General features: G+C 41.8%; 5 protein-coding genes and 1 long non-coding RNA gene across 15 annotated transcripts in view; 1 reads left to right on the top strand and 5 right to left on the bottom strand.

Moving 5' to 3' along the window:
- Window positions 1–4371: 4371 nt before the first annotated feature.
- On the bottom strand, window positions 4372–7507 carry kctd6b (potassium channel tetramerization domain containing 6b). 3 transcript variants are annotated; one of them, XM_055932146.1, is made up of 3 exons: window positions 7143–7506; window positions 6167–6286; window positions 4372–5911 (listed from the first exon to the last, which is right to left on the bottom strand). In XM_055932146.1, exons 2-3 carry the CDS (start codon window positions 6191–6193, stop codon window positions 5225–5227), a joined length of 714 nt encoding a protein of 237 aa, XP_055788121.1. In that variant the 5' UTR covers window positions 6194–6286; window positions 7143–7506; the 3' UTR covers window positions 4372–5224. The 3 variants fall into 3 exon arrangements, with proteins under 3 accessions (XP_055788121.1, XP_055788122.1, XP_055788123.1); XM_055932147.1 differs by lacking the exon at window positions 7143–7506 and adding an exon at window positions 6495–7122; XM_055932148.1 differs by lacking the exon at window positions 6167–6286 and having other exon boundaries at window positions 7143–7507.
- A 187-nt stretch (window positions 7508–7694) lies between these two features.
- Window positions 7695–17353, bottom strand: abhd6b (abhydrolase domain containing 6, acylglycerol lipase b). The gene is made up of 7 exons (XM_055932870.1): window positions 17042–17353; window positions 16794–16907; window positions 16479–16611; window positions 16108–16265; window positions 8855–8909; window positions 8574–8674; window positions 7695–8255 (listed from the first exon to the last, which is right to left on the bottom strand). The coding sequence occupies exons 1-7, from the start codon at window positions 17351–17353 to the stop codon at window positions 8076–8078; spliced, it is 1053 nt and encodes a 350-aa protein (XP_055788845.1). The 3' UTR covers window positions 7695–8075.
- Window positions 17354–18724: 1371 nt separating this feature from the next.
- On the bottom strand, window positions 18725–26777 carry LOC129861074 (uncharacterized). Its single transcript, XR_008760504.1, has 3 exons — window positions 24299–26777; window positions 22306–22372; window positions 18725–20220 (listed from the first exon to the last, which is right to left on the bottom strand). It is a non-coding gene; the product is annotated as an uncharacterized LOC129861074 (long non-coding RNA).
- A 15523-nt stretch (window positions 26778–42300) lies between these two features.
- slmapb (sarcolemma associated protein b) lies at window positions 42301–56201 on the bottom strand. 4 transcript variants are annotated; one of them, XM_055932152.1, is made up of 10 exons: window positions 55857–56198; window positions 55475–55531; window positions 49466–49591; window positions 49164–49238; window positions 47428–47733; window positions 46283–46532; window positions 45763–45934; window positions 45041–45175; window positions 43706–43793; window positions 43221–43309 (listed from the first exon to the last, which is right to left on the bottom strand). In XM_055932152.1, exons 2-9 carry the CDS (start codon window positions 55521–55523, stop codon window positions 43710–43712), a joined length of 1197 nt encoding a protein of 398 aa, XP_055788127.1. In that variant the 5' UTR covers window positions 55524–55531; window positions 55857–56198; the 3' UTR covers window positions 43221–43309; window positions 43706–43709. The 4 variants fall into 4 exon arrangements, with proteins under 4 accessions (XP_055788128.1, XP_055788127.1, XP_055788126.1 ...); XM_055932151.1 differs by lacking the exons at window positions 43221–43309; window positions 43706–43793 and adding an exon at window positions 44444–44569 and having other exon boundaries at window positions 55857–55966; window positions 56083–56201; XM_055932153.1 differs by lacking the exon at window positions 43706–43793 and having other exon boundaries at window positions 42301–43309; window positions 55857–56199.
- A 4504-nt stretch (window positions 56202–60705) lies between these two features.
- Window positions 60706–66721, top strand: LOC129861076 (ceramide synthase 5-like). Its single transcript, XM_055932161.1, has 10 exons — window positions 60706–61131; window positions 62834–62936; window positions 63346–63476; window positions 63577–63634; window positions 63857–63907; window positions 64037–64129; window positions 65197–65325; window positions 65842–65948; window positions 66139–66295; window positions 66548–66721. Exons 1-10 carry the CDS (start codon window positions 60959–60961, stop codon window positions 66707–66709), a joined length of 1164 nt encoding a protein of 387 aa, XP_055788136.1. The 5' UTR covers window positions 60706–60958; the 3' UTR covers window positions 66710–66721.
- Window positions 66722–67172: 451 nt separating this feature from the next.
- Window positions 67173–71030, bottom strand: part of si:ch73-233m11.2 (NACHT, LRR and PYD domains-containing protein 3) — an 8875-nt gene continuing 5017 nt past the window's right edge. For 3 of the 5 annotated variants that reach the window (XM_055932156.1, XM_055932154.1, XM_055932155.1), the window contains 6 exons: window positions 69682–69843; window positions 69172–69345; window positions 68888–69061; window positions 68257–68727; window positions 67941–68108; window positions 67173–67523 (listed from right to left, as the gene is read on the bottom strand). In XM_055932156.1, the coding sequence (XP_055788131.1) occupies window positions 67454–67523; window positions 67941–68108; window positions 68257–68727; window positions 68888–69061; window positions 69172–69345; window positions 69682–69843 (1219 nt within the window). In that variant the 3' untranslated portion in view covers window positions 67173–67453. The remainder of the gene's footprint in view (window positions 67524–67940; window positions 68109–68256; window positions 68728–68887; window positions 69062–69171; window positions 69346–69681; window positions 69844–71030) is intronic. The other 2 variants (XM_055932157.1, XM_055932160.1) reach the window with 2 other exon arrangements.

Below are 71030 nucleotides of genomic sequence, written 5' to 3' on the forward strand. Positions count from 1 at the left end.
AAATGTCGGTGACAATATTGATAGCTCAATAACTATCATATGGAAGTAAACTTGGAGTCACGCGATGACGTGTGGTGCTCCCTTTACAACTCAGGAAATCATGCAGTTTATTAGGCTACAGATTAAATCCATTATGAACTTCACAGGGTGGTGAAACTTCAAGTTGATGAGCTTGATGCTGCTTTCCAATACATATCGAGGGTCTTATTTTGGTGACATGATCATCAATGCTTGGCTTTGACACAAATGTAATCTCATGTAGGCTGTACATGCACTCTAAACAGCAGCGAGAAAATAACAGTACCAATACCAGGGTGGGCACACTGGCTACAAAACGCTTTATTTTTTACCTGAGAAACCATCAGTTGAGTTGAAAATGCGATGGAAACCCATTTAACTTGTATTCTTTATTAGGTACATGGGATTAACTGCAACATGTATTTGTATGTGCGCTACGTCATCACGCACAGCCTGCAACAAGTCAGTTAGATGGAGACCTCTCTGGTGGGCATATTGTCTTTTGTGGATTTTAGAATATCCACATGAAAATATGTCGCCAATTCGATGGAAAGCTAGGTTTTTAATTTATTGGAAAGGAGCAAAGCTCATCACCGTGCTCTTTCACCACCCTGTGAATTTCGTAATTTATTTAAACTATAGCCTAAAACTGCATGCTTTCCCGAGTCGTAATGGGGGGACCACACACACACACCATATTATCGCTTGACTCGAAGTTTACTTAGATATGGTGGTTATTATATCAATGTTTTAGCAGAAAGACGTTTCCACCGCCATTTCTCGCATAATACGTTTTACTGACAGAAAGATCCTACCATGTAGAACGAACAAATTATCAGTCCGCATGTATAATTGCACTAAACTCTTTTCCTATCATAGATCGAATGATTTAAAAAAAGAAACTACATTGTATGACTAGTCGCATAAAAACTGTCCAGAAAAGTGGTTAATGCCGAGGTCGGTTTTACGAGACTTAATTAAAAATTATGGAGATTTTGTAAATAAATAAATAAACGTCTGTAGAGAAGTTGGAAGGTGAGCAGAGTGAAACGTTGAAGAAGACCGAACACTGCAGTGGGAGGGGTTATAGACAGGTGTTAAATGGGGATGGAATAGACTGACATAAAAAAAATAAAGATTAAAATGTGAATAGAGCAGATTTGGAAATTGAAAATTAACCCAATTTGGAGACATACCCCTTGTTGTTCACGAGGTCAGCCTGACCCTGCAACCTACATGCAGAATCCTATTCACTCATCTTTCCATATTAGGTTTGTTTTTGGAAGGTGAGTTTGTTTATAGTCAGCTGTATGCAGTTCCACTATTTGCATAAAATACTAATTGAACCCCGGGTTTTAAACAAGGCATAAACCATTCGGTGTAATCAGTGTTCCAGATACAGTAAATGGAGCTGACAAGATTCAAGTGTTTCCCTGTTGCTATTGCCCTGTTGCACAACATTAATGCTGCATTCATAACATCTCGTAAATTCGAAAATACCAGCATATAACTGGGAAAAATTCACTTGAACGCCCCTCCAACTGGTAATTACTAGTGGGAAACTTGTCTATCATCTCTGAGCTCGGAATTCTCCTACATGTGGGGTAGCAGGCAGCCTAGTGGTTAGAGTGTTGGACTAGTAACCGAAAGGTTGCAAGATCGAATCCCTGAGCTGACAAGGTAAAAATCTGCTGTTCTAGCAGTTCCTAGGCCGTCATTGAAACTAAGAAATTGTTCTTAACTGACTTGCCTTTTTTAAATAAAGGGGGGGGGGGACAATAATTTGTTTGCTAGTGTAACTGGTATGAAATAGCCAGTAGTGTTTCAATTGGGCAGCTTTTGTGGAGCGATACAGTAGGTAAATGTTTTGTGGGACGCAGTTGTTCAGAGGGTCCCTGGTTCGAGCCCAGGTTGGGGAGAGAAGAGGGACGGAAGCAAAACTGTTACATTGTGGTAAAAAAAAGAGTTAAATTCTGATCGCCGTTCGTGGTGAATAAAGTAGCACTACCTAATACCTAATCCACAAAAGGTGGGTAAACCCTTGTGCAAAATAAAAATATATTATGTAAATGGTGTTTATTTCCCTCCACTACACTGTTTGTGAGCATGATAGCTGTACTTTTAGGTTATGGTTGACGCAGCTTGTTTGCCATTCGCCAATTGTCGTTCTCAACAAGTTCAAAACGAGTTCAAAGAATCTCTCCTTCCAGAGAGACATCAGGGACCGTAACATACACTGTTTCACAGAATCATGGCTCTCTCGGGATATACTGTCCCAGTCCATACAGCCAGATGGGTTCTCAGTACATTGCGCAGGCAGGAATAAAGAACTCTCTGGGAAGGCAGTATTTTATGATTAACTACTCATAGTGTGATTGTGATAACATACAGAAGCTCAAGTCCTTTTGTTCACGTGACCAAGAATAATAGATGGCTGCATTCGCGCAAAACTGAAAGCGTGAACTAGTGCATTTAACCGTGGCAAGATGACTGGGAATATGGTCGAATAGTGTAGTTACTCCCTCCGTAAAGCAATCAAACCGGGAAAACGTTAGTACAGACACAAGATTTACAGACAATCACTGATGCTACCAAATACTCATTGAGTGTATGTAAACTTCTGACCCAGTGGGAATGTGATGAAAGAAATAAAAGCTGAAATAAATCCTTCTCTCTACTATTATTCTGACATTTCACATTCTTAAAATAAAGTGGTGATCCTAACTGACCTAAGACAGGGAATTTTTACGAGGATGAAATGTCAGCAATTGTGAAAAACTGAGTTTAAATATATTTGGCTATGTAAACTTCCGACTTCAACTGTATTCAATCTCTCCCTATCCTAGTCTGCTGTCCACCATTGTTCCTGTACCCAAGAAAGCAAAGGTAACTGAACTAAATGACTCTGCAACTGGGTCCTGGACTTCCTGACGGGTCGCCCCCAGGTGGTGAAGATAGGAAACAACACCTCCACTTCGCTGATCCTCAACACAGGGGCCCCACAAGGGTGTGTGCTCAGCCCCCTCCTGTACTCTGTTCACCCATGACTGCGTGGCAACACACACCTCCAACTCAATCACCAAGTTTGCAGATGACACAACAGTAGTAGGCCTGATTACCAACAATGACGAGACAGCCTACAGGGAAGAGGTGAGGGCCCTGGCAGAGTGGTGCCAGGACAATAACCTCTCCCTCAACGTCAACAAAATGAAGGAGCTGATCGTGGACTTCAGGAAACAGCAGAGGGAGCATGTATCTATTCACATCAACGGTACCGCAGTGGAGAAGGTAGAAAGCTTCAAGTTCCTTGGCATACACATCACTGACAATCTGAAATGGTCCACCCATAAAGACAGTGGTGAAGAAGGCACAACAGCGCCTCTTCAACCGCAGGAGGCTATAGAAATTTGGCTTGGCTCCTAAGACCCTCACAAACTTTTACAGATGCACAATTGAGAGCATCCTGTCGGGCTGTATCAACGCCTGGTACGGGAACTGAACCGCCCGCAACCACAGGGCTCTCCAGAGGGTGGTGCGGTCTGCCCAACGCATTACCGGGGGTACACTGCCTGCCCTCCAGGGCACCCGCAGTACCCGATGTCACAGGAAGCCCAAAAAGATCATCAAGGACATCAACCGCCCAAGCCACGGCCTGTTCACCCCGCTATCATCCAGAAGGCGAGGTCAGTACAGGTGCATCAAACCTGGGACCGAAAGACTGAAAAACAGCTTCTATCTAAAGGCCATCAAACTGTTAAATAGCCATCACTAGCCAGCTACCACTGGTTAACTCAACCCTGCACCTTAGAGGTTGCTGCCCTATATCCATAGACATGGATTACTGGCCACTTTAATAATGGAACACTCGTCACTTGAATTATGTTTACATACTGATTTACTCATCTCATATGTATATACTGTATTCTATTCTACTGTATTAGTCAATGCCACTACGGCATTGCTCGTCCAAATATTTATATATTTCTTAATTCCATTATTTTACTTTTGGATTTGTGTATTGTTGTAAATTGCTAGATACTACTGCACTGTTGGAGCTAGGAACACAAGCATTTTGCTACACTCGCAATAACATCTGCTAAATATGTGTATGTGACCAATAAAATGTGATTGTGTGAACGCACACAACTCGTTGCTCCCAGTTTACAAGTATTTTCTTTAAAAAGTTCCCCACCTGTTATGAACACAGCATTACCTATCTGATTCAACTCACCAACTAATCACCAAGCCATTGATTAATTGAATCAGGTGTTTCTGTCTAGATAAAAAAAATTGCTTACCCTGGGTACTATTTAAGGTAGGCTAAACCAAGAATATTCCCATCTATGAAACAGATTATGACAAATTGATTTATTTGTAGGATAGACCAACTAGAGCTGGGACGATAAACCGAAAATGATCGACACCGACCATACCGATCACTTATCGTAAGTATTTTACTGATATCGTTCATTACAAGAAATCAAATTTGATCAAATAAGTAGCCTATACCAGAAAAATGTGAAGATTGAAATGAAATAAGTTTGCTAATATGGGTGATTGCTAATGGGACAATTGATGGTTCAACCAATAAACTAGTAGTAGTAGTTTAAAGGATATTTTTTTAAATGGTGGTGCACATGGTTATAAACTTAAACTTATCTTGCTATTTATCATTATTGCATCAATTCAGGCAATGGTGCTATATTTTTTTGTCCATATCCCCCAGCTCTAAGACCAACTACATCACTGATGACATGAGCTCTAGAATGTTGAAATATAATACTTCATATTGAACATGCAATAATGCCTGGACTATCAATTGCACCATGCAGATATCGTAACCATATGCAATTTATGCCTAAACAGACAACATTGTTAACATTCAGATAAGACAGACGTATCCATATATTTACAGAAGAACTGTTGATTATTATGCATTATTTTATTTTCACAATCAAAGTGTGTTTATAGTATTAGGGCATGAATCTATCACTTGTTATTTGCACCTTCTCTCTTCCATTGTGAAGGATGAACCTATTATAGGATATTGTCTTATACACAGTGATTTCATATCACCATGGCAATGAAATCTCATTACAACCAGACCAACCAGATTCTTTTTTTCTTTCAACAATACCATAATAATGTCAATAAGTTGCCATTTTAGAACGACGATGATGAAAACTGTATGGAAGCTGTGGCACAGTCAGTCTTCTACTTTGCGAGCCGGTCTGCAGAATGTCCAGTGGTGCTCCACTGTATTCTCATTGGCTCGCTCGCTCATGTGATGCACTCGAGTGTTCCGGATGGTGAAGCCCTGCTTCATGATGTAGTCCATTAGGTGAACCCTGAGGGTCACTTCCTGGTGGTAGTCACACGGTCCAAAAGTGAAGGACACCTGGAAGTCTCTTGTGTCCATCATGTGTTTGTTCCACTTGGTGAAATTTTTGCAGATTCCCTCCAGCAGGGCTTGCACCTTGGTTGTTATGGTGAGCTGTGTGATAATGACGGCCACTGGGTTTGAATACTTGGATAGTTTCCGTGTGCTGGACAGCTCCACCACCTGCTCAAAGATGTCCAGAGGGTAGAGCGGCTTGGGTTCATTGAGGCAATGGATCAACGGTTCGATCAAGTAGAAATCCGCCTCCTTCCTCAGGAGGTCAGTTTCAGTGAAGTCCACAGGGAGCGTGAGCTCGGACGTACGTAGGAAGTTCAGCACGTACCGGAAGAGCGTCCCATCGCGGTCGATGAAGTAGTTTCCCTGGGCGTCCCGCGTTGTGGGAAAATCCCCACGGAACATGGCGCCCAGCATGGAGTCTGGGTACCGCTGCAGGGTTGATAAGGAGGTGGTGTACAGGTGGCCCCCCACATTCAAAGTCACTGGGTTAGTCATCTACAGAGTGAGAAATTGACAAATTATACATTAGCATTGTGGAATTAGACAAGAACATGAATATAGCTATATGAATAAATCAAGAAACAACAGCAAGATATGTTGAACAAAAACATCTGGCAATGCATCAAACATATTTAATTCTAACCACTGTGGTACTGGTCAACATACTCATCTCAGTAGCCATCAACATTACTCTTAATCTGCACTGAATTTTAAGGTAGCCTTGACTTTAGGTTGTCATGTGTTACATACCCTATGGCCCCAGTCTCCATTCTCCATTTGTAAACAGAAAAGTCCACTTCAAGATCAAACACAGAAAGGCTGCTGATATGATCAGAAACTTAGTGCAGTATGTCTTGTCTTCAATATCACCTGGGAATACAAGTCACAAAGCAAGATATAATGTCATCATATTGACACGGGTGTGTTCAGCAAAGTTAGGTGAGTTGGCTTGGTCAAAGACTGCAAAACAAGCTCCGAACTGCACCTGCCAATTCACGATTTTTAAGACCAAACGTCTGTGACGAGTTTATTCATAGAATCGAAGATCATGCTTCACTCAACAAGAGAATCGACTTACATATTGATCAGCTTGAGGTTCGACAAAGCCTGAGCAGTTATTGTTAGATAACCATCACAGATGCCTTTGAACCTTCGAATTAGCAGGGAATTTATAATGTTGTGATTTTCAGGCAGATCCATGTGTGGACAGACTGAGGCCAATTTAGTGATTTCCCAAAATGAAGCAAAGAATGACAGATTTTGAGCATGAAAAACTAAAATGTGTTTTGCAAAGCTAAATAACTAGCTACAGTACTGTTGATGTGACCTGTTAGTACAGAAAGAAATGAGAACACAGTCAAATACATTGCACCATTAACGCACGTACTACATACAGTGTGACGCCATTGATGCAGAAAAACACGTCCAGCGCGAGCACGGATGCAGATGCGCAACCCCACATCATCAACTGGCTAGCTGCTAGTAGGCTATATTGGCAACGTAGACATCAAGAGCAACGATTTGGAGAGTTAACTAACGATCGATGGCATTGTATTAAACACTCGTTTGAAATTGCATTGCAAAGGCTTATTTTGATATGCTCGCTATTGTATTTTGGGGTTAAACAACCAACGTGCCATTAGCTTCTGTTAGCTTGCTAGTTAGCACAAATTACAGCTGTTATATTTAGCTATCGAAAGTGGTCGATAGCATTAAAAAAACATACCTGTATGTGAAAGGTTACCCTTATTATTTCATCGATTCTACATGTTCGTTTAAAAGCTATCTAGACTTATATTTTGCTCTCATCAATGTTGGCTGCAAGGTGATGAATGGTGTCCTATCACTGTTCCCGATGCCCAGGGTACAGGGTCGTCACTAGTTACCACAGCGACAAAATCATAAACCCCGCCTATTCCTACAATTTATCTTCTTAAAATCTGATTTAAAACCTAACCCTTACCGTAACCCTGATCTTAATCACACTGCTAACCTTATGCCTAACCCTGACCTTAAATTAACACCAAAAAGCACATTTTGGTTTATGATATTTTTTTCGATGTAGCCACTTTGTGGATTTGGTAAATAGTAAAAAACCAGGATGCAGCAAAACTAGCCAGCTAAACAGATGGACAACCAAATTCTTATGCGGGGTTCACGAAAATTACAGAGCTCTCACTTTTTTCAACATGAATGCGTGCGTTTGATCAAATAAACATCAAACACACACACAAATACATCTATAGTGACTATATAAAAAAAAAAAAAATTGATTTGGTCAAATTAACAACAAACACATACATAAATGCATCTACAGTGACTAGATTAAAACACATATTTTGAGTGATGATAGAAAAGAGATGGAAGTATTCTTTATTTTATGCACATAGGCTAGCTACAAACATTCCATCAGCATAGTTTGATGAAAATCAATGAAATTAGACACAGGCATGGTTTACTAATTTAGTCAAATATCATCCAATATTGCAGGAAGAGGAAAACAACATATATGACCAAGATATTCCATGGGTGAAAAAAATACCTGAATCTGAAAATATAAGAGTTTCCAGTAATTAGTTGATCGTAAAACTTTTTTTTTTTTACATTTCAAAGTAAAATGCTTGACTAAATAATAAAACTTCCATAAAGAATATAATTCTCAGGAGAACTTCTTAATGGTTCCGCTGGTGGTACCCAGGGAGATAATAAACTCCATGATGAGTTTGGCCGTCCGGCGAGGCCTCTCCATCACCACAGAGTGGCCACAGTTCTCTAACAGATCCACCCTGCAACCGGGCAAGGCCTCCGCCACTACCACAGCTCCAGAGACATCCACCACCTGGAGAAAAGAGCAGCTATAAGGTTACTCTTATATACAGCATTCTTATTTTTGATACTATTATGAAAACATGGAGTATCATATGATAATATATGCTATTTAGCAGATGCTTTTATCAAAAGGTTGCATACAATTTTGACATATGGGTGGTCCTGGAAATTGAAACCACTATCCTGGCATTGCAAGAGCCATGCTCTTCCAACTGAGCTACAGAGGACCATGGGAAGGCAGGTAACTGTCAACATCATAGATGCAAAATCCCTCTCCTAAAATTGTTTAATTTGGATGCATATGCCTTCTGTCTTTTGGTATATTTACCTGGTCCTGTTTACCCCAAATGACTTGCAAAGGGGCAGTGATCAGCTGCAAATTTTCCTGTAGGGCGTATCTGGAGTTCTCACCCAATAACTCCATGAAAACTGTGGAGAGATTCTAGATTTAGCGAACCTTGTCAAAACGAGCAACCCAACATCTGCGACTATGACCTACATCTTATAATATTTAATGCATTCTTTGGCATAGACATGACAAATATTCATACAGAGAAAAATACCTCAAAGGATTTGGCTATGAGACAAAGGAACAGAACAGAGACAGACCTTCTTGATAAAAATCATTGTGTGGAAGGCGAACATCCACCAGTCCTTGAAGAATCTAACATATGAAAGCAGAAAATAACAACAGTCTGATATCATTTTCTATCTGTAGGCATATGAAAGAGGAACATTAGGTAGGCCTTAATGCTTAACGATGAGTGTTTTTTGAGTTCTGTTCGGTTTTGGTTCGATTCTTTTTATTTATGATTTCAGAGCTTTTAAAGCAAATTCCAAAGCCCAAAATAGTGAACATTCAATTGTCAAAACATTGAAAATATTCCATTGTCTCTGTCAGCTCCACATTGGGTAAACATCAATAGAAAATTACAATGAAATAATAAAATATTTTGGTTGTGTATATTACTTAGTTTTTATTTGATGACTTTATTATTTTTCATTCCTTAAAGTCATAATTTCATCTCCTCAGGCAGTAGCAGCCAGCCAGACAGACCATCTAACGTCATCTCTGTGCTCCCCATTCTATACTGTCTTTAGTTATCCTATTTAGCTAGGCTAGCCTGCCTAAATATGCTGCAAAGCTGTCTGACAAAATTATTTGACTAGTTCTTCAAAGTAGATAAAGCATACTTTCACGAACTGTCTCTATCCCTCTCCTCTTTGTGTTGTGTACATTCCTCTCTCATGTAATCTGTGTGTATCTAATGTAGCAGGCATTAAAGTGTATCCGTCTGTCTGAGCCGGAAAGAACAGGCGCAATGGATTATGGTCATTGTAGTTAATTAACATGTTTCTGAACTAGCTTGAATATTTGCTTAATGAAAACTACAACTCCCTCCATCCGTTCAGCCCTAGTTATTGACTTTATTCTGCTCTTGAATTAATTGATTTCTCTCCAGAGAAATAGCGTGTTGGGATCACCAAACAACAAACCAAATTAAATTAAAATACTTAAACCGACATCTGTCAATTAGTTGTTTAATAATCAAAAAATAATAATTACGAAATGTCAGTTATTAATCGCTCAGCACTAGAAGGCCCAGGTTATAGCGTTTGCTAGCAATTTTGAAATATGAGCATTAATCTATAAAATTGTGCTGTTAATATTTCTATTAATATTATCTATTATTATTAATATACATTTTTTCGGACTGTTTTCCATGTTATTTGGTTAGTTCTCTTAAAAAGCACCCTCATAGATATGCAATAGACCTATTGCGCTTTGAAAGTGTGAGTGATGGGTGACAGTATTGAATTATGTTATCATACCCATAATTCCCTCTGGCCTACACCAATTGGTGGCCAAGGGTTTGCCTTAGGACGCAAAGGTGCATCATGAGTCAAGGAGATGGTCTGATGATCTTAGTAACAACAGACCAAGCTAGATATGGGGGGAGGTTTTAGTGGGTGGAATATTAGGTTTACACAGTTGCAGCTACAGTATGCTTAACAGTGCAAATATTATGGTAAACTATATGGACACTTAATAATCATGGTGCTTTTTAATGCTAAGCTTACAAACATTGGTTGTGGTAAGTATAATTGAAACTTGGGTATCATTATGGTAAGTGGTGAAATAAGTACACTACCGGTCAAAAGTTTTAGAACACTTACTCATTCAAAGGTTTTTTATTTTTATTTTTTAGTTTTTTTTACTATTTTCTACATTCTAGAATAATACCAAATACATCAAAACTATGAAATAACACATATGGAATCATGTAGTAACCAAAAAAGTGTTAAACAAATAAAAATCTATTTTATATTTGAGATTCTTCAAATAGCCACCCTTTGCCTTGATGACAGCTTTGCATACTCTTGGCATTCTCTCAACCAGCTTCATGAGGTATCAAATCAAATCAAATTTTACTGGTCACATACACATGATTAGCAGATGTTAATGCGAGTGTAGCGAAATGCTTGTGCTTCTAGTTCCGACCATGCAGTGCAATCTAACAAGAGGAAGACCAAGAGGAAGACCAAGAGGAAGACCCAGGGAAAGACCAAGAGGAAGAGATCGCCTCCGCTCAAGCCGAAAGGGAGACGTTGCTATTAAAAAAACGGCAAAATCAAATGGTCCCCCATGGCCTATCGCGACCAGGCTCGTGTGATCTGCCACCCTGGCCCGGCCATGACTCCGGGCCCCACAGCCTATGCCATGTTGCGTGCCCATGACATCGCGTCCACCTTCCACCTGTTCGCCACACCGGCAATAGAAAGGATCATTTTGGACATGACAAATCTGCAGGGGGCGCGAAAATATGTCGACGGCTGGTGAGCCATGGACGCCACTGACCTGCGTGCCTACATAGTGCTGCTAATCCCACAGGCCCCAAGGTGAGGCCGCGGCCAGCCTATGGGACGCGAAGAGAGGCAGGACCATATTCCGTGCCACCATGCCGCTCAAGGTCTTTCACAAGTACTCCAGGCTGCTACGATTCGACGACCGCGAGACTTGCGACAGACAAACTTGCAGCCATAAGAGAGGTCTGGGACCAGTGGGAGGAGCGGCTGCCAGCTCTCTACAACCCAGGGCCTGACGTGACAGTGGATGAGCAACTGGTCCCGTTCTGAGGTACTGTGTATACGTGTGTGTGTGTATATATGTATGTATAGAGAGGTATTATATGTATAACATAGCACTTATTGTCCCCAAGTAGCCGGAAATGACGCTAATCTGTTCTCCCCGCCAAAGGCTGCTGTCCTTTCCGACAGTACATTCCTAGCAAGCCAGCGAAATATGGCATCAAGTCATGGGTGGCCTGCGACGTGAAATCCAGCTACGCTTGGAAGATGCAAGGCGTCCAGCGGAGGCCCCGAGAAGAACCAGACGATGCGCGTTGTTCTCGATCTGACAAAGGGACCGAGTGGTCACAATGTCACGTATGATGATTTCTTCACCTCCTATGAACTCGGACAGCAGCTCCTCAAGAGGAACCTCACCATGGTCGGCACGGTGCGAAAGAACAAGGCCGAGCTCCCGCCGGCGCTGCTCGCGTCAAAGGGCAGACAGGTCTTGTCCTCAAGGTTTGCCTTCATGCCCACCGCCACTCTAGTGTCCTACCTGGCAAAGAAAAAGAAGAACGTGCTACTTCTGAGTACGCTGCACACAGAGGCCAACATTAGCGATCTCCGCGACAGGAAGCCGGCCATCATCCTAGACTACAACTGCAACAAAGGTGGCGTGGACAACCTAGACAAGGTGGTTGGAACCTACAGCTGCAGACGGATGACTGCCCGCTGGCCCCTGGTCATCTTCCACAACATCCTTGACGTGTCCTCCTACAATGCCTTTGTCATATGGCGAGAGATCAAGTCTAACTGGATGCCTCGGAAGCGGAACAAGAGGAGGGTGTTCCTGGAGCAGCTGGGAAAGGCACTTGTGAAGCCATTGATCCAAAGAAGGCAGCATCTCTCCACACGGAAGCGGCGTCAGCACTTGTCAAAGCCGTCCAGAGTGCTACGGCTCATCAACAACCTGAGGAGCCCGCCACTGCCCCAGCCACTGGCCGAGCCACTGACCCGCCCACTGTCCCAGCCGGGGCAAGTAAGAGGAAGAGCTGTCAGCTCTGCCCACCAAAGAAGGACTCTAAGACACACACGGTGTGCTGCAGATGTAAGAAATACATCTGCAAAGGCTGTTCACACGCATACTGTCACACTTGTGCCCATCGGGCATTTAGCCAAGACGGGACAGGGTGACCCGGGGACACGGGGTGTAGAAATAATACGAGGATGACGGGAGGGTTAACGGTCTGATGGCCTTGAGATAGAAGCTGTTTTTCAGTCTCTCGGTCCCAGCTTTGATGCACCTGTACTGACCTCGCCTTCTGGATGATAGCGGGGTGAACAGGCAGTGGCTCGGGTGGTTGTTGTCCTTGATGATCTTTTTGGCCTTCCTGTGACATCGGGTGGTATAGGTGTCTTGGAGGGCAAGTAGTTTGCCCCCGGTGATGCGTTGTGCAGACCTCACTACCCTCTGGAGAGCCTTGTGGTTGTGAGCGGAGCAGTTGCCGTACCAGGCTGTGATACAACCTGACAGGATGCTCTCGATTGTGCATCTGTAAAAGTTTGTGAGTGTTTTTGGTGACACACCAAATTTCTTCAGCCTCCTGAGGTTGAAGAGGTGCTGTTGTGCCTTCTTCACCACGCTGTCTGTGTGGGTGGACCATTTCAGTTTGTCCGTGATGTTTATGCCGAGGAACTTAACTTTCCACCTTCTCCACTACTGTCCCGTCAATGTGGATGGGGGGTGCTCCCTCTGCTGTTTCCTGAAGTCCACAATCATCTCCTTTGTTTTGTTGATGTTGAGTGTGAGGTTGTTTTCCTGACACCACACTCCGAGGGCCCTCTCCCCCTCCCTGTAGGCCGTCTCGTCGTTGTTGGTAATCAAGCCTACCATTGTAGTGTCATATGCAAACTTGATGATTGAGTTGGAGGCATGCATGGCCATACAGTCATGGGTGAACAAGGAGCACAGGAGAGGGCTTGTGGGGCCCCAGTGTTGTGGGGCCCCAGTGTTGAGGATCAGTGGGGTGGAGATGTTGTTTCCTACCCTCACCACCTGGGGGCGGCCCGTCAGAAAGTCCAGGACGCAGTTGCACAGGGCGAGGTCGAGACCAAGGGTCTCGAGTGTAATGACGAGTTTGGAGGGCACTATGGTGTTGAATGCTGAGCTGTAATCAATGAACATCATTCTTACATAGGTATTCCTCTTGTCCAGATGGGTTAGGGCAGTGTGCAGTGTGATTGCGACTGTGATTGCGTCGTCTGTGGACCTATTGGGGCGGTAAGCAAATTGGAGTGGGTCTAGGGTGTCAGGTAGGTTGGAGGTGATATGATCCTTGACTAGTCTCTCAAAGCACTTCATGATGACGGAAGTGAGTGCTACGGGGCGATAATAATTTAGCTCAGTTACCTTCGCTTTCTTAGAAACAGGAACAATGGTGGCCCTCTTGAAGCATGTGGGAACAGCAGACTGGGATAGGGATTGATTGAACATGTCCGTAAACACACCAGCCAGCTGGTCTGAGTATTGCTCTGAGGACGCGGCTAGGGATGCCGTCTGGGCCGGCAGCTTTGTGACGGTTAACACGTTTAAATGTTTTGCTCCCTTTGGCTGTGGTGAAGGAGAGTCCGCAGGTTTTGGTAGCGGTCCGTGTCGGTGGCACTGTATTGTCCTGAAAGCGAGCGAAGAAGTTGTTTAGTTTGTCTGGTAGAAAGACATTGGGGTCCGCAACGGGGCTGGTTTTCTTTTTGTAGTCCGTGATTGACTGTAGACCCTGCCACATTCCTCTCATGTCTGAGCCTTTGAATTGCGACTCTATGTCTCTATACTGACACTTAGCTTGTTTGATTGCCTTGCGGAGGAAATAGCTACACTGTTTGTATTCGGGTCATGTTTCCGGTCGTATTGCCCTGATTAAAAGCAGTGGTTCGCGCTTTCAGTTTTGCGCGAATGCTGCCATCAGTCCACGGTTTCTGGTTGGGGAATGTTTTAATAGTCGCTGTTGGTACAACATCACCGATGCACTTGCTAATGAACTCGCTCAATCAGCGTATACATTGATCTTGTTGTTCGACGCTATCTGGAACATATCCCAGTCCACGTGATCGAAGCAATCTTGAAGCGTGGAATCAGATTGGTCAGACCAGCGTTCAACAGACCTGAGCATGGGCGTTTCCTGTTTTTGTTTCTGTCTATAGGCTGGGAGCAACAATATGGAGTAGTGGTCAGATTTGCCGAAAGCAGAGCGAGGAATGGCTTTGTATGCGTATTTTCCGGATTGACTGACCAACATGTCTTAAAGTAGTGATTTACTGTCGTTTCACTTTGCTTATTTGAGCTGTTCTTGCCATAATATGGACTTGGTCTTTTACCAAATAGGGCTATCTTCTGTATACCACCCCTACCTTGTCACAACACAACTGATTGGCTCGAACACACCTCTTTTCGTAAACATCCGTTGAATTGTAGAGCGCCAAATTCAAAAAAAATTACTACAAATATTTAATTTCATGAAATCACAAGTGCAATATACCAAAACACAGCTTAGCTTGTTGTTAATCCACATGTCGTGTCAGATTTTGAAAATATGCTTTACAGCGAAAGCAATCCAAGCGTTTGTGTGAGTTTATCGATCACTAGACAAAACATTACAAACACCTAGCAGCAATGTAGATTGGTCACGAAAGTCAGAAAAGCAATAAAATTAATCGCTTACCTTTGATGATCTTCGGATGTTTGCACTCCCGAGACTACCAGTTACACAATAAATGTTCCTTTTGTTCGATAAAGATTATTTTTATATCCAAAAACCTCCATTTTGTTGGCGCGTTATGTTCAGTAATCCACAGGCTCAGGCAGGTCATGAAGGGCAGACGAAAACTCCAAATAGTATCCATAAAGTTCGTAGAAACATGTCAAACGTTTTTTCTAATCAATCCTCAGGTTGTTTTTAACATAAATAATCAATAATATTTAAACCGGACGGTAAACTGTTCAATACAAGAGATAAAGAAAATGTCGATCTACCACTTTCGCACGCATTAACTAATCGAAGGACATCTGGCTATCCACTGACGCGATTTGATAAATCTCGCTCATTTTTCAGAATAAAAGCTTGAACCTATGTCTAAAGACTGTTCACACCCTGTGGAAGACATAGGAAAAGGAATCTGGTTGATATCCCTTTAATGGAGGAAAGGCAGGCAATGGAACAGGGATTTTTCAAAATAAGAGGCACTTCCGGGTTGGATTTCCCCAGGTTTTTGCCTGCAAAATCAGTTCTGTTATACTCACAGACAATATTTTGACAGTTTTGGAAACGTTAGAGTGTTTTCTATCCCAATCTGTCAATTATATGCATATTCTAGCATCTGGGCCTGAGAAATAGGCAGCTTACATTGGGAACGTTATTTTTCCAAACATAAAAATACTGCCCTCTAGCTTCAAGAGGTTATTGGGAAGGAAAGAAATTCCACAAATTAACTTGTAACAAGGTACACATGTTAATTGAAATGCATTCCAGGTGACTGTCTCATGAAGCTGGTTGAGATAAATAAGTACAAATGTGCCTTTATTTGACTAGGCAAGTCAGTTACGAACAAATGCTTATTTTACAATGACAGCCTACCCCGGCCAAACCCTCCCCTAACCCCCCTTAGACTGCTGCGCCACTCGGGAATGCCAAGAGTGCACAACACTGTCATCAAGGCAAATGGTGGGGGATGGGTTACATTTTTTTTGTTTTTAAATAAAGTAGGCCTAGACCTATGGATCAGTCTGATTACTCCACCTGTCGAGGGATCTTAAAGCGGACATGGGAGCAAAGCCTGAGCATATCCTCCATCTCCTCTGGCGTGGACGGAATCAGTGGGATGCTCAGAGTGTAATGGCTGTGCTCAAGGTCCTGCAGATGATTGTCAAATTTTGTCTCACAGGGGTATCGTATACCTAGGGGGTGAAGACATATTGATTCTTTTTTTCTGATCAGATTGATTTTTCCCTGAATCTCTCTCTCTCTCACACACACACACACACACACACACACACACACACACACACACACACACACACACACACACACACACACACACACACACACACACACACACACACACACACACACACAGTGATTTCGCAATATTGTGATAATGTGTGACTGACCTGCTGGACAGATAAGGGTGATGCTACAGATTTCGGAGGGGAAGCTGGCTGCGTACACCCCTGCCACATTGCCCCCCATGGAGGTCCCGACCAGATGGAAGGGCTTCCTGTTCAGTCGAACGTTTTCCACAAACTGCATAAGGAGTACAAAATAGAAACTCTGATGCTACGACACGTGGTTACTTATTGTGACATAACTTAAGACAACTCTTCTTGTACCCATTCGTGGTCACCAATGCAATCTTTGATTATCTTTCATGCTGTGTATCGGGTGAGCGTATGTTGTTCCGATGTGGTGACAGGACCAAGACCCACCTGATGAATCCTCTTGACCTGGCCTTGGATGGAGTAGTCCTCTGAGTTGGTACGAGTGGTTCCCTCATGGCCAGGCATATCCACGCACAGTATGTGCAGGTGTTTGGGTAGATACTGCATGCCATAGATACATGTCACAAAACTATACACGCTAATACCTACTATTACAGTAGTAAAGATAAACCTACATTTGTCCACAACTACTTTACCAGCCCACATAATACTAGGTGATTTATGGATTATGTTACCTTGACCATAGTGAGCCATGTGTCTTTGTGAGCAGAGAAACCATGTAGCATGAGGATGGATGGTCTGAACCCTGGCTTCCCTCTGTAAGAGTAACAGAAGCGGTACCCCCCACAGTCTGCATAGCGCACCTGTAGACCCAGGGTCCTCCTCCAGTACCTATTGAGGAATTGATAAATACTGTTTCTCTTTCTCTCTGAGTCTCTCTCTGCAACATGTAGAGAGAGATGAGTGTTCTGCTCTTTTACTGTTTCTATTTTGGATTTCCTTTTTAGCAAGAGCAAGAATGTCTTTAGAGCTTTGTTATGACTCATGCTGCATGTTGCACCTGAGCAGGAAAAAGAGACGTGAATCTGACTGTGGTGTAGCGCAGGATGTGGTTATAGGGGTACTGAAGGCTAGAATCAAGCTTTTCTACTATTATAGTGCAGTTTATTCAGTGGTGGGTGGGATCTCTTTTATGCAGATGTCTAAAGGAGGTGAAAAGGGTACAAAAAATAATCTCTCCCTTTAGCAACCTTCCTTTCTAATCCATAAAACTGTCTATAAGAATTTGACACCACACAAAAGGAGTGAAATACAGCACTATACCTTACCAGTAATATATTTTGATGAGGGTTGAGGGCCAGAGGATAAAAGAGGCCACAAAAGACAGAATAGGAATGGCCAACGTTGCACCAGCAAGGACCAACAAGTTCACCATATCTAAATCCGCAGCCATGGCTCCCCTGTTCGAAATCAACATACACGCTTTTATACACATTATGCCTACTGTATAGTTATGGGTTAGTACCAGTAGTTCTGATTTGACCTTCCCTGGGGGGGGGGGGGAGATAAAATATCAGGGGAGCGACATGGTAGGCCTAAATATGTAGTAGGCCTAATCAATTTAATCCTACTAAAATGGCTATAAAATGTGTAATAAATGAAGAAAGAAACTTACTTGATATGTTTTTTATTCTCTTTGAATAACTGTCATGGGTCGGTTTAGTATGGGAATCTACCAGAAGAGCTCAATCAGCTTCGTTGATCTGTCTGCCTAACGACCCAGTTGACCCAGATGTGAGATGCGTGGAAATTATTTATTTGCCTGGTTATCTTCTCTTGAATGTTAAGTTCAACTGGAATTGAGTACGTTGACGGCAGTCCTACTAGTCACTGGTTTATAGAGAGCTCCTATTGATCTGTTGCTAAATAATTGTGTCAATTTTTTAAAGGGGACGCACACGTTTCCCTCTGTGATGTATTACAGTTCAAAGATGCCATGTTCATGACCTTTATTGCTTCACACTAGGGAAATAATTTGCTTTGTTGTAGTTGCATGTTTCACAGAATTTATTACAATATGACTCCAAATGTTTCTATTCGCAAGTGAATTCATATTATACCAAATGACACATAATTCATAGAATCAGTCAATACTTATCCCTTTAACCCTATTCTTAACAGGCTGGTAGAGCATGTTGTCAGTGGACACAAATCGTCATTTGAACTTGATTGGTTAACTCCCCCAACCCTCCTGCACCAATTTCCACAATTTGTATCCTTATTGGTTGCTGCAGTTCAGTGTTTGCAAATTGCTATTCTAATGTGGTATTCCTAATCACCATCTTTTGACTTCTCAGCCGCCTGGTAGAGCTCTGTATGTTTTTCCAGAAGAGACAGTGTACCGGAGAAACTGGGAGTCAAGAACAGGAGGTGAGTTTAATAATATAAGAAACAGAACGATACAAAACAGAATTTGCGTCTGGACATGAAACACATAACCAATACTGCCTGGGGAATGGAGGCAAGGGAGTGACAGATATAGGGAGGTAATCAGTGTAGTGAGTCCAGGTGTGCCTCATAATGAGGCGCAGGTGCGCGTAATGATGATGCCAGGCATGTGTAATGATGATTGCCAGGACCAGTGGTTAGTAAACCGACGACGTTGAGAGCTGGAGAGGGAGAGTAGACGTGACAGATTAAAGGGTTAAACATTCAGTTAAATGTGTCTATAGTCTGAGTGATGTAATTTATGCAATACAAAGCAAACTAAGTCCATTCAAAGTGTTGAAATAAAATATATAATGTAAAAAAACAAGTGTTTATAGTTTTTTTACAGTATAAAAGCATCTATTGACTAAGAACTCTGGTTGCCCAAATATAACAGAAGACTGCAATGATTGCTATACATCCAAGAATCAGATTCAGATGGATATGCATCATTTTTTTCTCTCGATGATAAGTATTATAATTAATTGCTGTAAAGAATTGCTTTCATGCACTCCATTTCCCAAACTCCTCCACTCTCCCCCTCTCCTTATAATCTCTTTGCTCTGGGATTTATGTTGTCTAGCCCCAGAATGAGACTCCTTTATGCGGTGTCAGGAGTTCACCTATGGGTCATGATAGGGGCTGTACCAAATGTTTGATGTATTATAATAATTGATTATGCTGTATTAATAGAAGGGGAGGGGTTATAAGACCCCACCCTCATTACACTTATAGGGTCCTAGACTACAGATTAACAATATATATTCATTATAGAGGTTTAGTGTTGTTCTAGAGTTGTTTTCTGGTCTCTATGCCTCTTATAAAAGAACCCCCTCTGAGAAATGTGTGACTGAGACAGAACTCTGCAGGAGAGTGTAGGAGATAAGAGACTAGTCAGACATTCCACAATAAATTAACTGGAGTGGACATTTTTTGCCTAGGCCTTAGAAAACACTGGAACTATTATATCTCTCTTGCAAGTTTATATAGGTCTATATGCATGGGCTTGCTCTGAAGAGTATAAGGTAATGACGTATGCAATGACATCACAAGGGCTGGACTTCAGGTTTAATAAAATAACTTGGGACCTTTTATATTTTTGCAGGACTTACTCAGAAACATGCATTAGGTTCCTGATGTCAACATCTGTCTGCAATTACATTAAAGGTTTTTGAATGATTTAATTAAAGATATTGTAATGATAATGTCATCAATGTATCAATGATTGTCAAGGAAACAAACCCCAACAGAGGCAATGACATGGAAAGGAGACCCTGTAATATACTCCTCCCCTCACTTCAGAGCCAATATATAGCTGCCCCCTCCTTGATAACATAGTTGATATCATAGCCATTGTTGCCAAGGTGTTTGACACGTCCTCACACCACAGTGGGATCAGTCAGCCCCACCAGAAGCAAGTTACGACCTAGGACAAAAGACAAGATCATAAAAATAATCAATGCATTAATGTTTTGTATACATTGTATCTTCTATATTTGTCTTAAACAATAGTCACTTCCGCTGCATATAGAGTGATATTGTTGGGGAAATTGACTGTTACTAAATTGAAGAGGAATTTCTTTCCCTCTCTCAGACACACCTCAGCAATTCAGTGAGATAATGAGCCCCTCCTTTACAGCTCACAGAGATTCAAGGTCATTGAGCTTCACACAAATCAAATTTTATTGGTCACATACACATGGTTAGCAGATATTATTGCGAGTGTAGCGAAATGCTTGTGCTTCTAGTGCCGACATTGCAGTAATATCTAACACTTCCAACAACTACTTAATACACACAAATCTAAAGGGGTGAATGAGAATCTGTACATATAAATATATAGATGAGCGATGGCCGATCGGCATAGACAAGGTGCAATAAATACAGTATATACATAATGTAAGATACGTAAACATTGTTAAAGTGGCATTATTTGAAGTGTCCAGTTATCTATTTATTTATTAAAGTGTCCAGTGATTGGTTCTCAACGTAGGCAGCAGCCTCTGAGTTAGGGATTGCTGTTTAGCAGTCTGATGACCTTGAGATTGAAAAACAGCTTCTGTCTCTCGGTTCCAGCTTTGATGCACCTGTACTGACCTCGCCTTCTGGATGGTAGCGGTGTAAACAGGCAGTGGCTCAGGTGGTTGTTGTCCTTGATCTTTTTGGCCTTCCTGTGACATCGGGCACTGTAGGTGTCATAGAGAGCAAGTAGTACAGCCCCTGTGATGCGTTGTACAGACTGCACCACCCTCTAGAGAGCCTTGCGGTTGAGGGCGGTACAGTTGCCGTACCAGGCTGTGATACAGCCAGACAGGATGTTCTCGATTGTGCATCTGTAAAAGTTAAATCAGGTTTTTGGGTGACTAGCCAAATTTCTTCAGCCTCCTGAGGTTGAAATGGCACTGTTGTGCTTTCTCCCCACACTGTGTGAGTGGCCCATTTCAGTTTGTCTGTGACGTGTACTCAGAGGAACTTAACTTTCCACCTTCTCCACTGCTGTCCCTTCGATGTGGATAGTGGGGGTGCTCCCTCATCTGTTTCCTAAAATCCATGATCATCTCCTTTGTTGACGTTGAGTTAGAGGTTCTTTTCCTGACACCACACTCCAAGTGCCCTCACCACCTCTGTGTAGGCTGTCTCGTTGTTGTTGCCCACAACTGTTGTGTCATCTGCAAACTTGATTGAGTTGGAGGCGCGCATGGCCATGCAGTCATGGGTGAACAGGGAGTACAGGAGGGGGCTGAGAATGCACCCTTGTGGGGCCACAGTGTTTAGGGTCAGCGAAGTGGAGATGTTTCCTACATTCAACACCTGGGGGCAGCCCATTAAAAAGTCCAGGACCCAATTGCACAGGGCAGGGTTGAGACCCAGGGCCTCCAGCTTTATGATGAGGGTAGTCATTTAGTTCAGTTATTTTTGCCTTGGGTACCAGAACAATAGTGGCCATCTTGAAGCATGTGGTGACAGCAGACTGGGATAGAGATTGATTGAAAATGTCCATAAACACACCAGCCAGCTGGTCTGTGTATGCTCTGAGACTCTCTAGGCTGTACATGCATGCCATGATTGGATACTAACAACCTATATTAATTAGGTAATTATTAACTATCACCTATAATAACCAGCATATTACTAACACTTAGTAACAAAAGCAACGTGAAGTGTCACTGAGTCAGTAGAGAAATTAGCTGATTTAGCAGAAGGGGAGGGGAGGTGGTAGAGAAGACAGATGGCTCATATGAGACTGGTGTTATTCTCACCAAGATTATAAAAAAAAAAAAAAAAAAAAAAAAAAAACTTTGGCTACTTCCCCAGATGCTACTCATACATTTATGAAATTGTTTCTCACAATAGTTGGATGTATCGTTTCACATATATTCCCAGACCATACAATCTTGTTTCGATGATTTGAACACTTCCTTAGACAGCTGCAAGCTTGTTTTTGTCTGACATGCTTATCTTCCCTGGTCTATATTCTATGTCATTCATATTTTACACATGGCCTACCCACCTTTCTGAATTGACCAATCAAGCAGCATCTTGTATGTCAACCGAGGGAGGAGCTTTTATGGCCTCACCTAAAAATTACAGGTACAATATGTCATTGCCATTTGTGTATATTCTTCCAGTGTACCTTATGGTAAAGTAGAAATGAAGTTCCAATTGTTGTACTCACCATTCTTTCATTAGGGTTTTAAACTTACAATATAATTCATTATTGTGTAATATAATGTTAAAACCATGTATTAGAAAGATTACGTTTTACTACAGTCTTTGCTGTTGAGACAATTTTAGCTGGGATTCATCCTGAGACAAAGGTCTCTTTTACAGATGAGCACTAATACCAAAAACATATACATTAATACAATATGAAAAACAGTCAAAGAAAAACAAAGACCGGGTATGGTAACTAAGTTATTAATGAATGACGTTAGGTAAAGTTTTCGTACGAGAATTCAAAGAACTTACTTTCAAATACAGAATGCATTGACGTGTACTGAACCCGTCGGCCGCAATTAAGTGTAGTGCGTTTAGATAAAATGCATAATTTTGTAAATGCTTTAAGCACTTGTGGCTTTCATGTGCAAGCTTCAAATAAAAATAATTATTGACAGGTTTTAACTAGGCAAGTCAGTTAAGAACAAATTCTTATTTACAATGACAGCCTAGGAACAGTGGGTTAACTGTCTTGTTCAGGAGCAGAACAGATATTTACCTTGTCAGTTCGGGGATTCAATCTAGCAACCATTTGGTTACTGGCCCAATGCTCTAACCACTAGGCTACCTGAGAGGTTGGTTTAATTATTTACTATACTGTCTACTTAATTATTTTGACCTTACATTCATGTGAAGTAATCAGACTTGGTTTAGTCAATTAGAAGCCTGGTTAAGTTTTTGGGCCAATTACGTGAACTCTGGGTTTGCTGCTGCAAGGAACTTTTTGGGGCTCTGGGACTCCTGCCTCTGCTCAAGCTGAGAGGGGAAGATGACACTTGTTGAGCTTAAACTTGTACATAGAGATTTCGAATTGCACTTAGCAAAAATACTTTCTTACTCTTAGATTTTTATTTCCTTATATTGTGATTGATTGTGTGACTGATAATTTAGATTTACTAGTATCCAAGTCAAATTGTATTCAGTGTGGTTGTATTTTCCTTGAGTCACTTTCGTATTGCATGGGAGAACTTTCTGGAGACATATTTAAGTCATAGATTACTATTAGTAATATAACAAGTCTAGTTTTCCCCTATAGACTACATTTTGTTAATTTACTGAGATTATTCCCATGCTGATTCATCCGAGCCTGTGGTGAGAGGGTTACACTTGCATGATCAAGGAAGTCAAAAACAGAGCTACAGTACAATCTTTAAAAGGAGATCTTTGATCTCTGTCCCCATCTTTAGCTCCATGTAGGCTCACCAGCTTTACTGCAGTCTACATTGAAGATGTTTCTCCTTCCCATACAGGCTTCACTCAGGCCTGGCCCGCTACTGACAACCTTACAGGTATCAGACTGGAAGGAGGACCATAGAGAGGACGCAAAACAGCCATTAATTACTCTTCCTCATCAGATGACCTGTGATGGGTGATAAAATGTTACGATATTATCCGTGTAGTTTGTGCGCCTAATATACCCCTCTAAATGAGATATAAAAGACAGTAAACCTCCATAAAATAGGACTGATTGATACCTTTAGTCTGTCCCAACCCTGATGCATCATCTCCAGCAGAGCCATACAATGGCACCAGGTAAGGACTGAATGACGAGCACTCTGAACATTGAATTTGACTGACACTTCATAGTCCCATAGCGCACAATTGGCCCAGCGTCATTAGGGTTTGGCCTGGGTAAGCCGTCATTATAAATAAGAAATTGTTCTTAACCGACTTGCCTAGTTAAATTTAAAAAGTCACCAAGAGGAAAAGCATAATTTTTGGTGACTCTCTGTTTTACATTGAATGCGTCAGGGGACAATGTGGAGGTGAGGCCTATTTTTCTATACCTGGTTCCTGAGCAACGTAGGAGATCCCAGAGGAGCCATCTTCCCTTTCCTCAAAGGTGGGCTGCGCCTGACCTGGGCCCTCCATTACCGGCACCTGCCTCTCGAGCCCAGATAATGAAATCAGCTGCACAGAAAGAAAGATAGATACAACACATGTGCAAGGCACACAAACTAGAACCACATGCATTTATGTGTACTTTAACCTCTCTTGGGTAGGGGGCAGTATTTTGAATTTTGGATGAATGAGGTGACCAATGTAAACTGCCTGTTACTCAGGCCCAGAAGCTAGGATATGCATGGTATTATTGGGTAGAAAACACAAAAGTTTCCAAAACTGTTATAATAATGTCTGTGAGTATAACAGTCGAAAATCTGAGGAAAATCCATCCAGGAAGAGGGATATTTTTGATGTGGGTACTTTTCAATTGAATGCCTATACAGTATGGGATAGGACCCAGATTGCAGTTCCTATGGCTTCCACTGGATGTCAGTCTATAGACATTGTTTCAGGCTTGTTTTCTGAAAAATGAGGAAGAATGAGACCATTCTTTCACTTTCAGTGGACTGTAGAAAGAAGCAGAGCTGGTTGGCGCGAGTGACCGATTGCGCGCCCTTCGTTATTTTTCCTTTCAATTGAAAACGCCATTGTCCGGTTGAAATATTATCTATTATTTTAGACAATCTGAGGATTAATTATAAACATCGTTTGACATGTTGACGAACTTCACCGATACTATTAGGATGTATTCATCTGCATGTCATGACTGCCTTTGAGCCAGTGGATTACTGAACAAAAACGTGCCAACCAAATTGAGTTTTTGGGACATAAAAAGGAACTTTATCGAACAAAAAACAATTATTGTGTAGCTGGGACTGAAGATCTTCATGGTTGCAGTCAAAAGTAAGTGAATAATTTTATCGCTATTCCTGTAATTCCTTTACATACATGGGCACTTTTTTTATTTGCTGTATGATCGATGAAAATCTCCATATTGCAAATGTACGGTCCCTTACTAGACGTACGCGAATGTTTTAAAAATTTGGTGGCGGGTCGTGCACCGGGGCCAGATCTTCCGGGAAGTTATCGAACGAAGTCTCTCGGACATTCAGTTTCCGTTTCATAAAATGTAATTTTTCCGCTGTCCCGTTAATTCCACCAGATGGCGAATGGAATCATATTGCAAATGTACAAAACATCACCAACCACGACATGGCCATTTCTCCTAATCAGAAAAGGCTTCGAAGACGAAACATGGCGAGCATAGGTTTGGACTAATGGGCTGTTTTCCCAGAAACAAGATGGCGTCGAGGCCTCAACGCTTTGAGTTTAGGCCATTTTTCTGGGATTAAAATTCAAAAACGAAAATAGTGTGCTAATTTGACAGCTTCACGTCAAAGTACATGAACCTACGGAAAAGTTGAACCAGCCATTTATCTACCATCATCTAAGAGAAATCATACAATGTACAATTGGTGCTAATCAAAAGAAATGTTTTTTTTCTCCAAAAAGTTAGATCCAGTTGCGGCATGTTCAAACGAATCCATTAAGGCAGGGTTTCGGAGCTCTGCGAGACTTCTGTGATTTTCTGAAATCACACACTCATCCAACCCTCTGTAAATCAGTCAGTTCTTAACGTAAAGACTTAAAACTGTAAGAGCCAACCACCACGGAGGATATATGTGTTCACTTTCAGCTTCCCGTGTCCACCGGAAGTGCCTTAAATTGGGGTCACGTGGGCTGTTTTGAAGGGTTAGAAAGGTCACATCTTTCCAAAACTTCATGTGTGATTAGGCAACCCTCATGAACTGTAAATCAGTAATTTCTCCCAACACATGTCAAAGAAAAAACACACAGCAAGGATGGAGTGACACAGTGTGGGGCTTAGAGACAGAGCCTGCAATAGTTACCTTTGTTTGAACTATCAAAGAACCATCAGACCTAGAGCTCTGAAACCTGTTATAGAGCTCAAGTCCATAGTGCATGGTGAGTTGCGTCTCTAGAAGGTTCTCAGACCGAGAAACAGCCTCGTACGTCTGCAATAACTTCAATTCATTTTGACCATCACGAAAAAGACGACATTTAGAAAAGTCCCAGAGTCGCAAGACTAGGTGCATTGAAACCACCTCGGTCCATAGAGACGGAACCTAACGTTTCTGTCCAATAGCTCATTCAAGGACCATGTAGCGACGCCCGGGAAAAAAATGATTTTCTGCACCAATTAAACCATAATAAAAACATGTAGTTACGTTCTAGCTGCGGGTCCAGTTCTGACATTGTGTAGGCCTAGCTGAGGCAACCCCGAAACCCAAGTTTCGGCTCGATAGGTCATTTGGAGCCCGAGCAGCGACCTTAACTTCTTATGGCTGCAGCCCGACGTCGGTACACTTATGACAACAGCCAGCTCAAGTGCAGGGCGCGAAATTCTAAATATATATTTTTTAAATATTTAACTTTCACATTAACCTGTTTGTGCTGCAGGGACAGTATTGAGTAGCCAGATAAAAGGTGCCCATTTCAAAATGGCCTCCTACTCAATTCTTGCTCGTACAATATACATATTGTTATTACTATTGGATAGAAAACACTCTCTAGTTTCTAAAACCGTTTGAATTATATCTGTGAGTAAAACAGAACTCATTTGGCACAAACTTCCTGACCAGGAAGTGGAAAGTCTGAAATCGAAAGTCTATTCTACTTCCTGCCTATACATGGGAATGATAAGTATTAGTATACGTGCACTTCATACACCTTCCCCTGGATGTCAAGAGGACACTTGACACTTTTTCTGACACATATTCTGACCAAATAGCTATTCATAAACATAAATAAAAAATACATGTATAGGAAATGATAGATCCATTAGTTCTTAATGCAATCGCCATGTTAGAATTCTAAAAATAACTTCATTACGACATCCAGCTTCGGCATAGCTAGAGTACCCAAAAGCTGGGCGCCGACGACTAGTTCACATGTACGACAGATATATGAAATAGCATCATAAAATGTTTCCTACTTTTGCTGATCTTTCATCAGAATGTTGGACAAGGGGTCCTTTGTCAAGCACAATCGTTGTTTGGATTTAGAACGGCCTCTTTCCCTCTCAATTTAGCAAGCACACTTTCCAAGTGGCGCGAATCTCTCCATGTCAACAAACGGAAGAGAACGGAACACGGCAAAACTCCCGGAAATAGTTTAATCAGATTATTGAAAAAACATACTTTACGATGATATGGTCACATGTATCAAATAAAATCAAAGCCGGAGATATTAGTCGTCCATAACGGCAGCTTATCAGAAGGCAAATCCAGGTTCCTTCTCACGCCTTCCCGAAAACAGGAAATGGGTGACACGTCGTACAAAGACCTTGTATTCCACTTCAGACCAAGATAAACACTCAATTTCTTCTCTCACCGCCTCTTGACATCCAGGGGAAGGTGTATGAAGTGCATGTATACTAATACGTATCATGCCCATTTATATAGGCAGGAACTAGAACAGAGCCTCGATTTCAGACTTTCCACTTCCTGGTCAGGAAGTTTGTGCCAAATGAGTTCTGTTTTACACAGATATAATTCAAACTGTTTTAGAAACTAGTGTTTTCTATCCAATAGTAATAATAATATGCATATTGTACGAGCAAGAATTGAGTACGAGGCCGTTTGAAATGGGCAAATTTTATCTGGCTACTCAATACTGCCCCTGCAGCCCAAACAGGTTAAACTGAAGGCGCTGTGAATTTTGGGCCTGCTCTGAAATATGTGATAGTTGGCTTCTAAACGAGTTGGAAAAAGTGGGTGTGGTGTCAGAATGATATCCAATTGACTGATGGACGGTGACTTCCTGGCTGACTTTAGTCCATTTGCAATATATTTAAACAGTGATAGACCATCACCAAATTGACATTCTGAAATCAACACCAACGAGCGATGGAGAGGAACCAGAATCCCTGCCATCCCGAATTCATCGGGCCAGTCAATTTGGCATTCCTGCAGTATTTCTGAGCATGTCAAATTCGTGATGGTAAATGCCCATTGAAATATATTGCAAATGGGCAGCCGTGCACCTGGTGATTGGAATGGGTTCCCAGGAGCACATTATTAAAACAATTTTGAATGCCTTTAGGGGGGAGCAAGGGGTCTACGGTTGGGTAGGGAGCACCCCAGGCCTAATCATCCAACATCAGTGCCCGACCTCACTAATGCTCATGGCTGAATGGAAGTCCCCGTAGCAATGTTCCAACAACTCATCGAAAGCCTTCCCAGAAGAGTGGAGGCTGTCACAGCAGCAAAGGGGGACCAACTCCATATTAATGCCCATAATTTTTGAATGGGATGGTTGATGAGCAGGTGTCCACATACTTTTGATCATGTAGTGTACATTACACCTGCATCTTGTATATCCACAAAGTCTGAGATCTCAAAAGGTGCGCTCCCCGTCACGAGCCTTGGTCCAAAGACCTTGACCCTTCTGGGGTCTACAATCTAACTGGGTGATGGATGGGACTGCTGGCCACATGCTGTCCATCATGTCGACCAGATGCTCTCCCACCTCTTTCGGGATGAAATATGTACCTGCACAGTAGAAGAGACTGTTCTTTAAAACAGTTAATTTTACATTCATCCCACAGAAATAATTTCCAAATCAAATCCATGTGCAAATACAACAGGTGTAGACCTTAGTGTGAAACACTTAGTTACAAGCCCTTAATGCAATTCAAGAAAGAGTCAAATACATTTCCCAAATATGCTAAACTAAAAAATAATTAAAAAGTAAAAATAACTGTTGGGGGGAGGGGGTCTCAGATGGTTGAGGGACAGCTCTTGGGGAACTGTGGTGGGAGTGTGGATCTTGGAGGTCTGGCAGTTGGGAGCCTGGGCCAGTGGCTGATGGATTGCTGGTTTAGGTCCCCGTTTTTTGACCTTGTGGGAGATCTGTTGACCCTGGTTGCTTCTGTGTGTCGCTCTGGATGGGAGTCTGTTAGACAACTAATGTGATGCGTTTGTTGAGCAGCTTCACTGCAAGTATAATTGTATGTTTTAAACATTCAATAAATAACAACGAGGCTATATACAGGGGTTTCCTTGTACCGAGTCAATGTGAGGGGTACAGGTTAGTCGAGGTAATTTGTACATGTAGGTAAGGGTAAAGTGACAATGTAAATAGTCCGGGTGGCCATTTGATGAATTAATTGTTCAGCAGTCTGGCTTGGGGGGGTAGAAGCTGTTAACCTTTTGGTCCTAGACTTAGCGCCCCGGTACCACTTGCCCTGCGGTAGCAGAGAAAACACTATGACTTGGGTGACTGGAGACTGACAATTTTTGGACTTTCCTCTGACACCTCCTAGTATATAGGTCCTGGATGGCAGGAAGCTTGGCCCTAGTGATGTACTGAGCTGTACGCATTACCCTTTGTAGCACCTTACGGTCAGATGCCAAGCAGTTGCCATACCAGGCGGTGATGCAACTGGTCAGAATGCTCAATGGTGCAGCTGTAGAACTTTGAGAATCTGGGGGCCCATGCCAAATCTTTTCAGGCACCTGAAGAAAAAAAAAAGTTGTCATGCCCTCTTCACAACTGTCTTTGGACCATGATAGTTCGATGGTGATGTGGACATCTCGACCCACTCCACGACAGCCCCGTCAATGGGGGCCTGTTCTGCCTGCCTTCTCCTGTAGTCCACGTGGCTTCGGTCCTCATGCACATTTGTGGCCTGCTGGAGGTCATTTTGCAGGCCACCTCCTTGCACAAAGGCGGAGGTAGCGGTCCTGCTGCTGGGTTGTTGCCCTCCTACGGCCTCCTCCACGTCTCCTGATGTACTGGCCTGTCTCCTGGTAGAGCCTCCATGCTCTGGACACTACACTGACAGACACAGCAAACCTTTTTGCCACAGCTCGCATTGATGTGCCATCCTGGATGAACTGCACTACCTGAGCCACTTGTGTGGGTTGTAGACTCCGTCTCATGCTACCACTAGAGTGAAAGCACCGCCAGCATTCAAAAGTGACCAAAACATCAGCCAGGAAGCATAGGAACTGAGAAGTGGTCTGTGGTCACCACCTGCAGAATCACTCCTTTTTTGGGGGTGTCTTACTAATTGCCTATAATTTCCACATTTTGTCTATTCCATTTGCACAACAGCATGTGAAATTTATTGTCAATCAGTGTTGCTTCCTAAGTGGACAGTTTGATTTCACAGAAGTGTGATTGACTTGGAGTTACATTGTGTTGTTTAAGTGTTCCCTTTATTTTTTTGAGCAGTGTATATAATACACAGTGGCTTGTGAAAGTATTCACCCCCTTGGCATTTTTCCTATTTTGTTGCCTTAAAACCTGGAATTTAAATAGATTTGGGGGGGTTTGCATCATTTGATTTACACAAAATGCCTACCACTTTGAAGATGCTAAATATTATTTGTGAAACACACACAAAAGGAAAACTTGAGCGTGCATAACTATTCACCCCTCCCAAAGTCAATACTTTGTAGAGCCACCTTTAGTAGCAATTACAGCTACAAGTCTCTTGGGGTATGTCTCTATAAGCTTGGCACATCTAGCCACTGGGATTTTTGCCCATTCTTCAAGGCAAAACTGCTCCAGCTCCTTCAAGTTGGATGGGTTCCTCTGGTATACAGCAATCTTTAAGTCATACCACAGATTCTCAATTGGATTGAGGTCTGGGCTTTGACTAGGCCATTCCAAGACATTTAAATGTTCCCCTTAAACCACTCGAGTGTTGCTTTAGCATTAAACATTAGGGTCATTGTCCTACTGGAAGGTAAATCTGTCCCAGTCTCAACTCTGGAAGACTGAAAAAGTTATACCTCAAGAATTTCCCTTTATTTAGCGCCATGCATCATTCCTTCAAATTCTGACCAGTTTCCCAGTTCCTGCCAATGAAAAACATCCCACAGCATGATGCTGCCTCCACCATGCTTCACTGTGGGGATGGTGTTTTCGGGGTGATGAGGTGTTGGGTTTACACTAGACATTGCATTTTCCTTGATGGCCAAAAAGCTACATTTTAATCTAATCTGACCAGAGTACCTTCTTCCGTATGTTTGGGGAGTCTTCCACATGCCTTCTGGCGAACACCAAACGTGTTTGCTTATTTTTTTCTTTAAGCAATGGCTTTTGTCTGGCCACTCGTCCGTAAAGCCCAGCTCTGGAGGGTACGGCTTAAAGTGGTCCTATGGACAGATCCTCCCATCTCCGCTGTGGAGCTCCTTCAGGGTTATCTTTGGTATCTTTGTTGCCTCTGATTAATGTCCTCCTTGCCTGGTCCATGAGTTTGTGGTCAGCCCTCTCTTGGCAGGTTTGTTGTGGTGCCATTTTCTTGAATTTTTTTTAAATGGTGCTCCACGGGATGTTCAAAGTTTAGGATTTTTTTTTATAACCCAACCCTGATCTGTACTTCTCCACAATTTGGTCCCTGACCTGTTTGGAGAGCTCCTTGGTCTTCATGGTGCCACTTGCTTGGTGGTGCCCCTTGCTTTGTGGTGTTGCAAACTCTGGGGCCTTTCAGAACAGGTGTAATTAATATACATACACAGAGATCATGTGATACTTAAGTTCACCTGATTGCAATCTAACTAATTATGTGACTGCTGAAGGTAAATTGGTTGCACCAGATCTTATTTTAGGGGCTTCATAGCAAAGGATGTGAATACATATGCACGCACCACTTTTCCGTTAGTTATTTCACTTCACCAATATGGACTATTTTGTGTATGGCCATTACATTAAATCCAAATAAAAATCTATTTAAAATTACAGGTTGTAATGCAACAGAATAGAAGAAACACCAAGTGGGATGAATACTTTTGCAAGGCACTGTACATAGACTACTGTTCAAAAGTTGAGTCACTTAGAAGTGTCCTTTTCTCCCCCTTTTGTAAGATTTTTTTGTACATTCAAATAAAATCACATCAAATTGATCAGAAATACAGTGTCGACATTGTTAATGATATAAATGCCTATTGTAGCTGGAAACAGATTAAAGAAATGTCTACATAGGCGTACAAAGGCCCACTAATCAGCAATCATCACTTGTGTGTTCTAATGGCACGTTGCGTTAGCTAATCCAAGTTTATCATTTTAAAAGGCTAATTGATCATTAGAAAAACATTTTGCAATTATGCTAGTACAGCTGAAAACTGTTGTACTCCTTAAAGAAGCAATAAACTGGCCTTTTTTAGACTAGTTGAGTATCTGGAGCATCAGCATTTGTGCGTTCGATTACAGGCTCAAAATGGCCAGAAACAAAGAGCTTTCTTCTGAAACTCAGTCTATTCTTGTTCTGAGAAATTAAAGCTATTCCATGTGACAAATAGCCAAGAAACGGAAGGTCTAATACAATGTGGTGTACTACTCCCGTCACAGAACAGCGCAAACTGGTGGAACCAGAATAGAAAGAGTGGGAGTTCCCGCTGCACAACTGAGCAAGAGGACACATACATTAGAGTGTCTAGTTTGAGAAACCGACACCTCACAAGTCCTCAAGTGGCAGCTTCATTAAATAGTACCTGCAAAACACCAGGCTCAACGTCAACACTCACTCACCCACTTACTAACCTAACCAGTAAGTCAGAAGACAGGAACAGAAAACACTAGCTGTCTCAAGACTACAGCCACAGTTGTAGCTAGCTAGTTAGATACTATTCACAGTAACTATGAGTTAAGCAAAGTAGTTAGAACTCAATCAAGTTGAAATATCTTCGGAGACGTCAATGAGTGGATCAACTGACCAATGCTAGCTAGTTCTACAACTACAAGGTAGCTAGCTCGAACAGGCTTATCTCTATGGATGGTGGATTTCTGTGGACTACTCCAGGACAGAAGCAGAACAGCTTTTTTTGTTTGGAGACCGACTGGTCGTGAGTAGTATCAACTTTAATTAGCATAATATGAAATTAGCTTTCCCCTTCACGAATAATCAAGTTAGCATTTCACTACTAGGGAACTTGCATTATTAGAGCAAGTTGCTTTCTTGCCGTCTGTATGTTTGGCAGTAGATCTGGGCTATAGGTGACCCACAGTACACCATGCACATATTGAGCCAGTGTCATTTCAATTTATGGAATATAAATACTGTGTTGATGAAATTAATATATCTAGCTATAATAGCCATTCATTTTTGCTATGAAGACCCTTGTGAAAATTTATTTCACATGTGAAGTGTTCCAAAAACACATGTTGTCATGTGATCTTATCTGAAGTTAATGTGATAACATGTAACAAGTAAAGCAACATGTGATAACATGAAACTACACTTCAACACATTTTACGTGGCATCACATGTTTGTGATAAAACCTTAGACTGTGGACTCCACAAGGGGTTCAAGCTTATAAAGCTTCAAGCTTCTTATGTAAATCATAATTTATAACTCACAGTAATCTTCACTGATTAATTGCCCTCTCCTACATCAGTTGCATCTATAGTGAATTGTGAAGATAGGCTGGCAGGTAACCCAGATACCAGGCCCAGACCTCTGGCTCTCACTTTACTGGCATCATGAGAGCACAAGACAAGGAACTGAAACGGACTGGTCAAAAAGGCACACAAAAGTGCATTTACATTGAATCTAACTCCTGCAGAACTCATCTTCGTTACCATATTTGACAACCAAGAATGAGGATCCTTCATGGAAGGGAACTAGGCCACTGAGTAGGTTCCATCTCCATAAGCACCATTTCACCTGCATAGATACAATAAAGAAACACTTTACCTAACGTAAAAGACGGCAAAATCCACATGGCAGTCAAATAAAATAAAAAATACATGAAAGTCAGATAGAAATTAAATCATTCTCACTGGTACATGTCATAACAGAAACATACTATGGGGCCCCCAGTCTTTCTACAATCAATTGTATAGATCTGGGGAGTTTGGGCACAAGTTCCTGACGCCAAGCCTAACCGAGACTCTTGTTGGCCTGATTTGTGGGCAGCACTTGGAAGTGGGATAGTCTGAAATGCAGTAAAGAACATGTTAACACTCCCGAGTGGCGCAGCGATCTAAGGCACTGCATTTCAATGCTAGAGGCTTCACTACAGACCATGGTTCGATTCCAGGCTGTATCACTAACGGCCGTGATCGAGAGTCCATTAGGGCAGCGCACAATTGGCCCAGCGTCGTCCAGGTTTGGCCATCATTGTAAATAAGAATGTTCTTAAATGACTATCCTAGTTAAACAAAATTAATATTTCCTTAAATGGTATTTTGCACTTGAAAAAAATCATGTACTTTTTTAAAAAGTCTTACCTGCAAAACTCATCCTCATACTTGACAACCAGAGAGTGAGAACCCTCCATGGAAGGGGAGTAGGCTACTGAGTACATCCCATCCCCATTGTCTGTTACCGCCACAAGCTCACCTGGTTATTTTAAATCAAAAAGAGCATAATACTTCACCCATGTAAAATTCTTAAGCTTAATTGAAACCAACTCAAGAGATTACTGCAAAACACAGATACTCACCACTAGGTGTCATAACAGTCACAGACTGTGGGGTCTCTCCAGTCAATTGTGTATGTCTGAGGGAACATTGCACAAATTCCAGACTGCAAGCCTGGCCCACAAACTTTCAGCTTGCTACAGTCATTGGTTAGTAGAACTTGAAATTTTGGGGACTGCAATACAGTTAAATACAGAAAAATCAAGTTTAATTTATCACAAAAATACAATGTGACTGGTCTACATTAACAGCATCTAAAATATGAAATCCTATTGCCTTACCTATGAAACTCATCTTCATCTGGCCACCAGAGAATCCATGGAAGGGGAGTAGCACACTAAGTATGTCCCATCCCCATTCTTTTTCACCTTTGCAAGCACTATATTACCTTATTCGAAAGATAGTAAAGTAAATAGAAATAGCATCCAATGTCATGAACAGAACAATAAATTACCAGATATGCGGTAGTGAATTTGATTTGCATAAAACCTCCAAATGCATACCACTAGGTGTCATGACAGCCACAGATTCTGGGGCCTCTCCAGTCTTGCTACAGTCAATGGTGAAGGTCTGAGGGATGTGGGCACAAATTCCTGACTCCGAGCCTGATCGACACATGCAACTTGTTGGCATCATTAGTAGGCAACACTTGGAACACAACATAAGAAATGACAGAACTGAAATGCAATATGGATATGTTTGTAAAAATCATGCTTCACATACAGATACAAGATCTTAAATTTGATCACCCTGTTGCAGCAAATGTCCTGTATTTGAGGTGTAAAGGGCTTCTAAAGTTAGTAATTTCCACTTTACAAAAGTCAGTCTTGATTTGCCCTAACAAAAAGTGCCAACCCCTGCAAAAATGTCAGTTAATTATAATCCAGTTTCTGTTGCTGCAGGATTGTCTTGCTGTGGAAAATTGATAAGATTAGGATCCTGCATCTGTACAGCATAACTATATTAAAACTAAACATTATCCATCTGAAAAAAAATGATCTCACCTAGAGAATGCCTCTTCATTGGCATATTTGACGACCAGAGTGAGGACCCACCATAGAAGGGGAGTAGGCCACTGAATATGTCCCATCACCATTGTCTGTCACCTCCAAAAGTTATCTTACCTGGTTAGTCAAGCAACAACCAACATATCTGTCTATTTGAAATAGATGAGTGCGTATATTATCTTGATATAATTTGGACCCACCACTTGGTGTCATAACAGCCACAGATGCTAGTACTTCTCCAGCCTTGCTACAGTTTATGGTGAAGGTCTGAGGAGTTTGGACAAACTCCTGACTCTAAGCTTGTCCCAGACATTTTGACATCAGAAGCATTCTTCACTGATACTTTGAAAGGGCTACCTGATTGATAGATGGAATCAACCAAATCTTTGCGATCAGCTTCTTGTCACGTCTACTCCCACTCCTCCCCTCTGCCGGGTTACTAACCATTGGTCCTGGCAACCATCATTAAGTACACCTGTCATCAATCATTACGCACACCTGCACTTCATTATGAGACACACCTGGACTCCATTACCTCACTCATTACCTCCCTTTTATCTGGCACTTCCTTAGGTCCTTTCCCCAGCCAGTATTGTGTCTGTGTTTCATTTCAAGATGCTACGCCTATGGTGTATCATTCCATATTCTTTGTTTAATAAAATTTACCACCTGCTTCTCGACTCCCATTGTGTACGTTATACTTGTCTAATGTTCTGAATAAATATCATCAATTTTAGAACACTCAATACTAGTAGGCCTCATATGAGTTTAAATTAAGTTGAAATCTTATCTGATAAACAAATGTGTCTCTACAGTTCTCACGTTAACATCAATGGTAATAGAAAGGGCATCAATGGCAAATGAACCACTAACATATTCCCAGTCTGAAAACTATTGCCTAGAATATGTTCTCCTCCGTAGGTGATGTTGATGTCATACAGCCCCGGCACACTGGGGATGTACTCTACAACATAGCATCCATCTTGTTTCTCTGTGATGGTGACCTGCACCTCCGATGGGCCCTCCACAGTGATGGCCAAGCCACCTGCTCGAGCACCCCTGCGAATTCAATATAATTTGTCAGAAACCAACTTCAATGTACAATGACAAGAGAGATCCATAATATCATTCTGATTGTGCAGATACCTTTGAAATGGCTATTCTATCAGTGGTAATTAATTGCTTTGTAATGAAGTGTTGGCCCTAACATAAGGCTGCCTCGCCTGGTTGTGATGTTGAAACTGTTACTCTGCCCTAGAAGTCCTATGCCATTTGCAAACAATCTGGCTGGGTCACATTCTCTGTCAAGGCCATTCAGACCTCCTGTCAAAATATATACCATTCAACAAAGTATGTCACAGTCACAACATTACTGAAAATATTATATTGACATCTTTTTTTTTTTTTTGAAACTTAAAACATTTTCTATCCATTACAATGGCCTTAAGAACTCCTATCCATTGCAATAAGCTTAGTCACCAGGCTTTATGACAAATCTACTATACCTTCCCTTTCAGCTCCAGTCCGACACCTTCACTTGCCTCTTGTAAAAAGCCAGATGCACAACAACCTCGGAGGCGAAATTGGCACCCACTTCCCAACCATACTTCAGCCGTAGCGTGTACACCAGCGATTAGGAGCAGATATACCACCTTATAGGAACTATCTTTGTACAAGTTCCATCCTCGTTATCGGAACACTTTATTTTCGGCGGGCTGGGGTCATCTGTCACCTTGAGCCGATGGCTGCCCGAGCTGTTTGTGTCTATGGTGACCTCTGCTAGGGTTCCCACGAAACCACCCTTGACCTAAAAAAAGGATGTAAGCATCAAATGTTATCATAAAAGCTGTTAGTATATACTTTAAATGAAGAGTATTGCAATATCTCTGGATGTAATGGCCATCATACATTGGAGGCATTAGCTGTCCAGTCTGCCGGGCCGGTTACATGCAAATTAAGCTTGTACAACAAATAGGTGCTGTCTGAAAATCCCTGGTCCGTCTCTCCTGCAGTAGGGCATGCAATACAATTATGGTTCTATTCTAACTCTGTCAGAGGTCACCTAAAATAGACAATTTCAGACAAAGACAAATATATGTATTTGTCTTGTTGAATGGTTCATATTTGAAACATTCTATTTTTACTTACTTTAAAGGGACTGCCAGGAACACTGACCCCTCCAAGTCACACAGATAGCGTGTTTGGCCAGAGTGGTTGGAGTGTAGTAGCAAGTATAGAGGCTCCGCTCTTTACGAACCACCTCCACATTGACTGGGACTTCATCAAATGGGTTAGAGGAATATACACATAGAATAAGTCCTACTTTAAGGCCATATACAACAGTAATAACTGTAGTGAATACTAATGAACATCATATCTAGCACAGTTCTTTATGGCAAAGAACTTTGGCAAAGTGGGACCGGAGTGCCAAGTCTAGGTCCAAGAGGCTTCTAAACAGCTTCTACCCCCAAGCCATAAGACTCCAGAACACCTAATCAAATGGCGACCCAGACTATGTGTATTGCCCCCCCCCCCCCCCCCTCTTTTACACCGCTGCTACCCTGTTGTAAATTACTAACTGAACAAAACAATTTATTGTACCTAAATCTCAAGTACAGTTTACAAAATAATTTACAAAATCCTTTCATATGCTGCAAGACTTCTGCATCTCTGGAGAAGAGCAGAATGTTCCAAATACATGGACAAGCACAGAATGACCCAAATGCATGGACAAGCGCAGAATGACCCAAATGCTAAATAGAGCAGAACAAATGGACCCAGTAACTGCAGGGAGGCACTCGTCTTGTGTGGGTAGCATTTATTTTTATTTGGGCGTTTGTGGGACATGAAGACTGTCCTCGATCTCATCTTCATCACAGGTCACATGCACAGCGTTTTGCCCTGGATTTGTCCATAGAACCTCAAAACACAAATCACCTTTGTGTAAAAACAAGGCTAGCCAGATTGCCTGTTATGAGCACTGATTAACATAGGAGAGGTAGAGCAGTAACAAACCTGATTGGGGATTGAGGGGGCCTCCAGGTTTCAGTTGAGCTTTGGGGAACATGGAGTGGTAAGTCATGATGGACTGCTCATCCATACGAGGGTCGATGATCTCCTCTGGGGCAATGACCTGGATGCAAAAGAGAAACAATGGTTATGTAAATGTTTGTCCTTTCCTGATGAATTATGCTAGCACCAATTATTCCCCAAACTGGCCTCTTCAGGTCACATGCAAGGTGACATCGCCCCTACAAGCTAAAACAATGTGCATGATGTAAATCTGCTACATTTCATGTATTCCTTTCACTATGAGCAAAGGACTCTACTTCCTGAAGGCTTTGTTTGTGTGGTGAATTCTGTAATGAGCGATAATTACCCACCCCCCCAGAGGCTGTTCCCGAAAGTTACAACCTAAAATGAAATCTGTACAAATTCCTAGAGTTACACCAATGTAATGGGAACCATATGGGATATTGAGGGGTGCTGCACACTCATAACAAATCAGGGCACGTACGTTTTGAAATGTCAGCCCTGTTCCCCTGTGATTTAGTGGTTTATTCAGTATGTGGAAACCATAAGAGTGTTGATAGTCAGAGGACTCACCTGTGGCACTCCCAGCCACTCGTCAGCCTGCTGCATGGACACTCTGGCATTGTCTACTTGCTGTACCTCGTCCCAGCTCTCCCAGTCTGGACACAGGCCTGCAGGCAGGGAGAAAGACAGAGTATAAAAGATCAGGTTCTAGACTATATAAGGTATAGGAAGTATGCCTTACCCAGTAACAACAACGCTGGATGTTGTCTTCATGAATCCAGTTATAGTTCACCTGGGGCCAGTCCGTCCACCAGTGTCCCAAGAGCCATGCCATTCTGCCAGTCCTGGCTGAAGTTGGTGATAGGCAGTTCGGGCACCTTGTCCAGGATCCACCCAGCAGCCGTAGCTCAGGGGTCTGTTTCTTGGTCTTGTCCTGGCCCTTGTCCTCCAGTAAATGAGAAGAGATGGAGTAGTGTAGGATCCACACCAACCCCAAAATCAGCTTCATATTCCCGTCCACAACGGCCTTACTGTCTGTTGAGGCAGCACCATATTATACCCACAAGAATGGATGGGAGATCCAGTGTTATCTAACACAAACAGTATCACACATCTCCCAGGGTAAATCAAACAGTCCATTAGTCTTCACTTTTATAACATAAAAAATTGTGGCAACATGTGCAATGACATGACTGTACATAGTAACTGTGAGTTACATTAAACAAAGACTGAACCATAGAAAACTGGCCAAATTGTTTAATTACAAGTAATGGTACATAGAAGTTAAAAATAAATACGGTATCTGCACAATGCAACCCCATGCAACCTCATGTAAAGTGTAACCAAAGAAGTGTGACTTTGTCTTCTTCCTTATCTTGGCCTGGCTGCCAGACTGAAATTGATCCCTGAGCATTTCAACATGTCACTGACCTATGGACACCAGCTTGACATTCTCCTGTTCCAGAAACTCGAGCGCAACAGAGACATTATCCAGCCTCATCTGTCTGAATGTGGGCCTGGTGTGGTACTTCCTTGTCTAACCCTGGCCATAAAGAGGCTTTTATTCTCTATTTTGGTTAGCCCAGGGTGCGACTAGGGTGGTCATTCTAGTTTCTTTATTTCTATGTTTTCTATTTCTTTGTGTTTGGCCGGGTGTGGTTCTCAATCAGAGGCAGCTGTCTATCGCTGTCTCTGATTGGGAATCATACTTAGGCAGCCTTTTCCCACCTGTGTTTTGTGGGTAGTTGTTTTCTGAATAGTTTAGTATCGTTACAGAACTGTTCGTTTTCCTCTTTGTTCTAGTGTTCTGATTTAATAAAATATCATGAACACGTGCTGCGCTTTGGTCCAGTCATTTCCAGGAAGAGGATCATGACATTCCTGAACATCTTCTTATGGCTCAAGACCTCCAGTAGGGCGATGAGAGTCAGCCCGTCGTTTAGGTCAAACTGAAGGTCACCTATGAACCTGTTTACACACTTCAGGTGCTTGTTGCACCACCGTGTGATGGTGTTCTTCTGGATATTCTTCAATGGTGCATCATCTGTCAGGTTACACACACTGTGTTCAGCCAGAGAGACCTCGCTCTTGGTAAATGGCATACTGTAATATACTAACGTTGCTTGTTCCTTGTTGCTTTCTTCCCCTTCCTCTGTTTCAAATCTGTCTGTCTCCCCATAGTGCGGTGGAGCTTTTAAAGGAGGGCGAGTTGTGGAATATGAGAAGTGATAACCTCACAGATTTCAGGAGTTTTTGCTGTAGAGGGACAAAATATTCCCTCTGTGTTATCTTAACACAAAACATTGTCCAAACTGTTAGTATAGAAAGAAGTGCATCAGACACTTGATTTCATGACCTCACTAGGATGTGTAGAGGGTTATTGGATGGAGGTCAGTAAGACTACCCCTCGGATGTAAAGCTGATCTCCATCTGGGTGCCCTATGTGTAAAATCTGCTTCCTACTCACCCTCAAACATGTAGATCCCCTGAACGCAGCTCTCTCCAGATCCCAATCACCTGAATTCTAGTCACCTGTTCACACACCTGCATGTCATTATCACACACTATTTAGTTCAGTTCTTTGCACCCCATCACTGTGAGGTATTGTTTGTTTTGTGACACGTATTTCAGAGTGCTGGGTTTCCCGTGAGTTACTCCCATGTATGATAGTTTTGGCCTGCCTCACTAACGATGCCTATTCCCTGCCTGTACTTTAGCCTATCGGATTGCCTAATCCCCGGACTACGTTACTAGCCTTTTCCCTGCCTGTAATGTTGCCCTTTTGGACCTCCAATGTATGACCTTCTGCCTGCCACTGGACCCAGGTAGCTGTTGCCTCCTGTGGTCCTTTGCAATTAACACCTGCTGTGCCCTGCGCTTGAAACCAGCTCTGTCTCCCCTCGTGTTCATTACATTATGACTAATATCCAGGCCTGATTTCATCCCTACACCTCCTGCCTGCATTGATGTTATTCATTATTAATATCAGGATAAGACTATTATTACATATAATTTGATGGGCGAGAAACATCTCACCTTACGTTGCCCGTGTAGCAGCCTTAGCTCAGGGGTCTGTTTTTTGGTCTTGTCCTGGCCCCCGTCCTCATTGAGATGGACTGCAGGAAGGCATTGAGGGGTGTGTGTGCATGCGTGTTATTGAAAAATGGTGACTCTACATCTTTGCAAAATACTGAAACAAGAGTCCTCTAAATGCCAAACACATGTCCAAGTTTAAGGTACTTTCCTCTGTTTCTTCCAAAAGCACCTTTTCTGATTATCAATAGTAAAGTAATATCCATCAGAGATGCCTAGAGAAGTTCAAAGAACCTGGCATGATAGATACTTTGTAGCCTATGGCCAAATCAACAACTGTTCAACATGACTCACATGCCATACTGTAAACATTGAGATTTCATATGGTCAATGAGAGGTTTCTACCAACCCAAACTTAACATGTGGCTCCACTTATTGTCTAATATGTGGTACTGGAGAAAAATAATCATGATTATGAGATTTAGAATGTTTAATTAAGGTCACACAAAGTACATTTTAGAGCAAATAGTTTAACTTTAAACTATATTATCACCGCCATTATCTTTTTCAAAATACAGTACATTTTGCACAATTATTTACATTGGAAAAAGCAATGCTTGAATTACAGTATATTTTGTGGTGAATTTAATTGGATGACAAATGAATTGATACTAGAGGTTTAAATTGCATGCAAACATTGATTCAAAAGGGAGGTAGGCCTACTGAATAGTCAACAGTTAACATCAAATTGAGGGGGAACGTCTAACTTTTTGGGCTCAAGATCATTAATCTCTGGGTATTCCTTAACCCTTTTTACCAGAATTATGTGAGTGAGTGTATGCAAATTATCTAAGATCATTCACCATGTATTCACACATAGCTTAGGCGTTGCAACGCAGCAAATTAAAGTTTAAGGTGAATTTACATATTTTACTGGACTCTAAAACAAAGAAAGTGTTTAGGGCAGTTGGACCTCGAAGACAGAAGGTCTTTCTGCAGTAATATTAAACATTATCAGTGAGGATAACAGTGTACAGTATCTTTAGCCTATATTCATTGTTGAAATCCTATGAGAAGATAGAGTCCTAATGTAAAACATAAAGAGAAAAACAAAAATGCATTTATGAGTTTCTGAAATTAGAACTTTAGGAAGATTGAACTTGCCTTTAATTGTACAGTATATTTGATATTCATTTCTCAAATTTCTCTCTAAAATATATCAATGAAACTATAAGTATTCAACTAAAGGGCTCTCCTTGTTAAAACATCTGAACATGAGTAAACAACTGAACAGATCAGGAGGCAATGCATTTAATAGGTTTAGTGTACAGAAGTCTGACCATATGTACGTATGTGTGCATGTTTGCACTTATATATCCTTGTGTGTGTGTGTCTCACACTCAGGTCCTGGCGTAGAGCACGGCAGCAGTCATAGTCGCTACCACGGCAACTGCATGAGGCACCCAGACGATCCATCCACTCTGAAATAGGAAGTGACACAAACTGAAACACTGACCTCAGCACCGTCTGACAGGCTGCTCTAGCCCTTTAACAGCACCCGATTGGCCAAAGCTGTCATGGAATGCACAGAGAACAATGACGGTTAAAAGCAACATGTTCACATAGAGCAAGACAAGACAAAAATCAGCGCATAGAAAGAGAGATTCGTTAGATATTAAAGAGCCAGGCAAGAGGAGAAGATGTCATATTAGAAATGTTAGTTCTGTCATGGGGAGACATCGTATTTTCCTCAGTATTTCAGAGGAACGAGAGAGACTTTTCAATTTCGAGACTTGAGATTTGTTTCATGCAGTGTGCTGACAGAGACAAACAATGCAAGATGTAGGCCGGGTTGACTGGACAGGAGTACGGTGTACCTTTCTACCACAATGCGCCGAAGCACCAATACAGCAAAGCCAGGATAAGGCCGATGAGTATGGCTTGGACAGGCAGCAATAGGGAGGTCTACAGGAGGGAAGGGATATAAAGACATCGTTGGGAATGGGTGAGTTTGACCCCAGGAGAGTGGGTCAACTCATCAAATATACTGTGTTTATTAAACATTAGGAACACCTGCTCTTTCCATGACATTAAATGACCAGATGAATCCAGTGAATTTTTTTTATTTTTACATTTAGCCTTTATTTAACTAGGCAAGTCAGTTGAGAACAAATTCTTATTTACAATGACGGCCTACTCCGGCCAAACCCGGACGACGCTGGGCCAATTGTGCGCCGCCCTATGGGACTCCCAATCACGGCCGGATGTGATACAGCCTAGATTTGAACATGGTACTGTGGTGACGATTCTTGCACAGAGATGCAGTGCCTTAGACCGCTGCGCCACTCAGGATAGCTTAAAAGGTTAAAGCTATGATCCTTTATTGATGTCAATTGTTAAATCAATTGTTAAATCCATTTCAGAGGAGAGACAATTGAGACATGGGTTGTGTATGTGTGCCATTTAGAGGTTGAATGGGCAAGACAAAAGATTTAAGTGCCTTTGAACGGGGTATGGTAGTAGGTGCCAGGCGCACCGTTTTAAGTGTGTCAAGAACTGCAACACTGCTGGGTTTTTCCCACTCAACAGTTTCTCGTGTGTATCAAGAATGGTCCCCCACCCAAAGGACATCAGCCAACTTGACACAACTGTGGGAAGCATTGGAGCCAACATGGGCCAGCATCCCTGTGGAATGCTTTCAATACCTTGTAGAGTCCATGTCCTGACGAATTTAGGCTGTTCTGAGGGCAAAAGGGGATGCAACTCAATATCAGGAAGGTGTTCCTAATATTTTGTACACTCAGCGTATATTGATATCGGTACAATAAATACACAACACAATATGTATCTGACCATATTCTAACATACTACAAGCGTGTCCAAGTGTGTCTAAGTCTAGAAGCAATAGTCAAGGGACAAGCAGGTTGGGAGGAGGGAGGGAGCAGTTGTGGTGTGATTAGAAATGCTCTGGTGAACACCTGTTGTATCCTGTGCACGTGTCGAATAAACTCTGAAACTTTTCAACTAAAAACTCAAAGGAAGGGGTAGCCTGCTACTGGTGCTGCTTGAAGTCAATTTCATCTCAACTGATCTCAACTCAACATTTGAATTCAACCCAACATTTCCAAAACATATATATTTACAGCATGCATGTTGAAGACCTCTTCTTAGTCGCAGTATATTTTTTTAAGTCTTGATAGTGGATAACTCACTTTGTTTCCTTTCTCCCGCAGCATTTTCAGGTCAGCTTTACACTCCTCAAGCTCATCAGTGATCGACTGCTTTTCCTGCTCGGTTCTCTCAAACTTCTCCTTCAGGTCTGACAGCTCGGTCTGCGTCTCTTCGTACTGAAAACAGAGAGGTTATAAATATTACAGGGCATTCATAAAACATGCATAGTTTGAGCAACCGTAAGGCTTCTGTTTCAAAAGGGATAAAACAGCGGTTGTAAAAGTCCAGGCCCTCATCAAATACTTTGAACAAATACTTCCTTCCTCCCTTCCATGTAGTGACCACTTGGCTAACAAGATAGGATTGTGATAATTATGGGTTCCATTATATACTTAAGCAATAAGGCCCAAGGGGGTGTGGTATATGGCCAATATACCATGGCTAAGGGCTGATCTTATGCATGACGCAAAGCGGAGTGCCTGGACACAGCCCTTAGCCGTGGTATATTGGCCATATACCACAAATCCCTGAGGTGCCTTATTGCTATTCAAAACTGGTTACCAATGTAATTAGAGCAGGAAAAACAAATGTTTTGTCATACCTGTGGTATACGGTCTGATATACCACGGCTGTCAGCCAATCAACATTCAGGGTTCAAATCACCCAGTTTATAATGTAGCTTTTTTTAGCCTATCCAGTCATGTCAGATCATAGATCAGGGATTACTTCAAGGAAGAGAGGAAGACAGCATGCATGTGCCCACCTCTCTCTGCAGGTCCTTGGTGCGGCCGTCTGACTGGTCCAGCTGGCTCTGAAGTTTGGTGTTGTCCTGCTGGTGCTGCTCCTGCTGGGCCCCCAGCCTCTTCTCCATCTCCACCTGAGAGAGCTCCAGGGCCTTCAGAATGCTGCCCAGCTCAGTACTCTGGGCACGCGAGCTGGGGGAGAGAGAGGGGTAGAAAGAGAGAGAGAGACAGAGTTTCAGGAACAGTGTTACTGTCTATGAATGATTTGTAGACCAATGTATTCTAATTGTGACCATTTCAATGTTAAATGTATTGGTCTGTTAATGAGAGTGTGTGTGTATATACATGTGTATGTCGGTGTGTGCACGAAATAAAGAGTCAAAGATAACTGGGCATTAGAGCAAGGGAGAGTGTGAGAGTGGCAGAGACAGACGTGCAAATACTGGGACCATTTCTGAGTTGAGTTGCGCCCAATCGAATCTGTGTATGATGTTTAGGCACAGATGCTCTTGCCAGTTGTGTTTCAGACTACAGACTGACCTGGCCAAATCCTTCTCTAGCTCCTTTTGCTTCTTCAGCATGGCCTCTTTCTCTGAGCGCATGACAGCACTCTCATTTTGTAGGTTCCCCTTCTCCTTCTGGTGAGCCCTGAGCAGTTCCTCCTTCTCCGCCTTGAGGGCAGCACTCTCCTTCTGGTGTGTATTCAGCACTTCCTGTTTCTCCAAGCGCAGGGATGACACCTCCCTCTGGAGGCTGGTGCACTCCCTCTGCATAGACTCCATTTCACCTGCTGTAGAAAACCATAGGGACGCTCAGACATGTCATTATATCACAGCCTGGGTGATAGTCTGTTTCTGCTTCAGCCAACTCCTTGATACTTTCAGTAAAACTATTTAGTCAGTCTATTCGGGGCTAATTAGCTGCCCAAACTAAGTTGATGTGGATATACTTTCACATGGATGCAACTTTGTGTACAAATGCTTTATAAATCACATAAATAACACTCCTTATTTCAGATAAATATTTGTTTGTACAGAGTATCAATATTTGTTATGTATTTTCTATGCATTGTATATGTAGTACCTTGCAGTGGTGGAAAAAGTACCCAATTGTCATACTTGAGTAAAAGTAAAGATACCTTAATAACAGAACATTACTAAAGTAAAAAGTGAGACACCTAGTAAAATCCTACTTGAGTAAAAGTAAAAGTATTTGATTTTAAATATACTTTACATATCAAAAGTAAATGTAATTGCTAAAATATTCTTAAGTATCAAAAGTAAAAGTAAAAGTATAAATAATTTCAAATTCCTTATATTAAGCAAACCAAATGGCACGATTTTCTGGATAGCCAGGGGCACACTCCAACACTCAGATATAAAAAAAAGCATTTGTGTTTAATGAGTCCGCCAGATTAGATGCAGTAGGGATGGCCAGGGATTTTCTCTTTAAGTGCGTGAATTAGACAATTTTCTTGTCCTGCTAAGCATTCAAAATGTAACAAGTACTTGTGGGTGTCTGGGAAAATGTATGGAATAAAAGTACATTATTTTCTTCAGGAATATAGTGAAGTAAAAGTAAAAGTCATCAAAAATATCAATAGTAAAGTAAAGTACAGATACCCAAAAAACAACTTAAGTAGTACTTCAAAGTATTTTTACTTAAGAACTTTACACCACTGGTACCTTGTGACTCGGCAGCCTTCTGCCACTGCTTGCTCTGCTGCTGTAGGTCACCTTGCAGGCCGTTAATCTCACGCTCATACTTGCTGGCTGTCTCTCGCCACTTCTCCATATCCCTGGAGACGGTTGCTAGGTTACCCTGGACCGTAGAGACCTCCCGCTTCCAATCGGCGGTGGCAGCATCAAGGGTGCGACGCAGCGTCTTCACTTCTTCTCGGGATCTGTGCAGTTCATCTTGTGAACTCAGGGAGGCGCTGTCTTTCTGTTCTCTAAGGACCCCCAGCTCGTCCTGTAGCTGACGCAGCTGGCCTGCTCACACAGAAGACAGTGGACATTTTTAAGGATGAGAAGAGTTATATCAGGGCCGGTCCTTGCTGTTCTGCCCCAGCAAAACTAGAATAGTCCCAGTAAGCAAAATGATGTTGAAAATACATATTTTTCCAGATGTTGAAGTTAGGTTCAATTTAGGTTCTGAATGAAAGGTGAAAATATATTTTCCATGTTTAAAATACCTATTTTCCAGAACGTTGAAAAGGCATATTTTCCTGATGTAAAAAAAAAACTATTTTCAGGACATTGAAATCAGGTACATTTTCTGTTGACATTTTTTTGTCATTTAGCAGACGGTCTAAGAGTGACTTACAGGAGCAATTAGGGTTGAGTGCCCTGCTCAAAGGCACATCAACAGATTTTCACCTAGTCAGCTCAAAGATTCAAACCAGCAACCTTTCAGTTACTGGCCCAACCCTCTTAACCGCTAGGCTACCTTCCACCCATTAACTATTGCTTGCTCTTGTGCTTACCCTCAACAGCTCAGGAAACCTGGGCACATGGAAAAGGCTAATACTAACGTCAACACTTGCTATAGTGGTCCCTAACAGTAAGTCAGGCCTGGAGTGCCACCCCAGTATCCATGCCCCCTTCTCTGGCCAGGCAGAGCCCAGCCATTGTGTCCGAAGGGCTGTGTGGGTCTGCCTTGGGGTCTGAAGCCATAGTGAGGAGGACGTGGAGGGCCGTTATATCCTTTAAAGGGCCCCATCTTCTTCTGCTTGGGCACTGGAGGACGCCACAAAGGAGCAGCTGGGTAGATCACCTGGTATGTGTGGCGATTTTGGGGGACGGTAGGGGAGGGACGATTTCCCTGAGGTCACTATCCTCATCTGAGGATGAACCGGAGTGGTAGTCAGACGTCACCCTCTCCACAGCGCTGGTCACCTTCTTAGTCACATCCTCATCACTATCACTCTTCTGAATGAAAGTTGAAAATACTTATTTTTCAGATGTTGAAAATACGTATTTTACAGATGTTGAAAATACGTATTTTACAGATGTTGAAATTAAGCTCATTTTTGGTTCTGAATGAAAGTTTAAAATATGTAATTTATAGACATCTATGTTTGGGCCAAATCAAAGCTGGTCCAGACCGGACAAAATCTGAACCAAACATAGATGTCTTTGGATGTGGAAATCAAGACCGGTCCGGAACTGCACCAACAAAAGACATCCAAAAGGCGGTGAAGCTCTCTCTATCTCACAGGACTGAACCAACAACACAACTACACACAAACTTTAACCACATATACAATAGCCTAGATTCATGAACAGTGACGCATACAAACAAAAACTCAGCTCTACCCACACACATTCCTACACATTTCTCACACAACCCAAAAGTAATTCTAGTAAGTAAGATCCAAGGCAACTTCAAACAACACACACACACTTTGGTCTATAGTTACCGTGTAGGAGTTTCAACTGTTTTGCAGACTCGTCAGCTTGCTGCTTGTTGGCTCTCCTCTCCTCCTCCAGGAGACCTATAATGTATGACACAAATAATACAATAAGTTAACTTCTCTAACTATGAACATTCACTGCTGCAGCTGTTGTGTGAAGGTGTGTATGCTTGTGCCTGTTATCTTTATACAGTATTGGATAATGACTGTAAGTCGCTTTGGATAAAAGCGTCTGCTAAATGGCATATATTACTATTATATTATAATCCACTGTTGTGTGAGTGTCATTCCCAAAGCTTTTCCATTACCTTGCAGTTCCATGCATTTCAGTTTTCCTGTGTTGGAGAGCTCCTGGGCCTCACGAAGCTCCTCGTTCAGATGCTTGATGACTTTCTCTGAGTCACTTGTTCCCGTGTTGGATCGGTTTATCTCATCTGGGAAAGGAATGGAGGTAAATACAGTGTTCAGCAGAAGACAGACCAACATGACAGGGTGGAGACTTACAGTGCATACGGAAAGTATTCAGACCCCTTGACATTTTCCATATTTTTTTATGTTACAGCTTTCTTCTAAAATTGATAAAATAATTCTCCCCCCTCATTAATCTACACACAATACCCCATAATGACAAATACCCATTTTTTTGCAAATGTATAAAATATAAAAAACTGAAATATTACATTTACATAAGTATTCAGACCCTTTACTCAGTACTTTGTTAAAGCACCTTTGGCAGCGATTACAGCCTCAAGTCTTCTTGGGTTTGATGCTACAAGCTTGGCACACATGTATTTGGGGGGTTTCTCCCATTCTTCTCTGCAGATCCTCTCAAGCTCTGTCAGGTTGGATGGGGAGCGTCGCTGCACAGCTATTTTCAGGTCTCTCCAGAGATGTTAGTTCAGGTTCAAGTTCGGGCTCTGGCTGGGCCACTCAAGGACATTCAAAGACTTGTCCCGAAGCCACTCCTGCATTGTCTTGGCTGTGTGCTTAGGGTCGTTACAAATTCACCCCAGTCTGAGGTCCTGAGCACTCTGGAGCTGGTTTTCATCAAGAATCTCACAGTACTTTGCTCCGTCCATCTTCCCCTCGACCCTGAGTAATCTGCCAGCCCCTGCTACTGAAAAACATCCCCACAGCATGATGCTGCCACCACCATGCTTCACGTACAGTTGGTGCCAGGTTTCCTCCAGACATGACGCTTGGCATTCAGGCCAATCTTGGTTTCAATCTTGGTTTCATCAGACCAGAGAATCTTGTTTCTCATGGTCTGAGAGTCTTAAGGTGCCTTTTGGCATGTGCATTTTACTAAGGAGTGGCTTCCATCTGGCCTTCTAGAAGGTTCTCCTATCTCCACAGAGGAACTCTGGACCTCTGTCAGAGTGACCATTGGGTTCTTGGTCACCTCCCTGATCATGGCCCTGCTCCTCCGATTGCTCAGTTTGGCCTGGGGGCCAGCTCTAGAAAGAGTCTTGGTGGTTCCAAACTTCTTCCATTTAAGAATGATGAAGGCCACTGTGTTCTTGGACCTTCAATGCTGCAGAAATGTTTTGATACCCTTCCCCACATCTGTGCCTTGACACAATCCTCTCTCGGAGCTCTACAAACAATTCCTTCGACCTCATGGCTTGGTTTTTGCTCTGACATGCACTGTGGGACCTTATATAGACAGGTGTGCGCCTTTACAAATCATGTCCAATCATTTGAATTTACCACAGGTGAACTCCAATCAAGTTGTAGAAACATCTCAAGGATGATCAATGGAAACAGGATCAGTGGTGGATAAAGTACTCAATTGTCATACTTGAGTAAAAGTAAAGATACCTTAACTTGCCACACGGATCCCTCTTACGGGATAATTTTCGTAAACAACCGCTGAATTGGCAGCGCGCCAAACTCAAAAATAATACTAAAAATATTTATAATCATGGAATCACAAGTGAAATATACCAAAGCACTGCTTAGCTTGTTGTTAATCCACCTATCGTGTCAGATTTTGAAAATATGCTTTACAGCTAAAGCAATCCAAGCATTTGTGAGTGTATCAATCACTGCTAGAAAAGCTAGCCTTAAATTAGCTTGGTCAAGAAAGTCAGAAAAGCAATAAAATTAATCGCTTACCTTTGATAATCTTCGGATGTTTGTACTCACGAGACTCCCAGTTACACAATAAATGTTATTTTTGTTCGATAAAGATTAGTTTTATAACCAAAAATCGCCATTTGGTTTGTGCGTTATGTTCAGAAAACCACAAGCTCGTTCTGGTACTGAAGGGCAGACGAAAAATTCCAAAAAGTATCCGTAATGTTCGTTGTAACATGTGAAAGGTTTTTTATATTCAATTCTCAGGTTGTTTTTAACATACATAATCGATCATATTTCAACCAGACGGTAAACTGTTCAATTCTACAGAGATAGAAAATGTCGAGCCAAATCTCTTCTGCGCAGGAACCAATCAAAGGACACCTGGTCATCCACTGACGCGCTTTGATAAATCTCACTAATTTTTCAAAATAAAAGCCTGAAACTATGTCTAAAGCTTGGACACAGCCTGAGGAAGCCATTGGAAAAGAAATCTGGTTGATACGCCTTTAAATGGAGGAGGGGCAAGCAATGGAACAAGGATTTTTGTTTTTTAAAAGCACTTCCGGGTTGTAGTTCCTCAGGTTATCGCCTGCAAAATCAGTTCTGTTATACTCACAGACAATATTTTGACAGTTTTGGAAACTTTAGAGTGTTTTCTATCCTAATCTGTCAATTATATGCATATTCTAATATCTGAGCCTGAGAAATAGTCCGTTTACCTTGGGAACGTTTTTTCCCAAATATAAAATTTCTGCCCCCTAGCTTTAAGAGGTTCAAGAAAATGACTCAAGTAAAAGTGGAAGTCACCCAGTAATATACTACTTGAGTCTAAAGTATTTGGTTTTAAATGTACTTAAGTATCAAAAGTAAAAGTAAAAATAATTTCAAATTCCTTATATTGAGCAAACCAGATTCTATATTTTTTAATTAACAGATAGCCAGGGTCACACTTCAACACTCAGACATCATTTACAAACGAAGCATTTGTGTTTAGTGAGTCTGCCAGATCAGAGGCAGTAGGGATGACATGGGATGTTCTCTTGATATGTGTGTGCATTAGACAATTTTCCTGTCCTACTAAGCATTCAAAATGTAGCTAGTACTTTTGGGTGTCAGGGAAAATGTAAGGAGTAAAAAGTACATTATTTTGTTTAGGAATGTAAGTGGAGTAAAAGTAAAAGTCGTCAAAAACATAAATAGTAAAGTAAAGTACAGATACCCCAAAAAACTACTTAGTACTTTAAAGTCTTTTTACTTAAGTACTTTACACCACTGAACAGGATGCACCTGAGCTCAATTTCGAGTCTCATAGCAAAGGGTCTGAATACTTATGTAAATAAGGCCTTTCTGTTTTTAATATTTTGTAAATGTGCAAAAATTTCAAAAGCGTGTTTTTGCTGTTTTGCCCGATTTATTCCATTTTAGAATAAGGCTATAGTCAAGGGGTCTGAATACTTTCCCAATCCACTGTATCTACAGTAGGGGCAAATGAGGACAAATATTATCATAAAATTCTAGATGACTGACATTAGCCACATGTGGTCTCGTACTTTCTATTACCCTCGTTAGGCCTTTGCGAGATTCCAAAGCTAATGTCAAACTTGACTGAATGTCTGACTCTCTGGACTATTTTGCCTCCCCACTCCCTGCCAACAGATTACATTTAGCCATGGATGAAATGTGAGATAATTTCCCAAGATGACCAAAAATTTGACTATTACATAAACTAATTACATCCCAAAAATAGAATAATTAATAATGTCATCTGAACTCACATATTGGGGTCCGCTTATATTAGCGGGCACTTATAGTAGTCAAGCCCTTTGATGTACCCTCAAAGTAATCACATTTCTCACAGTTTCAAAGCAATGACCTCTACTGACTATGATTTCATAGGTCGAAAAGATGACTAGTAGAGAAAGCAACGCATAACTCTCTCTCAAAATAGATGGAATAAAAGCCAGCTAAAACTCTTCTTCTAATCTGCCAGGGCTGTAAAAAGAAACGACCTCATCCTAGATCAAGCGTTTGGCAGAGGCCAAAACAAGACGCCATAACAGATGGAGCCTGTGCACCATAAATGGAGATATCAGAGGGCTATGACATCACTGTGGCAGACACTGTATCAGTGCAGAAACTAACAATATGGGTGTTTCAGATAACAGACATGCACACACAACCTCGCACACTCGCTAGCTCGTTTAAATACACGTGCAAACGTTACTGTGGAATATTAGCTTTGACGTCAAACCAGAGAACTAATCAGAGATGTTAGTAATGCTAATCAATGTCCATAAACAAAGCAGTGTTTAGAGTCTGCTGGAGGCTGGTGGTGCACCCCCCACCCCCACCCCTGTTCAGGCACATGACCTCCCACTGTGTGTGAAGACAGGGAGGAATGCTCTGGCCTCTATCTGAGAGAGTGCGTGTTTGTGTGTGTGTACATGTGTGTGCATGTCTGTAAATGGCTGAATGAGCATGAGAACGTGTGTAGGTGTGTGTATGGATGTTTGCGCGGAGCATATGTCAGGAGCTGAGTGAGTTTCGTTGTGTGTGTTTCTCTGAGGAAATGGATTCTTCGTGAGGAGCTGAGTGAGGTTAAATGTGTCAGCGTGTGTGAGAGAGAGCGAGAGAAACTGAGAGAGAGAAAGCAAGAGATAGGGAGAGAGAGAGAAAGCAAGAGAGAGGTAGAGAGAGAGAAAGCAAGAGAGAGGAAGAGAGAGAGAAAGCAAGAGAGAGAGAAAGCAAGAGCGAGAGAGAGAAAGCAAGAGCGAGGGAGAGATAGAGAGGCTGTGTGTGTGAGAGAATGTGTCCGATAGTAACAGGATGTGTTAGAGCAGGGGTGTCAAACATATGGCCTGTGGGCCCCAAAAAATACAAATAAAAAACTATATTTCATTTAAAATAACTCAAACCAAATCGAAACTGTGTAGAAATTATAATGGACCTACCATACCGTTTCCTGACTGTGTTCAGCTCGCTAATAATCACCAAAATGAAAGCTAGACAGTCAGGGAGCTTATAAAATTCCAAAAACGTTTGAGGACTATTTTATGCAAATTCTGACCGCGAGGAAATATAACCAATTTTCAGTGGGGCCCTCCAGATCTCGTTAAAAACCGAACACGGCCCCCGGAATGTATTTTTTCGTTGACATCCCTATGTTAAAGGTTTATCTCTCACTGACACATCATGGTTGGCCATTACTTCTTGGGATATTTGGTGTCATCAAATGATGCCGGATGAAAAAACACAACTCTGGAATATTCCTTTCTACGTCTAAAAATATTTCTCAGACTTGCTGGTTCATCGACCATTACGTTCCCTCATAGGCACCACAGAATGAATGTAATGAGAATCCTTCTAACCCTTTTTCTATTTTTACATCTCATCATGCTGAAGGCTATAGCCGTCATGCTCCATCCACCCTAATGTCTAAGCCCGCTACCATTGTGGCAGCCATTCAAAACTGAGTCAGAGTCTTCATGATTCCCTGACCGGTACTGTATTTTTATACATTAACACTCACAAAGAAATCTTCTGGTCTAGGCCTGATGCTTTGGTTTACAGCTACAGAATATACTGCAGGTGTAATGATTCCTATGTTATAAGGGTAACTTCATATTATAAAGCTCTGATGAGATTTACACTATAAACTGTGAAAAAAGATAACCCTAAGGTCAAATGTGTTATTGTTGTTATGGTGAATAGCCAATGTGTTCTGTATAGCCTATGTGACTAGTGGCATTACTAATTAATTGATCATGCACAATTGATTCACTCACAGACATGCATCAGGAACATACACAAGGTACTCCAGTGTCCTCTCTAAAATGTTATTCTCTTGTTAGAATTGGTTGTCAATCCTGTCAACCTAAATGTCAATACTGTCGTTTAACAGTCATTTGAGGTGATCCCTAATGTATTAAAGGCTCCTTCAGATTACGGTTTGATTCCACTTGAAACCAGAGAACTGTGGCCCTAAACACAATGCCTTATAGCAATGCGAGCTCTTAAATGTCCCGTTTCCACACCCAGTCTTTCCTTTACAAAGTCTCTCTCTCTTTGACCCTTTCCTCCTCACTCGGCAACGAGGTCTGGGATGACTTGCACAAGTCCGTAATAGAATAGGAGGTGACTGGTTAGAGACATCAGAACTGATCCAACAGATCCCGGTCAGTTATTATAATCTGTCCAATTACATGTAATAAGAATAAAGAAAAGGTCTCACTCACCTTTAATGAGTGTGACCTTCATGGGTTCTTTTAGCTCCTGATGATCCATTTGCTTATCTGCAAAAACGGATACATTATCATTTCATATGAGTACAGTGACTTTGCAAACAGTTCGGGGTGAGAGATGAGCTAACTTGAGAATAAAATATTGACAAGATATCATAGCAGAAGAAGAAATCAATGACATAACATATGAAGCACAAGACTGAAAAATGTAATTGAATGTGAAATGAATGTGCATACAACATACATTGAGGACTTTATGAAGAGATGTTGTATTACAATTATATGAAAGCAATTAAAAAGGAAAGGATAATAATTGAAAATAATAAAGCCTATATAAGTACATTACATTTCAAAACATATAATAATGTGATATTACCTCAGGTCAGGTGTTCTCTGCTATAATCAGTGCTGGGGCTACAGCAGTCCCTGCCATGAAGAATTCTTTCCAACTATCTGATTTTTCAGATGCGAAATGGAATAGTCCATCTGAAGAGGGGGACATCAAATGCAATAACAAAGACTATCCATCAGACTGCCAAGCTATTTTCCAAGGCATGTTAGGAAAAGAACCACTGGTACAGTAAAAATGACTGGTTGATTACCTTGAGGGTAGTCAAAATCTAATGATAGAGGTCCTCCAGATCAAAACAATAATTGTCACAAATAGTCCCCCCTCTTCATGGTGGAGGTTCCCAGTCTTTCCACACTAGGTCATGAATCTGACTGGGGCATCTCGGAAGCTGCAGCTGCATACTGAAACAGAGGGAGGTTTTGTTCAGGGAATGAGCTGCTCCCAGGCCAGTTGGTACTGATGTAGAAATGGGGGCTTAGCCTAACAATAGGACCTTCCAATGTGAGATTGTGTGAGAGTGGGTAGTGTGTGAGTGTATGAGTTTCTGAGTGTGTGTATGTGTGTCTGTGTGTGTGCCCTTGTTATGCCAAGTAGGGCACTGCCATTTCCCTTTAATTTAACTCCATGCTGACCATATGTTTCCATAAGGATAAATTATGCTGCAACATTTTGAGCTCTGAAAGGGGTACTGTTGACAATAAAAGCAGGACATAGAATAAACAGAAACAAATGATGTGGAGTATGACATAATATAAACTGGTGTAATGTTAGAAGTGGAGAATGCAACTAATACACTGAACTAATGTGGTGTGACATTACAAAGGTTAGGAGGCTTTGCCAGAAGTTCAGAATGGGACACAATAATAAAATAGATTTAGCAAAACCAAAGAGACTAATCTAGGAAATCCATGAATGAGGGAAATACTGCCAGTACACTTCCCTGATACATGTGTAAATATTGTAATATAAATTGTGCATTCCTTTATTATACTTATGCTAAAACATTTTATTATTTCATATTGTTGTTGCATTGTCGAGAAGGAACCTGCAAGTAAGCATTTCATTGGACAGTGTATACCACGTGTATCCTGTACATTCAACTAATACAACTTGAAACTACACAGTCTCAAGAACAACCTAGAGAACTGTGACCAAAACAGAATGAAAAAATAAAACGTAAATACCACCAGGGTAATACTGCCGCTCAGGTGTGTGTTTGTGTGTGTGACAACCAAGTACTGTGACTGGATACATTTGATCATCCATGTACAGATTAGTAGAAATGAAGAAGGGAGTTAATAAAATATTTCCTGTAGGGACCCAAGTTTTTTCTGACCATTTGATGTGACCTGGAGTGGAGAAAATATGGAACCTAATTAAAGGGTTGAACTAGGGCCCCGTTTGTTCTAGTCAGGTCATGTAGTTACCCTTAAACATGTAACTAAATCTGTATTAGGCCCTACCAGATCAATACATTCTCATCAATGTCCACTTTTATACAATTTATACTGTATTGTCTTTATGCTGGAGACACACAATATATGTTTTTATATTTCCCGTAAGTATCCTGTGAGAAAAGGAAGAAAAGCCAGAGAGGTAGAAAAGCAAGAGAGCTCTATACATAGGCCTACAGAATAGTATGAACAACAAAAAAAATAGGAAAAAGAACAAGGTCACTTCAATTAATTTCCCAGTTGAACCGTTTGGGAGTGTCTTATGATGAGATTTTGTAGAACTATCGCTAGAAAAACTCAAAAACTCAGACTGGTCCTCTCCGTATAACCGTTGCAAGACCCACTGGTTGATGCTTATTTATAAAACCCTCTTAGGCTTCACTCGTCCCTATCTGAGATACCTACTGCAGCCCTCATCCTCTAAAGACAACACCCCTTCTGCCAATCACATTCAGTTAAAGGTCCCCAAAGCACACACATCCCTGGGTCGCTCCTCTTTTCAGTGTGCTGCAACTAGCAACAGGAATGAGCTGCAAAAAAAAATAACTAAAACTGGAAGGTTTTATCTCCATCTCTTCATTCAAAGACTCAATCATGGACACTCTTACTGACAGTTGTGGTGGATTTGCATGATGTATTGTTGTCTCTACCTTCTTGCTTTTGTGCTGTTGTCTGTGCCCAATAAAGTTTGTACCATGTTTTGTGCTCCTACCATGTTGTGTTGCTGCCATGTTGTGTTGCTACCATGTTGTTGTCATGTGGTGTTGCTACCATGCTGCACTACCTCTTTATGTAGTGTTGTGGTATATCTCTTGTCGTGATGTGTGTTTTGTCCTACAGACAGTTGAAGTCGGAAGTTTACATACACCTTAGCCAAATACATTTGAACTCAGTTTTTCACAATTCCTGACATTTATTCCAAGTAAAAATTCCCTGTCTTAGGTCAGTTACGATCACCACTTTATTGTAAGAATGTGAAATGTCAGAATACTAGTAAAGAGAATGATTTCTTTCAGCTTTTATTTCTTTCATCACATTCCCAGTGGGTCAGAAGTTGACATACACTCAATTAGTATTTGGTAGCATTGCCTTTAAATTGTTAACTTGGGTCAAACTTGGGTCAAACTTGGGCCTTCCACAAGCATCCCACAATAAGTTGGGTGAATGTTGGCCCATTCCTCCTGACAGAGCTGGTGTAACTGGGTCAGGTTTGTAGGCCTCCTTGCTCGCACACGCTTTTTCAGTTCTGCCCACACATTTTCTATAGGATTGAGGTCAGGGCTTTGTGATGGCCACTCCAATACCTTGACTTTGTTGTCCTTAGGCCATTTTGCCCCGACTTCGGAAGTATGCTTGGGGTCATTGTCCATTTGGAAGACCCATTTGCGACCAAGCTTTAACTTCCTGACTGATGTCTTGAGATGTTGCTTCAATATATCCACATAATTTTCCAACCTCATGATGCCATCTATTTTGTGAAGTGCACCAGTCCCTCCTGCAGCAAAGCACCCCCACAACATAATGCTGCCACCCCCTTGCTTCCCGGTTGGGATGGTGTTCTTCGGCTTGCAAGCATCCCCCTTTTTCCTCCAAACATAACGATGGTCATTATGGCCAAACAGTTCTATTTTTGTTTCATAAGACCAGAGGACATTTCTCCAAAAAGTATGATCTTTGTCCCCATGTGCAGTTGCAAACCGTAGTCTGGCTTTTTTTATGGCGGTTTTGGAGCAGTGGCTTCTTCCTTTCTGAGCGGCCTTTCAGGTTATGTCGATATGGGATTCATTTTACTGTGGATATAGATACTTTTGTACCTGTTTCCTCCAGCAACTTCACAAGGTCCTTTGCTGTTGTTCTGGGATTGATTTGCACTTTTCGCATCAAAGAACGTTCATCTTTAGGAGACAGAACGCGTCTCCTTCCTGAGCGGTATGACGGCTGTGTCGTCCCATGGTGTTTATACTTGCGTACTATTGTTTGTACAGATGAATGTGGTACCTTCAGGTGTTTATAAATTGCTCCCAAGGATGAACCAGACTTGTGGGGATCTACAATTTTTTTCTGAGGTCTTGGCTGATTTCTTTTGATTTTCCCATGATGTCAAGCAAAGAGGCACTGAGTTTGAAGGTAGGCCTTGAAATACATCCACAGGTACACCTCCAATTGACTCAAATGAGGTCAATTAGCCTATCATAAGCTTCTAAAGCCATGACATCATTTTCTGGAATTTTACAAGCTGTTTAAAGGCACAGTCAATTTAGTGTATGTAAACTTCTGACCACTGGAATTGTGATACAGTTAATTATAAGTGAAATAATCTGTCTGTAAACAATTGTTGGAAAAATGACTTGTGTCATGCACAAAGTAGATGTTCTAGCCGACTTGCCTAAACTATAGTTTGTTAACAAGAAATTTGTGGAGTGGTTGAAAAACGAGTTTTAATGACTCCAACCTAAGTGTATGTAAACTTCTGACTTCAACTGTATATATTTTTTAATCCCAGCCCGCGTCCCCGCAGGAGGCCTTTTGCCAGGCCCTCATTGTAAATAAGAATTTGTTCTTCACTGACTTGCCTAGTTAAATGAAGGTACGAAAAAAAACATTGGTTCCACAAACGAGAGAAGACAACGATGTGCAGATTCGCGAAAAAAAGTGTGATTTCATAAACTGTTTATTCGATTGTGGGGTTTGAATATTGTGAGAAGTCAACAACATATTTGGTGAGAATCACAAGATAGGGTACAAAGTCAATTCTATTCTAGGGACATAAGCCTACATTGGGTGTTCAGTTTTCAATTATAGCATTATTTAATCTGCAGTTGTTCTTTTGCTATTTTATTTTTTTACAAATAATATTTAGATGTTAATAGTATCTTCTGATGACAATTATCATATATTTTAACTAAATGCAATCTATTAACTTCCAAATATAAGTAGGTACAGTATCTAGCTTTCCGATTACACGTTCAGATGGAATGACTTGTCCTTTACTTTGTAAAAACCTTGATTGCATCGAGTAAATGTTGGACAAATATATTGGTTCCTTTCTAAACATAGCAATGTGAATGCAAATAGGAGTGGGACCACAAATATGTGAATGGAACTGGCAAGAGTTGAGTCCTTATTCAAAGGCAAATGTAGTGTGAGTACAAAGATAACTGAGTTATTGTTTTTTTTACCCGAGTTCTCTTTAAAGAGGACTGAGATCGGTTATTATGTTGTGGACTATATGTGAAAACACCCAAAGTTATGCAGCCTCTCTCCATATTTTGTATTTTTCTTGTTAAATTATTACTAACATTATTGTTTTTAGTTTTGCGTAAGCTAGTTATTATGCAATTCATGACACACAAAGGGATGCTCGAAAACTCTGACACGTCGTGGGCGTTGCCAGTTATGGGCGTTACCTGTAATGTATCGTCGTGACTACGCGGTCTCATGGGAATGAGAGTTTCCAAAAATGCCAGTGAGCTGATGGTGCTGGGGAAGAAGGAGGTGACACCGCGCACCTAGCCTACTTCCTCAACTTATCCAGGAGTAGCAGACTCTAGCTCCACACACTTATGGGAAGTCTACTAAAGTAGTGCCTGAAACAGGTGGATTCTCCCTCGCACAGCTACACACAACATATTGGTTTTTTTTTATTCTGAGAAGGACCGGCATCACCACAAAATGAATTCGCTCTCAGCTTGGTTTTGGAGTGAGAGTTTCTGGCTTCCACCGAATGTTACTTGGGCGGAACTCGAGCACCCGCCACCAGGAGAGGAGTACCCCAGAGCTGACCAGCTACTCTCATGTTTACCGCTTGCTTTTGGCGTGTTGGCTGTCAGGGTTTTATTTGAGAGGTAGGCTATGTAACAAAGTAACGTGTATTGACTTGTCTTTGTAAACAAAAGATTTCCGCATTTGATATGTGTCAAAGATTTAGCGGTATAAACCAAGGCCAAGTCCTTGGCTAAACTGATTGTGTGTGTGTGTGTGTGTGTGTGTGTGCGCGCGCGCGCTTAGTAAGTGCCAGTCAGAGGAACTAATTAGCGAACTGCCCTTGGGCCATGATAGGCCTATAAGGAGGCATTGTTTTCTGATGATAGGTTCCCAACACTACTCTAGTCTATATAATTTAGGCTATTGACACACACTATTGTGGAAAATACTATTAGTATGCTACTGTGTGTAGGCCAACAGTAGGCTACGAATAGCCACTGAGTATACAACGTTTGGATCATAAGTGTCTTGTTTAACCTGAAGGGTAGCCTAATTTAGTTTTTTTTTGTGCCACTGGTGTGAGAGAAGCAGTAACCCTTCTGGCTTCATTGACCTGTGTTCTATTAAACGCCATACAGTCCCTTAGTAACCAGGCTTTGAGTAATCTCTGTAACCAATAAATACATTCTCGCGAGTAATTTGGTCAACTGCACTGATGCTAATCTTTGTAGAGGGACGAAGTTCACGCAAACTGACTGCTGCAAGTGACATGGCCATTGGATTATATTGTGTGCATCTCTAACGTCTAAAATGGCTCTTCTCTTTGTATCCTTTTCTTTCAAAGGCCTTATCTTTGTGTCCCTTTTGGCTGTTTTGATGTGAAATAAGCAAAGGAACTGGTAAAAGTGAATAGTCGATGTGTCTATCCATATTTGTATTTTATTTCACCTTTATTTAACTAGGCAAGTCAGTTAAGAACAAATTCTTATTTACAATGACGACCTAGGAACAGTGGGTTAACTGCCTTGTTCAGTGGCAGAACATAGATGTTTACCTTGTCAGCTTGGGGATTCAATCTAGCAACCTTTTGGTTACTGGCACAAAGCTCTAACCACTAGGCTGCCTACTGCCCCATCTGCTTTCTATTAACTATCCATATGATTTCAGATTATTGTAAATGAGGGTGAAGGAATGGAAACACAAGATTATTGATGATATGCACTACTGGTGTTCTCTTCTGTGTACCACAGTAGAATTGGATGCTGGCTGTCTGCTTATCCAAATAGGTAATTTGAATTCTCTGCATAGCAAGGCCTCTCCTGAACAGATGCTTTCTGAAATGTTAGCTGGGCATATGTTTAGGCCTAGGTAGTACATTGGATTGTGTGATAGGAAGGAAGTGAATGTTTGAATGGGTCAGAGGCAGTACACTGAGGTCGGGGAGGTCTTGTGATAGACACTAACCAGCAAACTGAGGTCTGTCTCACACTCAGCAAGGAGCTTTCTCCTCCTGACCCACCTCCCTCTCACATGACAGCTCATCAGCCTCCTCTGTTTAGTTAGTGCTACATTCCTCCTCATACTCTCCCTCTGACTGTCTGTTTTCCACCACAACCCTTTCTCATTCTAACTGCTTTTCTCTTACACACATACACCCACTGCACATACAATACATTTGTGGGTAAACTGTGAAGGCGCCGTGTCTGTTTGTGGAATAGGTCCCTGGTGAAAGCCGTGATCTTCTCTGCTGAGGTTTCTGGAGAACTGTAGGTACTGTAGAGCCAACCCTGTGTCCATGTTTAATATTGCTCTCTCTCTCTCTGGTGCTGTGTGTGTGTTTAGGCTAGTAGCCAAGCCCTGTGCCAACATACTTCAGATTCAGGCTGGAGAGAGCCGGCGAGCCCAGCCCAACGCTGTCCTGGAGAGGGTGTTTACATCCACAACGGTACTTAAAGCATTGGTCTCATACGCTGCTGCTGGGTGGACAAATGCCGCATTGTGACCTGAAATGTTTCTTATGTTATTGCTCACGGTGTAAAAGCAATTCACCACATGTAAATGAACGGGATGTTCTGTAAATGCAAGTGGATTAGTGGAAGTAAAAAAATAAATAAGTGGAAATGATAAAAATCCAAACTATCGTAGATGTATTCCACACTGATGAACTTGATTTTTACTTGCTACTCAGGAAAGTGTAATCAGATTTTGTTGATTACTGTCCAAAGCCAATTAGCTCTCTAAGATGCCAGTCTGTTTTGTCTGTAGCCAACTTTCCTTTGACTTGTTTAGCAGGGCAGCAATGTAGTGTTTTTGACTCTAAAGCAGTGTCTCTGTCTCCTGCGCCTTTTCCTCAGAGTCCAGACTCGCGGCGGGTCGAGGGGCTCTCTAAGCAGCTGGACTGGGATGTGCGGAAAGTCCAGAGATGGTTCCGACTCCGGAGGAACCAGGACAAGCCCAGTACACTCACAAAGTTCTGCGAGAGCATGTAGGTTCTGAAAAGTCTTAATCAATCTAGATGCACTAGCTTCAGCATTGCTGTTCTGTTTCTTTTCTTTGTTTCCTTTGCTCTATGTTTTGCATCATAGGTGGAGGTTGACGTTTTATACCGGTATATTTACCTATGCAATTCGCTATCTGTGGGTGGTGAGTTGAATTGACTTCTACTGCACTACACTAAATAACTTTAATATAATTCAAACACACTTTAAATTGAAAGGAGCCCTTTTAAAATTGTTGTTACTATAGGAAAGAAAGTAACAATACGAATAACATGCTGACTATGCAGATTGCTTTCAAGAGGAAGTCATATTGATAAGCATTGTTATCTTCTTTGATTATCTTTGACATGTGCATGTCCTCCTCTAGTCTCCTTGGATGTGGGACACACGGCAATGCTGGTACAACTACCCATTTCAGGTGAAGGATCTACATACCAAGTACCTAAATACCATGATCATTCATCTAAATAGTCAACAGATGAAGATTCAATTCCTAACCATAGGGGTTGTTCATGTTCTCAATATGGCCCACACCTTGCTTCCACAGACACTGAGTCCTGGCCAGTACAACTACTATGTAGCTGAGCTGGCCTTCTACTGGTCCCTCATGTTCTCCCAGTTTACAGACATCAAAAGGAAGGTGAGTCAGGTGACTGGGTTGGAGGGGCACGGTGGGTGGACTTGTAGTGGGGTAGGTGGGCTTGGAGTGGGGTAGGTTAACATTGAAAATGCAGCTATTGTGCTCCCCTCTCAAAAACTCTAATCCTACCACCACTTCAGTCAGTGGCTTTCATTCATGCTAATTGGCCAATCTATTGTAGCTGGTATGCAAGCCATTTAAATCCACTTGATTTTCTGGAAAGTCTTTGGTCGTTTAGCAAGAATTGGTGCCAGTATGTCCTGTTTTTGTTACTTCATTTCAGAGACACTTTCGTCTCACTCTAGGTTAGCAAGGTAATTATTGTTTTGTAATAGAAGGCCCACGATACTGTGTAAACTCTGATGAACAGGTTAGACGCAGCAGTGAGTTTCTGTAGAGGCATAGTTTGGGACAGGAGTTTATGTATGAAGCACTAGCCCAGAGTCCAATCCTACTGAGAGTAGACCTAATCCATTGTCACATGGGTGCTGCTGGAAGAGGTAGAATTACATTAGCAATGTGCTGTTCTCTGGTAGTGGGTCAAGGGGAAAGGAAGAATTTTTATTTGTATCACTTAGCAAGTTTTGCATGTTGTATGAGGTTGTAAAGGTTTCCAATACTCCTATGTTTGACCCTTGCATCTTTGTACACCATTACAAATGCAAAGATCCTTAAGCAGGAGCAATGAAGACAAACACATTGCAAAATCAATGTCGTTTCAAGTTAAGAAAATATACTCAGTACATGTAATCTAGTTTAATATATAACTAAAAGTATCTGGTGAAGTTTCTAGGAGATCATTAATCATGTGTGGAAGAATTCTCATTGCCAAGCAGATGCAGCCTTTTCAAAAGCTGGTGACGACATTGTGTCAGGTCAATGAACTTGTTGGGTTTAATAGACCAGGTTGTTGTGACCTTGGTTCCACTCACTCAGTGATTCTATGCGTTTTATTGGAATGAAATGGCATGTGTGTAAATATTTTTCCCTCCCCCTCTCTCTCCCCCCTTGTCTACCTCTTATCTATCTATCCCTCTATTTCTTTGTTTACCTTTGTCCTCTGACAGGATTTCCTCATCATGTTTGTCCATCACCTGGCCACCATAACTCTCATCACCTTCTCCTACTGTAACAACATGCTGCGAATAGGCACTATGGTCATGTGTGTCCATGATGCCTCCGACATCGTGCTGGAGGTAGATAAAATGTCAAGTGCCTATACTAGAGCCATGTATTTAGAAGATTGGCCAATGCGGTTTCTGCATTATGATGTACTTACATGACACTTCAACATTCTATGGCAGCCATGTTAGCTCCTCATTAACAGTACATGGGGAATATTTAAACAATTTATGTAACTGAATGTCTAGAATTAGAACAATATTCAAAAAGTACATTTCTTTTCAAAATATTTGGCTTTGGCCTATGCTATACGTGTAGAGCTGTCTTTTTACTGGCTGAGGTGGTTCCACACAAAACTGAAATATTATTTATGGTGTATGTGGGGTGTGAGTACGGGGTTTCACCCAGGCGAGTGTTTACTCTGTGTTTGAACAGCTGTGTGCACTACTGCTGCACTTAGCTAATACCTGTTTAACTGGAATCTGACTGTTTAACAAGGTACAGCGAGAGGTGTCATTGAAGAAGAATTAAACATGTTTGCTGGTTTGCTATCTGTACTCATGTGCCTATTCATTTCCTTCCCCCCCAAGTTGGCCAAGTTGGCCAATTATGCAAAGTACCAGCGGATTTGTGACACCGGCTTTGTAGTATTCAGCATCGTCTTCTTCATCACGCGACTTGTCATCTATCCCTTTTGGTAAGGGGGGGTACATATTGAATTATGCAACAAGGCACAGAGCTGCGTTATCTAACTCCAGCCATTCTGTCCTTAGCACTATAGGATAGATGTATAATTCATTAGATTTCTATAAAAGGATTTGGCTCTTTGGCGTCTCCTTGTGACGGTGCCCTGGTAACGCGTGTGCTTGGTTGTGTGTGTGTTGAAGGATCATATACAGTGTGCTGGTGGAGAGCTGGGAGATTGTCGGTCCGTACAGTTCCTGGTGGCTGTTGAACGGCCTGCTTCTGGTCCTGCAGTCTCTTCATGTCTTCTGGTTCTACCTCATCGCTAGAATCGCCATCAAAGCCATATTCAAGGGCAAGGTGTGTATGTGTGTTTAACTTTACTCCGTCTGAATAATAGTGAACCTATGGTAGCAACAGTGATAGTTTGTGTAATATGCTCACGTTGTAGACCTAAAAATAAACATTTGCCAATATCAAAACATTTGTCCTTTTACGCAGACCACCTATTTAGGTTTAGCGAGAAAAAACAGTAATACGTTGATGATCTGATTCCTTGTATGATTCAATTGCAGACTATTCATTGTAATGAACTCTGTCCATTTTTAAAAGGTGGCGAAGGATGACCGCAGTGACATCGAGAGCAGCTCAGAAGAGGAGACGGACACCAATGTCAAGAGCAGGAACAAGTCACAACCCAACGGTAGCGAGCAATCACCCAAAAAAGACAACGGGACCAATGGCTTCACCAAATGTGGAACAAAAGACCACTGAACACAGGGAGAGGTGATTATGAACTGGACACGGGGGGCTCTGAAATGGATCCCCTCTGCTGTGTGCCACTTAAATGGGTCCCAGCTCTGTTTAACTGAACTTTAACTCTTCTTTCACTTTCAGAAAAACAAACCCTCTCAGAACTGGTGTGGGTTGTGAAGACGATAAAATTGACAATGTTTGCTGCCTTGAGGACCTATTCATCACTGTGTGTTTCTTTGTATCAAGTTTACAACTTTGCCTTTGCTTATAGTAGAAATAGGGGAGGAAAGTTCATAGAAGTTTTACCGGTCAAATACTGCTTCTTCATTTCTACAATGTTTTGATAACTCACTTTTTTTACTTGGAGAGAGCTTTATAGATGAAACCGGTGATATTTTAATGGTTGTAAGAGATTGTGTGCCTTACTGAATATGCTGCCTCCCCTCATCTGAGGGGGAAAAAATAAAGTAGAAATGATCTGTATTTTTCTCATTAAAAACCTTTATTTGAACCAAATCATTAGTTAACATCTTTTGACAACCAAAACTTTAGCAATAGCACTCAAGTAACCTCATGAATGTGTTCACTATCAGACACTGTTCAGCCCATGGCTGTTTGAAGCCCATTGTCATGTAACTCTATACTAGTAGAAAGAATGGAGGGATCAAACAAATACTGTCAAGGGATTGGTTTCTATTTAGCCTTCTCAGGCTAAATTAGTCAAGTTTTTTGGTGGTGACATTTTTAAAAGGTAATTTTTGTTTAGTATTTGATTTTTGCACACTGGTCCATCATTTCAAACATGTCTTCACTGAAGTCGTTATACTGCAGACTGAAAGAGAGGAAGGCAAATGTCAGAAGAACCCTTACACTTTTCACATGACAAATTGTGATTAGCACAAATTTCACAACAGCAGTAGGGATTACGAAACAACGTGTCTTTTGCTTGTGGTACAGAGGAGGCTGTGGAAGGAGCTATAGGAGGTCATGCTCAATGTAATGGCTGGAATGGATTTCTTTGGAACGTATCAAACACAGCAAACATGGAAACCACATGTTTGACTAACATTTATTCCATTCCAGCCATCACAATGAGCCTGTCCTCCTATAGCTCCTCCTACTAGCCTCTGGTGTGGTCCTATATAAATATAAATCGCACTGAACACTAAAACATGAATACTATTGTATAGAGAACCATCAATACTGCTACAATGTATCAGTGGAATCCACCACTACTTGGCTCACTCACTTCATCTCCTGCATGGTGCGACTATCCTGCATGACTTGGACCAGAGCTGGGACTGAGGTGTCAGTCAGATGGTTGTTCTTCAGGACCAGGCTCTTCAGGAAACCACTGGCCCTCACCGCCGCACTCATGTCTCCAACACAGGCATCCGTCAGCTGGATCATCTCAACACTAACACACACACACACCATTATCTCAGTTTTGCTAAGGACTTAGCCTTGGTATATACCTCTAAATCTTTGATGTGACATATCACACACACAAAGTGAGAGGATTCAAGTGTTATACTGATCCGGAGACACACTGTCTGTTCACTTACTCCAGGTGCTCCAGACTGCACCGTTTGTTTCCCAGTGCGACCCAGAGGTGTTTGGCTCCTTCGTCTCCTATTTTGTTCAGGCCCACAGACAGTGTTCTCAGTCCAGAGGTCCCACTGCTCAGCAAAACGCCCAACTCCTTGAAGACCAGGGTAGTCAACTCACAGCGTACCAAGCTGCAACAGAAAACCCTAATTGGTTCTGATACAAAGGCATGAATCGTCTCGTTTCCAAGGGGTTCCCAGACTACAACAGATAATACACTCAATACATAACAAGCATGCTGCGGACTGTAGTACCGCAGTTTCTCCAGTGGGCATCCAGGCTTGTTGAGGGCCTTACACAGCTGCAGTGCCCCCTCCTGGCCCAATGCATTCACAGACAGATCCAGCTCAGTCAGCCTACAGCCTTCTGACTGCAAGGCCTCAGCCACACCAGCACAACACGCAGCTGTCAACTCATTATCAAACAATCTGGCAAGGGATAGACCAGAAAGGGAATCAGGAGAGATACTCTGCATGTCATATCACAAATCTCCATATCTGAGCAATGTGTTGTTTTTTATTTGTCCTAGAGACTTGAGTGAGCTATTATAACTATAATAACTGCATCCATTATCTATCTGGTCCTTACATCAGGCTTTGCAGTTGGCAGCAGGGATATTGGAGAGCCTTGGCCAGCCAATCCACCCCCTGGTCGGTGAGGCAGTTCTGTGCCAGATTCAGTATTCTCAGCTCTGATTGGCCAACGCACAGTGCAGTTGACAAGGCCTCCATGGACCCCCCCGTCAACTCACACCTCGGTAACCTTCACAAAGTCAACTAATTACAGGCTAATAATGATATTTGAACTGTCAGTCATAGATGTATTCTTCTTCCAAAATGATACCATTACAATATCTTTGCTAGAGTACGTACTGAAGCTCCTGCAGTTTGCAGTGAGGGCTTCCCAGTGCATGGCTCAGCTTCCTGAGCCCCTGGTCATGGAGCGTATTCCCCCTCAGCTCCAACACGCGGAGATGGGATTTCTCTGAGGTCAGGACTGCCACCAGGTCCCCACAGCAAGCCTCTGTTAACCCACACACTGGAAGTCTACAGAAACCAATCATCATCCATTTAGATACAACAAACAGATCAAGTGACTTTACTATTACGTAATTCAATAGCATGCGCCAAATGCCAATACAACCCTGTTATAAGGAAGTTATAGTGTTATAATTAAGTTTATGGTGCCATATGTTTTAAATGCTTTATATTCAGTCTATGAGTAGTATGGGACCTCGTCTTCAATAACCTATTGAAATTGAGAACACTTTGAAATCGTAATTTACTGTAACACCGCCATCAATATTAGATTGTGCATTACATTTGAATGGCATGATGCAAACACTGTAAATGTCATATTCTGTGAAGTAAGATGGAACTCACTTTAATGTTTGTATGTTGCAGTCCCCAAGTCCTGTGCAAAGAACTTTGAAGCCTGTGTCACCCATGGGGTTGTAGGACATATCCAGCTCTGTGGTCCTTCCCTGGCTGAGGGCTGAGGCCAGGTGAGCGAGAGCCCCAGCACTAAGAGAGCTCTGAACCAGGCTGTGGACAAAACAAATGAAGAGATGTGCATGAATATGCAGCTTTGGTGATGTTTTAAAGGGCAAATCCGCAGTTGAAACAATAACAAAGCAGCCACCCCACCAGTGTTGGTAAAAAACTGAGGAATGGGTCTGGAGAAATGTAACCACTCAAATTCATAGACAAAGCTATAGATACAAGGACTGACCATCCATGATATCAAAATTCTAGTTTTAACCATGTTGAGGCTAGTGTTTGTTTTCAATTGTTTACAAACATGGGAGTAAAAGATGCTTATATTTGGGGTTCTGATGGGGTAAGACAGTTGAGCTAAAATCATGAGGCATTTATATTCTTCAAGAATCAATGGGTATATATCATTAACTTATAAGTCCTAAAATGAATATAGCAACTGCAGATTTCCTCTTTAAGAACTGTTAAAATTGTACAAAATGTGCCATTTTTGTTACGTAAATGTTTTGGAATTAATTTATACAATGTACAGTAACCTACATACCATGCATACAGTAAATCATACTGTAATATGTCTCTTTCCACTATCTGGAAAGGAACAGTAATTACAGATCATTTGTTTGCGACAAAAAAATCGAATCAAATTTTAATAGTCACATTTTTTATTTGTTTAACCTTTATTTAACTAGGTAAGTCAGTTAATAAGAACAAATTCCTATTTACAATGACGGCCTACCCCGGCCAAACTCAGATGACGTTGGGCCAATTGTGCGCCGCCCTATGGGACTCCCAATCACAGCCGGTTGTGGTTTCTTTGCAGCAATTTGACCATAAAGGCCTGATTCAAAACCTATTCCTCCTCAGGAGACTGAAAAGAATTGGCATGAGTCCTCAGATCTTCAAAAGATTTTACAGCTGCACCATTGAGCGCATCCTGACAGGTTGCATCACTGCCTGGTATGGCAACTGCTCGGCCTCTGACCGCAAGGCACTACAGAGGGTAGTGCGTATGGCCTAGTACAGGGGTGTCAAACTCATTCCACCGAGGGCCTAGTGTCTGCGGGTTTTTGGTTTTTCCTTTCAATAAAGCCCTAGACAACCAGGTGTGGGGAGTTCCTAACTAATTAGTGATGTTAATTCATCAATCAAGTACAAGGGAGGAGCGAAAACCCGCAGACACTCGGCCCTCCGTGGAATGAGTTTGACACCTGTGGCCTAGTACATCACCGGGGCCA

Source organism: Salvelinus fontinalis, chromosome 8, assembly GCF_029448725.1.
Source record: "Salvelinus fontinalis isolate EN_2023a chromosome 8, ASM2944872v1, whole genome shotgun sequence".
NCBI classification, from domain to species: Eukaryota; Metazoa; Chordata; class Actinopteri; order Salmoniformes; family Salmonidae; genus Salvelinus; species Salvelinus fontinalis.

Bases quoted from the DNA above. Each gene is read 5' to 3' on its own strand.
- kctd6b (XM_055932146.1), bottom strand. From the start codon at position 6,193: ATGGAGAATGGAGACTGGGGCCATAGG. The intron at 5,912-6,166 runs GTATGTAACACA...CTCACTCTGTAG, and splicing joins ATGGAGACTGGGGCCATAGG to ATGACTAACCCAGTGACTTT.
- abhd6b (XM_055932870.1), bottom strand. From the start codon at position 17,353: ATGAGTCATAACAAAGCTCTAAAGACATTCTTGCTCTTGCTAAAAAGG. The intron at 16,612-16,793 runs GTGGGTCTTGGT...CTCCTTATGCAG, and splicing joins AGGTCAAGAGGATTCATCAG to TTTGTGGAAAACGTTCGACT. The intron at 16,266-16,478 runs GTCAGTCACACA...TTCACCCCCTAG, and splicing joins CACCCTTATCTGTCCAGCAG to GTATACGATACCCCTGTGAG.
- slmapb (XM_055932151.1), bottom strand. From the start codon at position 55,523: ATGGATCATCAGGAGCTAAAAGAACCCATGAAGGTCACACTCATTAAA. The intron at 49,592-55,474 runs GTGAGTGAGACC...TTCCTTTCCCAG, and splicing joins GAAGGTCACACTCATTAAAG to ATGAGATAAACCGATCCAAC. The intron at 46,533-47,427 runs GTACCAGTGGTG...GGTTTTCTACAG, and splicing joins GAAGGCTGCCGAGTCACAAG to CAGGTGAAATGGAGTCTATG.
- LOC129861076 (XM_055932161.1), top strand. From the start codon at position 60,959: ATGAATTCGCTCTCAGCTTGGTTTTGGAGTGAGAGTTTCTGGCTTCCA. The intron at 63,908-64,036 runs GTGAAGGATCTA...TTGCTTCCACAG, and splicing joins GGTACAACTACCCATTTCAG to ACACTGAGTCCTGGCCAGTA. The intron at 64,130-65,196 runs GTGAGTCAGGTG...GTCCTCTGACAG, and splicing joins TTACAGACATCAAAAGGAAG to GATTTCCTCATCATGTTTGT.